This window comes from Lacerta agilis, chromosome 13 (assembly GCF_009819535.1).
Source record: "Lacerta agilis isolate rLacAgi1 chromosome 13, rLacAgi1.pri, whole genome shotgun sequence".
In the NCBI taxonomy this organism is placed as follows: Eukaryota; Metazoa; Chordata; class Lepidosauria; order Squamata; family Lacertidae; genus Lacerta; species Lacerta agilis.
The window spans coordinates 16,939,414-17,011,125 of record NC_046324.1 but is presented as its reverse complement, the minus strand read 5'-3'; the positions used below and the strand labels follow the sequence as shown (position 1 = coordinate 17,011,125).

The 71,712-nt window shown below is 46.1% G+C and overlaps 1 protein-coding gene across 2 annotated transcripts; it reads right to left on the bottom strand.

Annotated features, from left to right (window-relative positions):
* Positions 1 to 19,208: 19,208 nt before the first annotated feature.
* MFGE8 (milk fat globule EGF and factor V/VIII domain containing) lies at positions 19,209 to 52,630 on the bottom strand. Of its 2 annotated transcripts, none has more exons than XM_033166881.1 (10): positions 52,395 to 52,630; positions 40,803 to 40,928; positions 39,789 to 39,914; positions 38,226 to 38,339; positions 34,275 to 34,456; positions 32,466 to 32,621; positions 28,470 to 28,614; positions 23,935 to 24,137; positions 19,940 to 20,095; positions 19,209 to 19,517 (listed from the first exon to the last, which is right to left on the bottom strand). In XM_033166881.1, exons 1-10 carry the CDS (start codon positions 52,465 to 52,467, stop codon positions 19,374 to 19,376), a joined length of 1,425 nt encoding a protein of 474 aa, XP_033022772.1. In that variant the 5' UTR covers positions 52,468 to 52,630; the 3' UTR covers positions 19,209 to 19,373. The 2 variants fall into 2 exon arrangements, with proteins under 2 accessions (XP_033022772.1, XP_033022773.1); XM_033166882.1 differs by having other exon boundaries at positions 19,210 to 19,517; positions 23,935 to 24,119.
* Between the last annotated feature and the right edge of the window lie 19,082 nt (positions 52,631 to 71,712).

Genomic DNA, 71,712 nt, shown 5'->3' with positions numbered 1-71,712 from the left:
ACATTTATAGCCCATTGGAAAAGTCAAGTGGCTGCCGGATTGCCAGCATCTACCTTGCAGCTGTGAACCATGACAGATCCAGCTGCAGATGCCTTTGGCAAGCTGGTGGATGTCTGGAGACCGCAAGAAGGGAGAGGCCTTGATGGGACACCCATTGCTACATTCACTAAGCATGAAATCATTCCTAGTCGGGAGTACTGATCTCCTGGGGAGGGCATGTTCATCATTGTTCCTTATTCCTTCCAACAATATGTAAAGTGCTTGTTGTTGTTTTTTTACACCCCCTAAAATAAATCAGCTAATTGGTTTGTTAACGAGCTTGCGGTGATTAAGATCTCATGGGTGCCTGGGCACCACCAGGTTGCTACGGCAGCTTCTTCCTGGAATGTCGTTTCTTTGCTAGAAAGCATTCTGGTGAGAATCTGTGGGGAGGATGGTGTGTTTAGGGTAATATATGTTGCAAGGAAGGAGATGGAGTCCAGGCCTCTGTCCTCTCTTTAAGAATATGGGCAGAACTCTTGTATAAAACAGCCCAAATGTCTCACAGATAAAGGAAGGAATTATATAATATTAGATACAGACAAGTGTTTCCATTGAAGGGACAAGTCTGTTTTTAATTATCTTGTGGGAGGCTTTTTTAAATATGTGTGATTTGTAATTTTTATTCTGAACCACCCTTAAGTGCTCTTGTCGGAGCCAAAAGGTGGAGTTTCTTAGGTCACCTCCAGTATTTTGCAAGAAAGGTTCGAGCAGATACTGGAAATGTGGGTTTGTGCAATTGAAATGAAAGAAAGCACTCTGCTGCCCTAGTGTAAGAAACCCTTTAAAAAAATAAAAATAGACTTATTGCAGTTAGGAAAGTGATGGGAAGATGGACTGAAAAGTGTGGGGTGAAGGAATGATTGCAAGGAGGCATATAAACACCCCACAAGCAAATCTGGATGGATGCTCGTCCTATGACTCTCCCGTAAAGAAAACTCCCAAGGCGGGATGGCTCAATTGGTAACGCATGAGACTCTTAATCTCAGAGTCGTGGGTTCGAGCTCCACCTTGGGCAAAAGATTTCATCATTGCAGGGGGCTGGACTAGATGACCCTCCCGGTCCGTTCCAACTCTACAATTCTATGAGTCTATTGTTCTAAATCAAAACGAATGTTCAATGAAAATTCGACATAGCCTAACTTCCACATGCAAGCAAATCAGGATGAATACTCAATAAACTGGTAGCCTGGAAGAGACTTTACAAGTGTGAACTGCAAATAAATGTTGCAGTATATCCTTGCCCCCTAATAGGAGTGCTTCCATATTAGGGTTGAGGTTGCCAGCTTGCGATGCCATCCTCCAGCATACTGTAAGTTGTCAGGGGCTCAGGCAAGCCCGTTCATCCTTCCCCTCCCGCTTCAGTTTTCTCTTTTTCTTTTCCAGCTGATGTGTAACATTCCGCAGCTCAACATTCCATATTAAGCTCAAAAACCTTCCCTGAATATTGTAGAAGAAATCCCTTGCTTCCTCGATCAAAGGGAACTCTCAAAGTGTTTTAAGGTGTTGGTATAATTATACAAATATATCACAGGAAAAGATAGGCTTGTAGTCAATTTAAGTCCTACTCAGAGTAGAAATTAATAGATCTGCCATGTCCATTAACCCAGATGGGTTTACTCTGAGTAGGACTAACATTGGATACAGCCCAGTGTGTTTTAATATCAAAACCATCATTATTTATTACTGAACAATACATCTTTTGGATTTCTGTTTTTCTGTAACATACGTGAAACTGAATTTCTACCCCATCTTTACACTGAGTATTGCAGCGATTCTAATTTTACACACACACACACACACACACACACGGATAGAAGAATGTGTCACAATCAGCACTGCAGATGAGTCTAAACAATGCCATATGCCGACTGAGCAATAGTCACAATTCCTATTATTCCATTAAAGGTTCCCCCTCATTTCTTTGGCTCTGTTTTAACACTATAAATCAAAGCAGAACTTAAAGGTACAGTCAATACATTTTAAGGAGTCAGATTCAAATAGCAAATTCAGTTTCAGGGGTAAGTTTCACTGTGCTCAATGGTGACAGTAGGATCGCAACCCAATCATCCAAACTTCCTTTTGTGCTACACTTTCAGGGCTCAGGTTTGGGATTTCCAGGTCCATGTTTACTCCAATTCAGCTATAAAATGTGGGTTTTCCTAGGGAAAGGGGCGGAAGAAAAGAAAACCACTTGGACACAGAAATCCCAAACCTTTGTCTAGAAATGAGGCACAAAGGAAATTTTGAATGAGCCCAGTGTGATCCTATACATGTTGACTCAAAAAACTAGCTCCATTGAATTCAATGGAACTTACTCCGAGGTAAGTGTGTATGTAAGATTGCAGTCAAATGTTGACATTTTATTAACTTTAATTCAGGCTAAAATGTTTGATGGGCAAAAGCCTTTAAACAAAAAAAAATCATAATACTTATGGTGCATAGTACTTTGTTTTAGCTTTGTTTCCTGGAGCAGGATTTGGGCGTATGGGTTGCCTTGCGTCATATCTGCTTCAGCCCCACAGATTATGGGTGTCTCCTTGCACTACTCTTCTGTAGTGTGGTTAGGAACGAATGGCTGCATCTAGGGGAAGCTCTCAGTTAATACCCAGCAGAGCACGACTCCGTTGTTTCTCTCAGCTGCTTTCCCACCTTCCCAAGCTGCACCTCAACAAAACTTATTTGCTTTTTAATTTTTGGAGAGTTGTGGACCAGTGCTCTCCCTCTCCCCCTACACCACTGCCCTTGCAGCCCCCTTGCTGTTTTTCGGAAGTGCCGCTCTCCCTGGCAGTATCTTCTGTCACGGGTACGGTGTTTCCAGAGCCTCGGAGACCCTGAGTCACCTGCTCCATTGTTCCAGGTCAAAGGAAAAAGCTGTCTGGTGTGATGCGTGTGGCAATGGGGCAGCGATGGCTCCCGGGAGGCCCAAGGAATGTGCTGAGGTGTACGTAGCCTTCTCTCCTTTTCCTGGAAACTCCACTGAGGGAGGATGCATAATCACAATGCCTGTTTGCTGCCAAGCATCACAAAACTCTCTTGCCAAGGGATTGGCTGAGCTGACCGGGAGGACTGGGATTGGCTGGAGAGCGGGGATGGAGAACCTCTATCAGCCTTCCAGGGGTCACGTGGCAATGGCCGGCCCAACCACCTCTCTATACTGGGCAGAGTGGTTGGGCAATTAGGCATAGGATAGTGACTGCCTCAGACACATTTAAAATCCAAACACACTCCATTTTGACATAATGTATAAGAGGATAATAAATCGCCACCACCCAGCAGCCTCACCCCACCTAATGGCTGTGCCAGTCCTGGCACCGAGCTTTGCTTAGACCAACCTGATCAATTTCCCTTACCAATTTCAAGACCTTTCAGGGTTCAGCTTCTTCCTGCATTTGCAGCCTTCTGGCTTCCATGGCACACCAAACATGCTCTCTCCTTTACACTAGATTCCGGTTCTCCATCCACAGTGTTTCAGTGCTCTCTTACACTATCTTTTGTCTCTCTAACTTTCCCTTATCAATAAAATAATAATAATTTATTATTTATTATTTATACCCCACCCATCTGGCTGGGTTTCCCCAGCCACTCTTGGCGGCTTCCAGCAGAATATTAAAATACAATGATTCATCAAATGTTAAAAGCTTCCCTAAACAGGGCTGCCTTCAGATGTCTTCTAAAAGTCAGGTAGTTGTTTATTTCTTTGACATCTGATGGGAGGGCGTTCCACAGGGCGGGCGCCACTACCGAGAAGGCCCTCTGCCTGGTTCCCTGCAACCTCACTTCTCTGAGGGAGGGAACCGCCAGAAGGTCCTTGGAGCTGAACGATGGGAGTGGAGATGCTCCTTTAGGTATACAAGCCAAGGCCCTCCAACATTTCTCCAATGAAAATAAGGATGTTCTAAGGAAAAGTGGGACATCAAATCAGAAACCAGGACAGCTTCTGTAAATCTGCATTACTTCAGCTCCTCCCTCCCAACCTCAGAAGGAGAGCAGAATTCTGGATACAGTACCACTTCCTCTAATCAATTAGGTTTCATCTCTTAGGTTCGTTCTCCTTTGAAGAAGTGCTGTGGCTCAAATTTCTGTATGAAAAGGGTCCCAGGTTCTTTCTTTCTTTGTTTTTGAATCATTTTTATTGAGTTTTACAGATTTTATCATCATCACAATCAACATTATCTCAAAAAGAGAATAACATATAACCCCCCCCCCCCAAAAAAAAAACCTTGACTTCCCCCAACTTCCTTTTCTGGTTCTTTGAATGTTTACTTCCCCTGCTTGTTTTATTTTACCTTAATATTCAGTCTTTAACTTAAATGTTATTACATTCTTCACATTTTTGTACCCTACTTATTTTCACATTTCGCCTTGCACTTTATTATTTCCCCGTTTTTACATCTTAATTTCTGTGTTGTTAATTGTAAGTGTTTGCTCAAACCCTGCTAGTGAGTCTACTTCTTTACAGTTTTGAAAAGGGTCCCAGGTTCTAATCTTGGCATCTTCAGGTAGCTCTATTAAAGAGCCTTGTCCAAATCCTGGAGAACCACTGCCAGTCAGTGTAGGCAATACTCATCTAGATAGACCAATGACCAGACTCCATATAAGGCAGCTTCCTACATTTCCCCTTTTTGACTTTAGGCTTCATTTTCCTCTTTACTACCACACTGAACTATTGACCCTCCTGTGAACTGTTAACCTTTCTGGTTAGAACAGACTCTTTAAAAAAGAAAACATGTGTTTTGGGAAAGTGCACCATCATTCACCTTTGTTCCTTCATAGTTTCACATCCCACCTTTAAATTCCTCCCCACACACAATTAAAACAATAATATAGAATAATTAGAAATGAAATGTTGCAATAAGTTAAATAATAACAGCGGTGATATTTCCAGAGGCATCCCTAACCTAGAGAGAAAAAAACAGGCAAAATGCATTCCAAAATATATAGCAGATTCGTTCTGATTTGTTTGTGGCGAAGTTATACAACAATAAGCATTCACACTGGGTTCATTCTGTTTTGTTTAACATAAGAAGAGTCTGCTGGATCAGGCCAAGGAAGGACCCATTTGGTCCCGCATCCTGTTCTTACAGTGTCCAGATGCCTGTGAGAAGCAGGACCTGAGCCCATGACACTCTACTCTCTTGTAGTTGCCAACAACTGGTTTTCAGAAACATTACTGCCTTCCACCAAAGAGTGGCACAGCATAGCCATCATGGCGAGTAGCTATGGATAGCCTTGTCCTCCATTAATTTGCCTAATTGCCTTTTGAAGCTATCACAGTTGATGGCAATTTCTGCCTCCTCTGGGAGTTCCATAACTTAACTGTGTGCTGCATGGAGAAGTACTTTCTTTTACCTGTTCTGGATTTTGCAACACTTGGCTTCAATGGAAGTCCATGAGTTATTGCTTGGGGTTATTGTTTGCCATGGGTTATTGCTTACAACAGCCCATTAATCAGACACTTATCCCACATTTTTCAATCCATTTCTCCATCACTTTCCCAACTGCAGAAAGTCTGTGGAGTGTGTGTGTGTGTGTGTGTGTGTTTGTTTGTTTGTTTGTTTGTTTGTTTAAGAACACTGGTTAAACTATGGTGGCAGAGCACTTGAATCCACATTAATTGCACGAACATAAATTTTCCAGTATGCACTGGAATCTCTCCCACCAAACAGTGACTGTCTGGAGGCACCCTTTAGAAGAAAACATGTGGGGGGGGGGGGTTCTATTCAGTGCTGGCTGAGAAGTCAACTTAAATGAATCCATCCAAGTCAACATCTTATAGTTCAATAAATCTTTCCTTAACTGGGAGACTTGTAAACAATTTAAGGCAACAGACCCTATTGAATTGTGCTGTCCTTCACGGAAAGGTTCTGTTTCTTTAGTTGCTGGTTCCTGTTCCCGCTACAATTTCCGAGACAAACAGGACCTGTGTCCACTTGCCAGCTGGAACTGGGTCAGTCTGACCAAACCTTTAAAGCCAGCCCAAGGTTTCTACATGCAGAGATCTGAGGGTTCACATCTGTGGAAAGCATTGGTCTTACATGCTGCAAGGTGTAGTAGGGAAAATGCCATAGCTCAGCGGCAGAGCATTTGCTTTGTATGCAGAAGACCCCAGATTCAATTCTCAGCATCTCCAGGTAGGGCTGCTGGTAAGGACTCCAGCTGAAACCCTGGAGAGTTGCTGCAGACACTGCTGAATCAAATGGGCCAAGGGTCTCACATAGACAGCTTCCTATGTTTGGAACGACCGCCACCCTTAGATGTAGAAGGCCTTAATTCCTCACATTCAGGGATTCTCTCTAGTTACCGTATTTTTTGCTCCATAAGATGCACTTTTTTCCTCCTAGAAAGTAAGGGGAAATACCTGTGCGTCTTATGGAGTGAATGGTGGTCCCTGGAGCTACATTGCCCAGGGGCCAAAAGCAGATTGTGCTTTTTATTTTACAAAGAGAAAATGGAGTGTTGAAAGGACCCCGCTCAGCAGCTGATCAGCAAGAGATCCGGAGAGAGATAAGAGTCCCGGCTCCCTTTCAGCCCCGCCCTCCTTTGTTGAATGTGCTGCAGAGGGAGGTTGTTTGTTTCCCCAGGACATGTGACTGGCTGATTAGATTATCTGTCTGCAAACAGTAGAAACTGCTCCCTTTCCTTGATTTTTTTCAGAAATGTGAGTTGAACCCCATAAAAATGGGGCTTTTCCTCTTTGCTTTTCCCCCTTTGCAAAAAAAGCTGCAAAACATTTAGCTGATCCTAAAAAAAAACAGGGCTTTTAGAGGAGGAAAACCAGAAAAATATTTTTTCCCATGTTTCCTCCTCTAAAAATGAGGTGCGCCCTATGGTCCAGTGCATCCTATGGAGCGAAAAATACGGTACTCAGTGAGGAGGGCAAGTGATGCACTCTGCACTTGTTCAGGAGCACTATCCTCCGTAAAATGCTTACAGGTGCTTAAAAGCACCCACTGCCACCATAGCACCCACAAACTTTACCTGAGGAGAGAGAAAAGGGAGATGGGTGAACTGCAAAAAAAAAATGTTCAAAATAGCTTTTGTTTAAAAACCAGAAGCTCTTCTATTAGGAATTTTAGATACTGGCATTCCAAAGGAGCAGAAAAGACTTTTTATGTATGCGACAGCAGCCGCACGGATGTTACTGGCCCAGAGATGGAAAGAAGAAAGAGTCCCTACCAGAGAGGAATGGCAAACTAAGCTGATGGACTACGCCGAAATGGCAAAGCTGACTGGAAAGGTCAGGAACCAAGACAACAAAAACTTTTTAAAAGAATGGGGAAAATTTATAATTTACTTAGGAGACCGCTGTAAGCAGATGAAAACATTAGCAGGATTTTAATATCACTTGTAATGTACCAGGTATTATGGATAATATGGATGAATACAAAATATACTGTCTTTATTGCATCTGTTAGTGCCACTTTATACACACACACAAAAGACCCAAAGTGGTTTAAGAACAAGGTCAAAGACAAACAGGTGAGATCAACTAAAAGACAACATACAAATCAAAATCCCTAAAGTGCTTCTCCTCACCCATGAGGTAAGACTGGACACAGTCTCTCAGCCTATCCTATCAGGGATCCAGGGTTGACTGGTTCCCACCAAGCTGTCCATGCAATTAGTGAAATGGCCAGGAAACCACAAAGTAGCTGTGGCGTTTGCCCATTCCTGGGGAATATATGAATGTGCAGGAGTGAGTAAAGGGTTAATTGGCTGACCATAGGCTGACCAATGAAAAGCCGGAGGAGGAGCTTAGGGGCTTTGAAAACCCAGCATAGAATGGGGGAGTTGGGCAGTTGATTGAGAACAGTTGGTTGGTGGTTGGTGATTGTGAGGGTTGGTGGTGAGGTAGAGTGGTGAGCGCAGGATCAAGACAGGGTTGAGATAAGAATAAATATATACCAATGTAACTAATACCTTACTTTTGTTGATGTTTAAAATAAACACCGTTTCTTTGTTCAAATCAAAACCCTGACTGTGACCGTGATTACCAGGGGGAAATCCTGGTTGGTGGCACCGAAGTGCTGTGGTGGCACAGGGATCAATAGACTGTGAAAGGTCCGGGGACCCTGTGTGATCGCCACATTAGCTTTTTCAGAAACATGAGAGCCGGTGTAGGTTCAAATCTCTAGTTAGCCACAAAACTTAGTGGCTGTCCTTGGGCCACTTAATATCTCCCACATTTCACACCACACATGGCTGTTATGAGGACTGAAATGAGAACATGTCTGCTGCCTTGATCTCTACAGATGACTGGTGGAATAAACATTTTAATGACCTTGATTGCTTTGGGGAAGTGGTCTTGTAGTGATGCTCTAAAGCAGGCATAGGCAAACTCCGGCCCTCCAGATGTTTGGGACTACAGTTCCCATCATCCCTAGCCAACAGGGCCAGTGGTCAGGGATGGTGGGAATTGTAGTCCCAAACATCTGGAGGGCCGGAGTTTGCCTATGCCTGCTCTAAAGAAAACTGAAGCACTGATCAGCTTCTCCCCACCCCACCCCCCTAAAGAACCCACCCTTTGGTGCTATGCTTGCAGCCAGGAATTTCCTGGTCGCAGGAGACAAGGATGCCCATCTCCTGATGTTTCCTGAGCAGCTGTCTTCCAGGCACCCAGCAGAACAAGCATGCTGATAGCCAGGAGTTAAAGACAATGTTTGTCTCTGCAGCGTGACCTACAGCGTGAGGGGGGCTCCCGTCAATTTCCTGCCTCTACATCCTGGAGCCGTTATCAGCAACTGCTCCCCAGAAAAAAATATGTCGGAAGGATGCTTGTGGCAAAAGGCAGAGGTGCCAGGAAAATCTTGCTATAATCCATTCCTTTATAACCACGGGGTCTGGAGAACATCAAAGTGTCAAGGTATCGTGAGCGAGTTATGTGCATCTCTGGAGACTCGCAGGATGAAGCCGACGTGTTTGAAATCGCTGGAATGGGGAACATCATTGCACCATAAACTTCTACTATTGTTTAAACAAACCTCCAGTTAGATGCACAAACAGAAAAAGGAGATTTACACAGTGCTCTGCCGAATTGCTAAAAATGCTTCACAAGGGCGAAATATCTGTACTCTTGATGACATCACTGTAAAGTAGGCTATAATCTACCGTAGAGAACACCAGTTTGGCAAAGGTTGGTCTATTCCATGCTGCAGATGGAGTTTAAGATTATCTGGTAAATCCATGCTAAGGTTTGAATTTGTAACTTCACTGCTCAGATTCTTAAACACTGCTCTATCATGCGGCGTTGTCTGGTTCTGTGCAAGCTTAAAAAGGTAAAGGGACCCCTGACCATTAGGTCCAGTTGCGGACGACTCTGGGGTTGTGGCGCTCATCTCACTTTATTGGCCGAGGGAGCCGGCGTATAGCTTCTGGGTCATGTGACCAGCATGACTAAGCCGCTTCTGGCAAACCAGAGCAGTGCACAGAAACAGTTTACCTTCCTGCCGCAGCGGTCCCTATTTATCTACTTGCACTTTTTGCCGTGCTTTCGAACTGCTATGTTGGCAGGAGCAGGGACCGAGCAATGGGAGCTCACTCCATCATGGGGATTCAAACTGCTGACCTTCTGATCAGGAAGCCCTAGGCTCTGTGTTTTAATCCACAGATCCACCCGTGTCCCCCTGTGCATGCTTACCTGGCAGTAAACTCTACTGGAAGCAAAGGGACTTACTTGTGAGCAGATGTGCATAGGGTGGGTGAGGAATGTGTTTTGGTCCAGAATTTCATGTGAAGCAATATGCAATTCGAAACCCATAGCCATTATTTTAAATTAGCATGTCTCAAATTTTTGTTATGTAGTTTTCTCCAACCAAAGAATGTGTATGAAAAGGTGCATATTAGGGGAAACTGTGCATGTATTCATGAAAATAGCAGATGAAAATGCATTATGTAGGCAAATTTGCTTGCAAAAAAATGCCAGCAATTGCAAAAAGAAATTGCTTGCAAAAATGTGTGTATCGGGGGATATTGTTTGTAGAAGTGTGAGAAGAAGTTTGCACTAAAATCACTTTTCATTATGACCTTTAAAAAATTGCAACATTTATGGATACTGGATACATTTTGTATAAATACTTTTTGTAATATTAATATTTTAATGTGGAAATCTGGCAAACGGAACTCAACACTGGAAAAAATGTGAGCCTGAGAGAAAATGGACTGGTTCATCCAGTCTTAACAGTAACATAATTTAGTTTTATAACTTGCAATAATCTCACACTTCAACGGATCATTCAGGGTCCTCAAGAGAAAAGCAAACTTTCTCCAAGAGTTGCATTAAGTGTATGAAATTTTTAATCCACTCATTGATCAGTCAAAAGCCAGATAGCTATTCAGCTTTCTTTAAAAAAAAAATAATAATAATGAGCTGACAGTCCTATTTATAATTGTGGCATGCTGGAGGGGGCGGTGGAAGTGGAGTGGGATCACAGGGCAAGGTTTTAGCCGATTTGGCAAGGCTGTTGCCCTGTCTTGGCACAGACTTTTATTATATCCGTGCCTGTCTCGGACAGCGGCCAGGGGCTGAGGAATTTACTAGAAGCTGGGAGGCAATTAAGAGCTGATCCATCCTCCCTCTGGGACTGGCACCTAAAAACCTTTGATTGTTAAACAGCTGCAGTTTGAGCCCCTCCTTTGGGGGCTCACACTTTCCCATGCATAGGGGAGAGAGAAGTAGCTCAGGCCCAGATGAGCTGGGAGCCGTTGCCAAATGAGAGCATCTGTGGGGCATGGCTAAGTCACAAAAGCTTATGAGCCGCTTGGTCACAAAAAAGGAGAGAGAGAGAGAGAGAGAGAGAGAGAGAGAGAGAGAGAGAGAGAGAGAGAGAGAGAGGAACCACCTCCCAATATTCTTCAAACGAGCCCCTTTTCTCTCTTTGAAATGGCTCACACACCCTGAGAACAGGGGGCATTTGTTCAACCGCTCTGGAACTAGGCTCGGATTCCCCCACCCTGTGTGACACAATCTGCCTATAGAGGCATCATCCTGCGGACACAAAAGTGGAGAGGCGTCTAAATAGCTCTTTGGACAGCCAAGAGGGATGTTCTTTCTCACAGAACTTCAGTCTTGACCTTCACGTGGATCGGAACCACCATTTGAAGGGTAAAGGGGGACACCCCCCCAGCAGAGCACTTGATGGAGATGCTCTCCCTCCGTGGTTGGAGGAGGCAGTAGTGCTTCTGAATGCCAGTTGGTGGAAATCGCAGGAGGGGAGGGTCCTCTTGCGCTCAGGCCTGCTTGCATGTTTCCCATAGGCATCTCGGTGGCAACTGGCAGAGCAGGATGCTGGACTAGGTGGGCTGCTGACCTGATCCAGAAGGCTCTTCTTAAGTTCTTCACATGTTCTGCGCATACAAGGTCCTAGTTTGATCTCCAGCATCTCCCATTAAAGGGATCTCAGGCAACAGGTAGCAGGAAAGATTTCAACCTGGGACCCTGGGAAGCCACTACTAGTAAGAGTCGATGATGATGGGCTAGATGAGCAAATGCAAAGGGGCAGAAGGTCCCAGGTTCAGTCCCCGGCATCTCCAGGTATACCAAAGGGAGAGTTGGGAGAGATGCTGTCAGTCAGCATAAACAATACTGAGCTAGATGGACCAGTGGACATCTGGCTCAGTATAACTTAATGTTCTATGTCAAGTGTTGAGAACCTTTGGCTTTCGGGATGTCGCTGGCCATTAGCAACAGCATCTGGAGGTCCAACAGTTCCCCACACCTGTTCTTAGTCTAACCAGGTGCTTCCTGCTCCCACATTGCTTGCCGCTTGCTCTGGGCCCAGTCTGCACAGCTACCCAGGAGTGGCCAAGACAAGCGATGGATTCTTCTGTAGCTCCTTGTTCCGGTCACTTGTTTGTATGGGCAAGAAGTGGGCAGGCAGTAAGCTCATGGAGGAGCAGCAGCAGCAGCAGCAGTCCAGCCAGGAGTCTCCAAGGGCAGACTTTGCTGCCACCACAGTCTTCGTAGTCATGCTCCCAAACACAAAGGTGAGATTTCACGGTTGTGTGCAAGAGGTGTGAATAAAACCATTCACACAGCAACTAAACCGAGTACAGTGGGACCTTGGTTCTCAAACTTAATCCATCCCGGGAGTCCGTTTGACTCCCGAAACCATTCAAAAACCAAGGCGTGGCTTCCGATTGGCTGCAGGAGCTTCCTGCACTCAAGTGGAGACAGCGTCGGACATTCGGCTTCCGAAAAACATTCACAAATCAGAACACTCACTTCTGGGTTTGTGGTGTTCGGGAGCTGATTTGTTCAGGAGGCAAGCCGTTCGAGTACCAAGATACCACTGTATAAACACCCAAGAAATAAGCATGATGTCACTTAACAAACAAACAAACAAACAAACCAGGAGGTAGCTTGTAACACCTTTGTTCTCATCTGCAGGATCACATTGTGTCCTCTGCCCACTTCCACTATTCTATTGCATACTGTTGAAAGCTATTTGCTGCTTCAATAGAGAACACTCTGTATTTAGGAACTTAGGAAGCTGTCCAAGATTTCAGCTAGGAATCTTCTCCCAGCCTTACCTGGAGGTGGTGGGGATTGAACCTGGGACCCCCTGGAAAGTATGTGCTCTACCACAGAACTACACTCTGCAATAACCTGGCACTCCACTGGCTGATATGCCAAGAGAGTTGTTTGTTCTTACGGTTAAAAATACACCAGGGAAAAAAACCAGAAGATTCCTACAATAAGTTGTCAGGCGTTCCCACTATTCATCATCAGCCGCATTGTGCAAGAAATAACAGGCTGAGCTTTGCATTGTACCTTGCTGCTCTTAGCTATTGTGGGGTTGGGAAGGACCCTGGTGGTCATTGTCCAACGCCCTGCTCAGTGCAGGAGTCTGGCAGCCACAGCATCTCTGCTGCTTAAATGCCTCCACTAAGAACATAAGAACCTGTTGCATCATACCAAAGGCCCATCTAGTCCAGCATCCACTAGATGCTTGTGGGTAAATACTCAACCAGGACCCAGGCACAAGAGCATGCTTCTCTCCCGTGGCTTCCAGCAACTGGTATTCGGAAACTTATTTCTTCTTCAGCAATCACTCGTGGCCAAGTAAGATTGTCTTCCATGAATGTGGTCTTGACAGTGTGTCTGTAAGTGACTGTGGAGGCCAATTCTGGATCCACACATCCTTCCACAGTGGGAACATAGTGGTGTAGTGGTTAAGAGTGGTAGACTCGTAATCTGGGGAACTGGGTTCGTGCCTCCACTCCTCCACATGCAGCTGCTGGGTGACCTTGGGCTAGTCAGACTTCTCTGAAGTCTCTCAGCCCCTCACCTCACAGAGTGTTTGTTGTGGGGGAGGAAGGGAAAGGATAATGTTAGCCGCTTTGAGACTCCTTCGGGTAGTGAGAAAGCGGGATATCAAATCCAAACTCTTCTTCTTCTTCTTCTTCTTCTTCTTCTTCTTCTTCTTCTTCTTCTTCTTCTTCTTCTTCTTCCAGATGGGAGTTGATCCCAGTAAGGATTTGCCAAACGTGCCTTCCTCTTAGCTCATTTCTCTCTTTCATCTTGAGTTCGTCCTTCTTCAAAGTCCATGACGTATTTGGTAGAGGCTATTCTCCAATTGCTACTAACATGTGTTTGGCCAAATTGCGAGAGGCAGTGAAGGATAGGCGTGCCTGGCATGCTCTGGTCCATGGGGTCACGAAGAGTCGGACACGACTGAACGACTGAACAACATTCTCCAATTGGAGTGCTCACAGGCCAGTGTTTTCCAGTCGTCAGTGTTTATACTGTACTACTTTTTTATACAGTTACAGGTAGGTAGCCGTGTTGGTCTGCCATAGTCAAAACAAAATAAAAAATAAAAAATTCCTTCCAGTAGCACCTTAGAGACCAACTAAGTCTGTTCTTGGTATGAGCTTTCGTGTGCATGCACACTTCTCCAGAACTTTTTAATATTTGCCTTGAGAGCGTCTTAAACCTCTTTTGTTGTCCACTGGCATTACACTTTCCATTCTTAAATTGGGAATAGAGCAGTTGCTTTGAAAAATGATAATCAGGCATCCAAACAAGACCACTGTTGTTGTAACAATCTTACTGCCTCCACCAGTGAAGTAGTCTATCACCTCCTAGGGTAATGGACTCCATAGCTGGTACCATGGTGATCATAAGAGAATTATTCTCATATTTAGCTGAAACCTGTTGGGTTTTTTTGCAGTTTGCATGCACTAATCCTATCCTACTCTTTAGGGCTGGGATGGGGAACCCTGGTGTATCTATGCAAACATACAGGTTGAGAATAGGTGGACTTTCATGGCAGTAAACATGCCAGCAGATGTCCTTCACTGCTCTCCATTAGCTTCCTAGGTTGAAGACCAGCACCATCATGATTTCTTGCAGCAGGTATGGGGGACTTCAATGAGGGTCCCAATTTGTCTCATAGGGCTGTTTTCCCCAAACCATGCCCCCTTGCCCCACATCCATCATGATACATGAGGCTTGACAGCAAGGCTTCTAGGATCAGCTTTGTTACGGGAGTGGTTTAACAATTCATCGCTTAATGGGGAATTCTGGAAATTTAAGCTCTGCTGGAGGAAAATAAAGCACAGATAAAGGGAGATTAGGCAAATGCATGGGTGAATAGTCTATCCATGGCTACTGGTCATGATAAGCAGTGGAGGTTGGTCCATTAAGGCAAACAGGTCCACCGAGGCCACCAGTCCTGGGAGGTGGCTTTGGCTATCAGCTTCTTCCTCCTTAGTCTCGGTTTTGCCATTGTGGAAGTCAGCAGTGGGGAGGACAAAAGCAGAATGAGTTTGCTTCACCTGCCATTGTCTCTGGCGCCACCTACTGTTGGCCTCCCTCATTTACACCCTCTCTGTCCCAATAGGAACCAGCCACCACTGATGGTGGTTATGCATTGCCTCCGGTATCAGAGCCAGAAAACTGATATTGAGAGTGATATCCTGCTGAATAACAGCTGATACAGACAGGGAAATATTTATTGCCTTGGTGCTCTGCTTATTATGGGCTTCCCAAGAGGTGTTTGGTTGGCCAGTTTGGGACAGGATCCTGCATTAATCCTTCATCATCTTCTTATGATGATGCAGTCCTTCCCACCGCTAGCTCATGCCTTTTCTCCTTTGCATAGATAATCAAAGCCTTCTGGGCATCTCTAAAGGCGGAACACATCAGCTTTTCTTTTTTGGAGCTTGCTTAGCCAACCCTCCCCAAAGGAATGTCTCTCTTGAGCTCACGCTTTGACTTAAGAGTCTGGTTCCCAGCAGCACCAGACGTCGCCAACCCATCCGCCGTATGACCTGCAGCTAGAACAAGTTGCAGCTGTAATTGAAGACCTCAAAGTACAGCATTGGAAGGCTGGCATGATGCACCTGGCAAGCATTTGTGAATCAGGAAGCAAGTGCAGCCAGTAGGGTACAGGTGGGGCCTGCATTTATCCAGCAAGCCAGATCTTTACCTCCCCCACCTTCCAGGAGTCAGGCTTCACAGCTAGGTGGGGCTGCTCACCGGTCCATAAGACCACAATGGCTTCAGGTGACCCATTTTCACTTGAAACCCTACATGCAAAGGTACAACACAACTGATCGCTGGTACTTCTATGCCACTCACAGAGCTGCAATTCCCAGTGTGATTTAAGCATAAATCCTGTTTTTCCCCAAGAGAACTCTGGGGACAGTAGCTCTCTGAAGGAAACAGGTGGTCTCCTAACAAACCTCAGCACCCTTTAACAGAAAACTCTAGCTCCCAGGAAGAGGGGACTGTTTAGTGGTATCATAATGCTTTAGATGTATGGTGCAAATGTGATAAGACACACACGCACACTGTGTTTGTGAGGGGGGGGGATGGAAGCGTCAAAGGAGAGGTAAGTAGGAGGGATAATATAAACAGCCTGGCCAGATTCATTGAGCTCTCCCACCCTACTCAACAGGTTATCTGTTTTCTCCTCAGTGGAAACAGTGGAATTGCCTAACACTCAAACCCAGCCTGTGGGGGCCAGAAATGTAATTGTTTTGTGCTGATGTGGGGCACTTTTTGAGTACACAGCAACACCTGTATTACACAGGCCAGACTCGGGTGGTTACTTGTGCATTGTCAAGCAACAAGAGCACAAGAGACCAGAATTTTGCATAAAATGTGCATTTTCATATACAGTGGTGCCCCGCTAGACGAAAATAATTCGTTCTGCGAAAATTTTCGTCTAGCGGGTTTTTCGTCTTGCGGAGCGGCAATGACAGCCGCGCTCTGCAAAACGAAGAAAAAAAAAAAGACGAAAATTTTTCGTCTTGCGGGGCAGCCTTCCGCTAGACGAATGCCTTCGTCTAGCGAGTTTTTCGTCTTGCGAGGCATTCGTCTAGCGGGGTACCACTGTATGTATGTATGTATGTATGTGTATATATATATATATATATATATATATATATATATATCAGTGCAAATTTAAATTGTAACTTGAAGGCAATATATGCCCCCATGTTTGGGGTGTGTGTGACCAGGTGAGCTGGCTGCTGGGAGTCTTCTTCATCTGCTGTCTGGGTGCTGCTCGTAGGGAACTTCCAAGGCACCTGATGGTCTCCCTGATGTCTTTAAAACTCAAAATGGGCAGCCCCTCAAATAGAGGCAATCTTTCCAATTGAAGACTGTCCTTTGATTGACCTTCCAACAGAAGACCATCCTCTGCAGGCAGGAAGCATGGCTAGCCTCAGCCAGGCGTGCTCTGAACAGGTTTGCTCCAAGCACAGAGCACTGCAGAGTGAGCAGGCAACAGCACATGGGGCAATGACTGACCGAGAAGATCTATAAGCTGGTCTGCCACGGTGCTCAATGCAACACAATGGATGGGACTCCCTCTTATAGGCCGGCACAGATGTAATGCAATCTGCCTCTTAACCATGTTTAAGAGATCAGAGACAAGCCATAGGATTATGCACACCCTAGTCCTGCCTCCCTGACACCAGCCTTAACCAGGGTTAACATTTATATTAGGAGAAGTCTTCCCCAGGGTACCTATTGAGCTTGGTTCTGCAACTAGCTTCGGAACCCTGGTTTACAAATGTCAATATATTCCTCAACCAGTCGTGATAAGCAATGGGGATTTGTGCTTGAGCAAAGAATGCATACTAATCGGTGGCCTCATTCCCAAACCCTTAGCCACGGCGAAGGAATGGCTACCCAGTGCATCTGCTTCATGTGAAGACTCAGCTCAGCTCATTGGGATCTGCCTTATCTTGCAGCAGGGCACCTTCAGATTTGGGCTCCCTTCTGATTGGCTGCCACTCTTTCCAAGCACTGGATGTTGCTATGCTCGCACTAATATAGCACCAGAAGCATGAAGCTGGAAGACCTCCCTTGGCCTTGAGGGCTGCGTGTGGCCCTTAGGCTGCATATTAGAGCACCTGGGCTACTTTCTACAAACATTCATACACCCCTCTCCCTCCTCCCACTAGGGAAGAAGCATCATCCAAGTGCAAGGACATTTTCCAGCCAGGCAAATATACGTAAGGAGGGAGAACACGGCCGGTGAGGGGCTTGATGTGGGGAGTGTCTCATGGGCCAGACAGAAAAGCTTGGAGGGGCCCATTCGGGCTCCCAGGGTCAAGGTTCTCCACTGCTGACTTAATACCATTGGCCACCTGAAGACAACTTTCATTGTCCATCTCTTTCATCTGTACAGTAGGCCAGGAACTTACAGTATTATATCTCACCCCAAACTCCACCTCCCTCTCCCCCATCCATTGGTTCTGCCTGGGATTCCGTGCCTTGAAAGAGACATCAAAAAGCAAGAGTTCTTAAAGTTTGTTTTAATACTGAGAGTCTTTACTTAGGGACTGTGTCTTGCTGAGAAGCCATAGCGGCTACCCTCAGAATTTCCTTTGGCTTAAAAAAAACAAACCCCAAAAAACTGTGCTCTGGGTTAATTGCTTCCAGATCCCAGACGGTGGCCGCACTTGAAGCCCCTCTTATTAGGTTTGTCTTACCGAAAGCCATGTGTTCCCCCAACCGCCACCACACAGACCCCCTTCCAAAAGGGACATTCCACATTTGTTTTCGTTTTAAAACGCTGTCCTTCCTTCCTTGACAGAGCTTCTCAGAGCCCTGCTTCTTCATAGGGCCTCTGCCAAGCGTGGTCTCCGAAACAGAGAAGCAATTAGGGAAAAGCTGTTGCATTAGTCGCGAGGAGAGGGGCCCAATGGGTTTAACAAACAAGAACAGCAGCAACAGTGCCATGTCTTTTTCAGTATGCAAAAAGTGGAGGGTTGGGGAAAGGTTAGACTACTGCCAAAACAGCCCCAGAAAAGTGTAAGTAATACTTTACAATTCTGTGAGTTCACCCAGTCTCCAATCTTTTAGCATCCTGAGAAAACTTTACCAAGGGAACAGGTAAGTTGGGAGCCAGGGCTATGTGGACTTCTATTGCTGAGGGGGAAAGCAAGCTGCTAGTCCTCATGGCTTTGAAAACGAACTTAGAAAAGTGTGGGCAACGGCGTGGTTACATGTGAGGATCCGACAGGGGCGGAGGCATCTCTTTCCAGGAAATAGGGACATTATGGGCTTCTCTGTGACTTGTGAAAGCAGAATAAATTACGCTGAACTTCAACTTATCTTGCAAAAACTTAGAACTTTGAAACCCTGGGGTTTTTGGTCCGAAGTTCTAATTGTGTTTTGAAAAATAATGATAATGTAAGGGAGTATATATACACAACACTGCCTGTGACCTACATCGTACCTAGGCTATTAAACTTGCGTCTTAGACCAGCCATGGTTTCCTCCACAGAATCCTGGGAAATGTGGCTCCGGGAGGCTGCTGAGCATTTTCCGTTACAGAGCATCAGTCGTCCCACTCCTTGAACCACAGTTCCCAGGGCTCCCTGGAGAGGGGGCAAGGACTGTTTGTGCGCACAACGATGTCGCCAGGAGGGAAGCAACCATGCATGGGGTAGGGCTTACAAAAGCAAGAGCCCGGACACTCAACGGTGGCTCTTAAAGTGCAGTGCAAGGGACCCACAAGAGGGGGCCGTGGTGATGCAAACAAAGTAAGCCAATCCCTGAAGGAGCCAGCTTGTCAATCATTCTTCGAAAGCAAAAGGTGAGGGAGAGATAGAAGACAAGCAGAGGGTCAAGGAGGTAGCAAGCCCCCCCCCCCCGACCCTGATAGCTGCTGGCTCCAAACTACAAAAAAATGGTGTTCCCAGTGCCTAACGCAGGGCATAGCTTGTTTTTTTTATAAATTGGAACTAGGAGTAGTGGATTTGGGAACAGAAAGCGCCATAGGTCCAGGGATGCAGGGGGCAGGAGACAAAGTGGGTGAGGAAGTCAGTCTGGCTCTCTGCTTCACGGCCTCCGTGGCGGGGGGGGCGGGCTACTCATCACAGCCCAGAAGCTCCACTCGCAAGGTGATGCGGTTGTGCCAGGATTCGGGGTAGATGCGCACAAAGCGGGTGTAGAAGGGAACGTCAAACACATTCTTCTTGTGCGAGTTGTTGTCGTAGTTGCCTTGGAATATCTGTGCCAGTGAGGAGAAAGAAGCATGGTTAGAAAACACAAGAATGGGGAGGAATTAGGCCAGTCTACCTCGCAGGGCTATAAGCAAGGGTTACCCTTTCTTGATTCTTCAGCATTTTAGTATGAATTTCTCTGTTGCAAGCAATTTCTCCTGATATAATGCTGCATTCTATGTTTATTTTCACTGAAGTATTCATTTTTAGGCATTCAACGCTGAAAAATGCCGGGGAACTGAGTCGCAAATTTCGGATAAGTGCAGATTTTGAAGGGTGGCTGTTTTTGGTTCTCATCTTGTTCTGGAGAGCGCAGATTTGATAGATTTGGCCTTAAATTTGGCAAACTGAATTGAATTTCTCTCCTAGTCCTCAGTGAGGATGGGAGTGGTTTCTAAAATACAGAGGATGCAAAATTGCACAAACCTACCTTGGTGCCATTTGTCCTGCTATCCTTATAAAGAGTCCAGGACTTCCCATCATCACTATAGGCCACTTTGTAGGCTGCCACATACTGAATATGCCCAAAGTCACGAGCTCCTTGCGTAATGATCCCTGTCACCTTTTTCTCGGACTTAAGATCGATCTGCAGGGAAACAAGGACAACGTTTAATTTGTGTAGAGGAGAAAGAAAAAAGGTGCCCGGACTCAGGTGAGGCCACCTTCCCTGGAAACCTTTTAACCCCAATGCACAAGTTCTCAACCCATCCAGGGTTGAAAACTGCTCTTAAGACTCAGAAGATCTGCAGAAAAAGCATCCAAACCTGGGGGCAAGTTTGCATACAACTTAGGGCTCATCTAGACTTCCTTTTGTGCCACGTGTGGGATGTGACATCACTGTAGCAGTCAAATAAAACACTTCCTGTTTGCCCAGAGTGGATATACAGAGGGTGTTACTCCAGCCAGGAGGACTTCCTGTCCCACCTGGTCAGGAGCATCCTCCCCCTGTGTGTGACCGGGTAGATGGGCGTGACCCTGGGAGACCCTGTAAAAGGGCCAGTCACACAGCCATCCTCCTCTTTTGCTGCTCTCTTCTGATACTGATGCTTTTGCTGTCTGCTGGCTCTCAGCCAGCAGCACATGGGCTCAATCCCATATGGGATGAACTCAAACTCTCTTCTGTAACTACAAGCTAAAGCCTGCCTTCAGGACCATACTGTGAACTGAATGTGAGTAAACTTCTTATCATTACTTTTAAAGAAGACTGTTGTGTCTTTATTGTTTTTAAGAGGGATAAAAAGGGGAATTTACCAGGAACAAGCCCAATCTGGACAAAGACAGATTGGATTGCTTAACTCAAGAGATTCAAATGAATCTAGCAACTAGCTTCCTGCAATATACAAGGGAATGTACTCTGCTACTAACTCACTAGTGTGAGTGAGGAAGGATAACATTTAATCAATATATCCTCTCCTACTATCCACAACATTCCCACACCACGTTCCTGGCACAGTTCCACGTTTTAAAGCACCATATATCCAAGCGCTTTTTCTTCTTCTCTGCCTCTGTGCCTTCCCTGCAAAAACCTGGTCTTCACTGCTGAATCAGAGCAAACTGCTATCCACGGAAACCAAAATTGCTGTTTGTTCTGATTCAGTGTTAAGAGAGCAGATTTTCCTGGGGAAATCGCTGGGGTAAAGCACTCAGACCTGTCTCTAGAAAGTGCAGGGCAAAAGGTAAGTGTGGATTATCCCCGTGTTAGTTTTTAGATGTCTGTTTAGGGAGAGTTTCCTGACAGAGAAACGGGAACTTCCGCCCCTACTTTTCATTGAGAGCGCTGGGATGTGTGCTGCTAGCGATGTGAAAATAATCCGTGTCACTAGTAGCAAGGATCGGTTACAGACAAGCTACAGGCAACTACACAATGGCCTCTTACTAAATGGGCAGGGAGGGTGGAAGCAAGAGAAAGATAACAACCTTTGGAGCAGGGTGTGCATACAAGCACTTGAGTCTAAATTGTTCCCCGTTTTGAGACAAGCTACTTCTGGAAGTGAATAATCCTGGCTCGCAGCAATTTTCATTTATTTGAAGCGAAAAAGAAAGAGGCTGGATTACCATTAACTCACTTGCTTTTTTTAATGGGTTAAGGTTGCTTCCAGGCAAACTGTTTATGGAGCCTCCAACCCAATTTGAATGCAGCAAAGTCTGTAGGGAGGTTGTGGGATATCCACTGTTTATTAAGGATTCCTTCAATTTGTTTGCAGGGGGTTTGATGACGCGAACGTCAAGCAAACATTAATTACTCCGCACTTTCCAGCACATTTTCCCATCCATGTCACAAAAATAAAAATAAAAAATTGATTTCGGTGGTGGATGGGGAGATAATAAATAGGTTTGTTGTGCGAAAGTTCCATATTGACTTTCAGTGCAGAACCTAAATTTGTCGGTATGGCATTGAAGACATGCAGACTCCGGCAGAATAATGAGAGTCTGGAAGGGTCCTCTGCCCTTGTGAAACTCAATAGCCCTCCACCACATGATAAGGATGTGCACAGCTGCTGGGAGAAGCTTAGGGCACAAATTCCTAGTCCCCTATGCCCCCTTATAAAAAGGTCACCTTAAATGGTGCTAACCGCATTTGGAATTTTGTGTTCAGTTCTGGCTGCCTCACCTCAAAAAGGATACTGAAAAGTTGGGGAAAGTTCAGAAAAGGGGAAAACCAAACGATCAAGGGCATGGAGGCAAGGTTGCAGCGTTTGGGACCTTTTCACTGAGAGAAAAGGTGAGGAAGAGGTGACATGCTATGTTTACAAAATTATGCCTGGCATGGAGAGAATGGATAGAGAGGTGTGTGTGTTTCCCCCCCCCCCTTCTCGTAGCAGATTCAGTGGGAGATTCAGGACTGATAAAAAGGAACTACGGAGACTCTTGGCTTATGCACACTTCCATTTACTCTGCTGATTTCCCCCAGGAAAACGTTGATTCAGAGCAAACAGCAGTCGGGTTTTCTGCCATTTGCCATTTTATTTTTATTGATTGATTGATTAGATTTATATGCTGCCCTTCATCGTAAGATCTCAGGGCGGGTCACAATATAAAATGCAGAATAGAAACATGAAAATTAGAAAACAAAACAGCAAAACAATAACCCCTGATTTATCACTAAACCGTGGGTCTTCTGGGGGGAAGCCGTGGGGCAAAGGTAAAACCACTTGGATCTGCACCCTTTGCCTACCGCAAGCACCAGCGGGAGATTCAGAAGAAGTCAAAGGAAAGGAATTCTTCAGTTAGCTGGCCTCCCATACCAAGATAGGCTGTGCCCATGTACCCAGGATGTTGAATGTATGAAACACATTTTACTACACTCTTGTTTGTATAAACAGATTAGAAAGCATCTAATCAAACCAATATTAACAGAACAACCTACAACGCCTGACTCCTTTTATGTTGAGGTTCTCCTCAAGGATAAGACGGATACCATTACACTAGCCGCAGTAAAATTTCTCCTGGAGGCAGTAAGAATTAGAAAGCAGTATGTACTGGCTAAAGCATCTTTGTGGACTAGAAAGGCTGTTCTTACACCTCAATAACGGTTGATATATAACCATTGCTGTACTGTGTATTTTGGGTTTATGGACCGCAATAAAGCTCTCCCCCTTTCTCTCTCTCTCTCTCTCTCCCTGTGTGTACACACCGTATTTTTTGCTCCATAAGATGCACTTTTCCCCTCCTAAAAAGTAAGGGAAAATGTTATGTGCGTCTTATGGAGCGAAGACGGGGGCGGCTGCGGGACCAGCGCCCAAAAGGGCTCCTTTTGGGCCGTTGGTCTCACCTCCTCTGCCGCTGCCCCAGCCTCTCACTGAACAGACCGTAGCGTCCTCTCCTTCTCCCCAACTGGCTTTAAAGCCATCGGCAAAGGGGCGTGGGAGGAAGGAGGACCGTCCCCCCCCTTTGCCACTGGCAGCTGCGGAGGAACGTGCAGGCCAAAAGATGCTTTCTCCTCCTCTGCAGCCGCCGCTCCCAGTTTTGAGTTAGAATATTTTCTTCTTCTTTTACTCCTTTAAAACCGGGGCGCGTCTTATGGTCCGAAAAATATGGTAGTTCTTCAAACAGTACTTCTTCATGTGGCATAAACTCTGCAACTCACCGCTGCAGGAGGCAATGATCGCCATCCAAACAGATGACTTTGAAAGAGGACTGGACAAATTCACGAAGGGCAAGTCTATCAATGGCTACTAGCCATGATGGTCATCTTCCAGGCACTGAATATAAGGTCCTGGGAATCACAGGTGAGAAGGATGCTGTTGTGCTCATTCCCAGCTTCCAGGTTTCTTTCGGGAATCTGGTCTGCCACTGTGAGGGCAGAGTGATGGGCTAGATGGACCACTGTCAAGTTCCTCTTATGTCACACATTCAAGTGCCCAGTCTTCACCCTTGCACTGCCCCTCCACCCCTCCTTCCTGCATAGGAGCGGCGAGGCCTTACCTGAAGCCACTCGTCCTGTTTGTTGGTGAGGGCAGCCCAAGCGTTGCTCTTGCCCGTCCTGTCAAGGCGGGCATAGTGCGGGTGCCAAGTGAATGCGTCGATGCCCCATGTCTTGTAAACGCTGGAGGCTGTGATCTGCTGGTCGGTGATGAAGTGGGATTTCATGCCCAGCGGCTCCGAGCAACCTGCCATGTTGAAATACACTGTAACACAACGGTTTACACAGACACAGTGAAAGGGAAGAGACCGGAAGCAACAGATGCTCAAAAGAAAACAAAATTAAGCACCATCAGACAGACAGAAACACACACACACACAGATTTCCCCCAAAGCAGCAGCTTTCAAAACTTTCCATACTGACCCTTCGGCCAAGATCCCCCACATATAAACATGCCTGCCACAGAAACTCCCATGCGTTGCAGAGATTCTGGGGAAGGTTCTAAGGCAGAAGTCTGCAACCTGCATCCCTCTGCTCTGAACATCAGCAGTGGTGAAGAGATGACTGGTGTTTCAAACCAACTTCTCCACCATTAGGGACCTCACTAAAAGCAAGCCTTGCAGCTTCCCAGAAACTGTTTTAAAAACAAGGAACCAAAGCACAGATGGAAACACAAAGGGGGACAAGGGTAAGCCAAGATGGAATCCCAATGATGTCCACAAACATTTACAAGTCACTTTGAGGGTGGAAGAGCTGGGCATCTAGCATGTTAGCCTTTCAAGTGTTACTGGATGACACCTCCTGTTGTCGATGACACCTCCTGTTGCCCCAGGCAGTATGGGCAATGGTCAGGGGATGATAGGAGCTGCAGTCCAGGAATATCTAGAGCATGAAAGGTTAGCCACCCTGGTTTTTACCCAATAATGGTGTAATTCCATTCCGATTTCACCAGTAGATATTCCTCAAATCCATAGCTGGTCATTTCGATGGCAGGGACTAAGCATGCTCTCACTGGGCGAACCTTGAGCCAGTCACTGTCTCTCAACAGGACCCACCTCACAGGGTTGTTGTGAGATTAAAAGGAGGGGAAAGAACCATGTACCCGAGCTCTCTGGAGGAAAGGCGGAATAAGTGTGTAATAATACATCAATTAAATTAATTAGCAATATGAAACCCAGTTTTTCAGGCAGAATCACTCAGAGGTGTCCCAAGATGCAATGTTGTACCACAAGCATTTAATTATTTTTAAGTAACTTTTAAAAAGCTAAGATATGAAAAGTTGTAAGAATGGAGGGGTGGATATTGTTGTCCTGCATTTTTAAGCAAACCAGACTAATGCACCTCCCAGACTGTGGTTGTTTGGAGCTTTGAGAGTTAAAGAAGCTCAACAGTTCGCTCCTCCCACAGGGATGAGGATGTGTCACAACATCCGGGTTATCTGCTGTATGCGATGTCTTTGTGATTTATGTGACGCACCGTTTATTTCCGAGTCAGTCCTACTTTCGCTTTTGGAGAGACCGGAGCGATGATGGCCTCCCACTCTCCGGGAAAGTGGCTGTAATTTATATGCTTGTAATAAAGCATACTTGCTTTGAAACAACCCAGACGTTGTGGGAATTTATTGCTGGCACGAAAGGCACACATACCGTTGCGCAGGAAGAAGAAGAAGTTAGAAGTTTGAACAAACTCTGCTAAAGCACTGGAGAAGCAGGAGAACACAGAAGGAAGCGTGCTGGACACCACTCCAAGTGCTAAACTGGTTTTAAGGCTTTTCCAGTTAAAACCAAAAGCCCCACATGAATCGGAACATATCCTTCAGATTTCCCACTTCTCTGAATTCTGTGATAAGTTTCTCAAGTCACAACACACACCCAGATGCAGTTCTAGGATAAAATATTTGAGATGCATACTCAGAGCAAAGATATTTAATTGGCGTTTTGTGATTAAATGATAATTTTTTTAAGTACATATTTTTTAAGTCATGGGTTAATGCGCAGGGTGAGAAGAGTCGTGGCTCACTGTTAAGATCATCTGCTTTGCATGCAAAAGGTTCCACATTCAATCTCTGGCATCTCCAGGAAGGACTGGGAAAGACCCAGGAGAGGTATTGCCAGTCAGTGTGGGCAATACTGAGTTCTGTCACCTTCCACCAACATTTCAACTGTAAGGTCCTCAGGGCAGGGGCCAGTCTGGTTTTCGTGACTGCTCAGCAAAGCACCGAGCAAATTTATAATGCTACATCAGTGCTGTGACAGTAAGAAGCAGGAAAAACAGTCAGCTGACCTATAATTCTGATCACCACCAGTGGGTGTCACTGTACAGTCGTACCTTGGTTTTCGAACAGAATGCCTTCCGGGAGTCCGTTCGACTCCCGGAACCGTTCGAAAACCAAGGCGCGGCTTCCGATTGGCTGCAAGATCGTCCTGCAGCCAATCGGAAGCTGTACTGGACGTTCAGCTTCCGAAAATCGTCCGAAAACCAGAACACTCACTTCCGGTTTCTGATCGTTCAGGAGCCGAAACGTACGAGTACCCAGGCACGGTTGTAATTATGGATGCAGATGAGGAGGAGGAAGAAGAGCCCCAAACTCTGGGTGTTTGCAGTGGTGCAAGTCGAGCCATTTTAGACTCTGGGCTTCCGCCTGCCACTTGAAGATGCTAATATGCATAACTTCATCTATTCCGGAAATGCGTTAAGCCATATTCCCAAAAGTGAAAATCCGAACAAAGTTGTTGGAGGACAGGCAAAGTTGATGACCTTTCTCTGGGAACATGTCAAAAAAAAAGATTTTGGAGCTTTTGGGGGATTTTTAAAGGAATTTTTCTTTAAAAATCACCCCAGTTGCCATATATCCGGGTTTTCCAGGACATTTTGCCGATTTGGTAAAAATCCACCCAGAGGCCATTTTGACAGGAGTCCTAGTTAAGCCAACCCTCTAGGATTGGGGAGCCCATCTGCTCATTCTATTGTGGGGGCCCCGGGCGTTTGCCCATAAGTCCTGCCCCGACAGCACCACTGCAATAGGGAGGCCTCCTGGCCTAGACAACAAGACCCAGAAACCAAGACTCCATCACTGTTAGGGAAGCCAAAGAAAGCCTAGTCCTGCCAGGCCAGTCCTCACCAAGGGTCTGCTTCCAAGATCAAACTGGAAATGACTATTTTGAGCAAAGCCCAATGGTGGAGATCCTTGTGATTGGAAGGGGCCACAAGGATCCCAACCCCCTGCAATGCAGGAATATTTTAGCTCAACCCAGGACTCAAACCCACAACCCTTCGATTAAGAGTCTCACGCTCTACCAACTGAGCTATCCCATAGAGAGCAATGCCTCAAACCCCTGCCAGGCAGATGCATATTTAAAGTTCAGAAGTGAGGACTGCCTATCAAGTATAGTCTTTTCTTAGCTTCCCAGCAGCTTGGAGAAAGATTCTCAGTTCCCCTCTCCGTGGCCCAAACAAAGCCAGATTAAAAATATGATGCAAACAGCAAGAAATCATGCAAAAACAGGTAGCAAAATTCGGCTTTTCTTAGTGCAAAATCTGGGCTTCCTCGGCACAGAAATGTTAAACGTTTCTTTACAGAGCAGACAGCACTGGCAATTATCCACAGTTCCCAAGTGGCCAATCTGAGAGTCCCAATTTTCACAGTTAAGTGCCAACAGATTTTGGAAATTAGAGGTCAGCAAAGGCAACCGCTTCAACCCAGCAGAATTCCCCCAGGGCAATTTGGGTGACCTGCTTAGGGGACGGTGGTGAAATTCAATTCCGTTCACATTTTAATGTGAGCATACCCGGTTTGCCTTTTCCAAAGCAACATGCAAACCAAACGTACAGCTATCCTTGGAAAGTTTGCATTTTTCCAAGTTTTGAAATGCAGTTCTCCACAGCCAAGTAACGTAGTCAAAAATATATATGTCAGGGTAAAGGGTGAAAATATATTAGTGAAAATAACATACAAAAATGCATTGTATTAAAAGAGATGGCTTTGCAAAAATGTACATATTGGGGGGAAATTCGCACTGAAAAGCCAATGAATTTTCAAGAGGACCTTTTCTTTTTTTTAAAAAATGGTTCACAAAGTGATGTGCAAATGTGGAGAACTGAACTTAGAACTGGAAAAATGAGAAACTGGGAGAAACCAGCATTGACCTATACCCCCATTCCTAGACCTACACCGCCATTTTGGCTTACCCAAACCAGTTTAAGAAAAAATAATTCCAACATGGAGGCAAGGACGGTGAAGTCAAAATTCTCCAGGGTGCTGCTGCCCTCTGATTATCCATGCAAGAAAGTGCGCCACCACCAAAGACATTTAGGCCACATTTGCACCATGCGTTTAAAGTACAGTACTATGCGACTACTCAAAACAGTCACGGCTTCCCCTCAAAGAATTTTGGGAGCTGTGGTTTGTTGTGGGTGCTGATTTATTAGGAGACCCCTATTCCCCACACAGACCTATGATTCCCATAGTTCCCTGGGAAGAGGGACCGGCTGTTAAACCACTCCTGGTTCCCAGAATCCTTTGGGGGAAGCCATGAGTGGCATCGCAGTGCTTTAAACGTACGGTGCCAGTGGCCTTAGACCAAAGGGAAGCATTTACCATTCATTTCGCAGCCGATCAGCTCGAAGCGCAGAGTGCAGGCTTTACGGCAGATCACAGGGTAGATGCGGAGGTACTGGGCCGTAACAGGAGGATTGAAGAGGTTGGTCATCGTGTCTTCGTTGTCCGAGTTGCCGATGAAAACCTGCCAGAGGAGAGAGGGCAACGGTGAAAGGATGACACCTTAGGAACAGGGTTGATGGTCTAGAGCAGGGGTAGTCAACCTTTTTATACCTACCGCCCACTAATGCATCTTTCTTTCTTTTTGTTCATCATTTTTATTGGTTTTACAAACATACAATATATTATACAAATTATTACTTAATATTCAATCTAATATCTTGGTTTTTATAGCCATGACTTCCCTCAATCCTTCCATGTGGTTCCGAAATTATTTCTCTTTTTATTTTTATACCTCTCAAATCTATCATTGCTTTAATATTCATATTTAACATCATCATTACTTATTTCATTCCACAACAATATTTCTTCTAAAACTACAAAGCCTCTTGTAATCCTATTAACGTATTTAATTGAGTTTTTTTCTTTCAAATAATTTGTAAATTCGTTCCAGTCTCTTATGAATTTCTGGTCTCGCTGTTCCCGAACTCTTCCTGTCATTTTATCTAACTCTGCGTACTCCATTAATTTCATTGTCCATTCCTCTTTCGTCGGTAGTATGTCTTGCTTCCACTAATGCATCTTTCTTGATGGTAAAATTTCCTTACTGCCCACCAGTGCTCGATGGATGGAAGGAGGATTCAGCTTGTGCCGTAGAACCCCCTACTGCCAACCTAGAATCCTGAAATGCCCACTAGTGGGTGGTAGGGACCAGGTTGACAACCCCTGGTCTAGAGTCACATCAGCTCTCTAAAGGGGACATCTTTAGGCAGCTACTTCGAAGAGGCAGAATGGTTAGAACGCTGGCACTTGTTGACAGAGATCGAGAGCTCAAATCGCTCTCTCACTTCTAGCAAGCTTGTTGCAATTATAAACGTGTGGTGACCTGCATCTATGCACACCATCCTGAGCTCAATGAAGGAAAGTTGAAACAACAGAAAATCAGTAGCTCAGTGGCATCAGCCTAACATGCAGAAGGCGTTGCCAGTCGGCGCAGACAATACAGAGCTAGATGTATGAAGGGATGCGGGTGATGCTGTGGTTCAAATCTCTGAGCCTCTTGTGCTTGCCGATCATAAGGTCAGCAGTTCGAATCCCCGCGACTGGATGAGCTCCCGTTGCTCTGTTCCAGCTCCTGCCAATCTAGCAGTTCGAAAGCACGCCGGCACAAGTACCGTATTTCCCGGCGTATAAGACGACTGGGTGTATAAGACGACCCCCACCTTTTCCAGTTAAAATATAGTTTGAGATATACTAGACCACAGATTCTCCACCCGGCATATAAGACGACCCCCGACTTTTGAGAAGATTTTCCTGGATTAAAAAGTAGTCTTATACGCCAGAATATACAGTAGATAAAATCGGTACCGCTGCGATGGGAAGATAAACGGCATTTCCATGCATTCTGGTTTCCATCATGGTGTTCCATTGCACCGGAAGCAGTTTAGTAATGCTGGCCACATGACCCAGAAAGCTGTCTGTAGACAAACGCCGGCTCCCTCGGCCTGAAAGCGAGAGGAGTGCTGCAGCCCCATAGTCGCCTTTGACTGGACTTAACCATCCAGGGGTCCTTTACCTTTAGATGTGTCTATGGTCTGACTCAGTTTAAGGCAGCTCCCTATGTTCTTTCTATCTGAACTCAGAGGAATACATGACTATTAGAGGAGTTTAGAGCTTGCAGGCATAACAGAGGGAGCCAATATCTAGGAGAAGGAAAACTCTGGTCCTAAACCTCTGCTGTTTTGCGGGATACCTTCAGGAAAAGAAAAGGCTAAGGAGTAAACCCTACACAAATCCAGATGTAGCTAGGTGATGCCTTGTACGCCTCCTTCCAGCAACTCCAGATGTAGCCAAGCTGGTGCCAAATGTATTGCTCTGCTTTCCTTTGGGTCGGAACAGCGAGGCGGAGAGGAGGGTCTTGTCTTCTGGGCGGTCCAAGACCTCCACAAACACTGCCCAGGCTTGCACCCCAAGGAGGTCACTTTTAGACAATGTTAGGCCTACTCTGCATAGGCCTAACAACATCTACAATCCTTGCTATCCCTGTTAAAGCAAACCAACTCAACCAGTTCTGATGGCTCACAAAACGAACTTGCTGTAAGTATAATCAGAACAGCTAAAACCAACTATTTAACTGGGGTGATGTGGGGGCTGTTTGTGTGCTGGGACCACACACACACACCAACCGCCCCCCTTCCTTTCAAGCAGAAGCTAACTCAAATCTAATGTACTTATATCAGGCTTCCAATGGGACAAGAGAAAACTTTTAAGGTGGGGTGAGGAAGGGTGGGTCTGAGGAATGGCTACTATGCAATGGGGAGCAATGTGCTTCTGATTATCGCACTTAGGAGGGGCTTTGTCGGTGCTTGCAGAAAAACTCAAAGCACTTCTGGACTTCCAAATATTCAGCATAGCCTCCTGAACACCTGCACGGGGACAAGCAAGGACCCACCAGGCTGAGCACAGTGAATTAAGCATCATTAGTATTCTCTGAGAAGAGCTAAAATGTTTCTTCTTGCATGGTTGGGAGAGGCTGGAATTGCAGCAATCTAAAGGAAATAGGGAGGGCAGGGCAGCAGAGCCCTCAAGGCACACCTGTCAATTTCAGTTTGTCTCGGGGTTTTTTTATTTTATTTTCCCAAATCACAAAAGATTCCTCGCAACATCATTTGGCAGGCTCAGATATGTTTCAATCACAGTGGATTCTTCTGCGATTTAAACTAAAAATGTATGCTGTGCTCAAAACTGTTCTCTCTTTTTTGTAGCAAAAGGTGATGCGCTTCAATGGAAAAGAGAGCGATGGAAGAGAGGGAGCCCATTTTTTTTCTAAGCAAGGCATTTGTACAATGCACTGCCCATCTTGGGAGGCGCTCCAACAGTCCAGGCCATTTTTGTGTGCGATTTTGCCTAACATAGATACTAATGCATCCGATGCTAGTCATGGTCAGAGCACTTTTTTGAAATCAAAAGGGAATTACTAACCTAGGTCTATTCATTTCAATGGGTCTACTCGGAGTACGGCTGGCATGGGAGTCACCCCACTGTTTTTAGTTTACTAAAAGTAAAATACACGTGCTAAATTTAATCACTCTCTAGGGCAAGAGTTCGGGGGGTGGTAGACTGAGGGCCAGATCCCCTCATGGACAACCTTCTGGAGGCCACATAAAGGGGGGCAAATGGAGAAGGGCTGGAATGGGCAAGGAAACTGATGTGTCCTTTGTACCATCAGGAGCTCTGTGGGAAATTCAAGCAACTGCCACTCTGCGCCAATCGAAATCCCAGTTTTGCGAGTCGTGGGGCAGGCATCAGCATCCGAAGCAACTACAAAAAGCGTCTGAGGGATGGTGCCAAGCCTAACAATAAAGGGGCTGTTTTAGTGGCCTACCTTGGGAGGCTGCTGTTAAGATAAACAAGGCAATGTATTTTAAAGCACTTCAGCATCGTTCAGAATGCAAGGGGTACAGGTGGCGCTGTGGTCTAAACCACTGAGCCTCTTGGGCTCGCCGATCGGAAGGTGGCCGTTTTGAATCCCCATGAAAGGGTGAGCTCCCATTGCTCTGTCCCAGCTCCTGCCAACCTAGCAGTGCAAGTAGATAAATAGGTACCACTGCGGCGGGAAGGTAAACGGCATTTTCCATGCGCTCTGGTTTCTGTCACGGTGTACTGTTGTACCAGAAGCAGTTTAGTCATGCTGGCCACATGACCTGGAAAGCTGTGGACAAACGCCGGCTCCCTCGGCCTGAGAGCGATATGAGCACCGCAACCCCATAGTCACCTTTGAATGAACTTAACCATCTCTTTACCATCTCAGCATCCAATTGTTTTTTGTTTCTCCACCCCTCAGGCACAGCTGCAGCACCTGCCCGCTTTGCTCACCTTGTCATGATCCTGCTCCTCGTCCTTAATGTACACGAACTCGCGCCCGTCGAGGCTGTAGGATACTTTGTAGGCCCGGACATATTCCACGCGGCCTACGCGGCGTGCCCCTTGCGTGGCAAGGCCAGAGACCCTCATCTTCCTCATCAGGTTGACCTGGGGTGGGGAAAAGCAGGCAGAAACTGGATAAACATCTCTGTATGTGTGTGTGTGTTTGTGTGACTCAACACTAATCAGATGTTTTGCTTATGTGCCCAACAACATGGTGGGAGTCACAGAAACAAGCACAGCACATTGAAGCACTCATTTCTCTTTTCACCCCACCCCCACCCATCTCTATTTATTTAATTCCCATTTATATCCCTCCCTCCCAAAGGTGCCTTAAAACATCAGACTTAAAAACAATGAAAGCAACTGTAACAGTGAGGCTGCTTCATGTGGTGGGGTCTCGTGAAGGAAAGACAGACCATACGTGTTGAGGTATCAGTCGAGGGACGAGAGCACCGGGCACTCCCTTGCCCACGTATTTATTGGTGACAATTACATTCATATGTAAAAGCAATTAACCAATCACCATTATACACTTCTATGCATATGTATAAACCATTAACCAATCACCGTTGTACACTTCTATGCATATGTATAAACCATTAACCAATCACCGTTGTGCACTTCTATAATAATTAGGTGATTAATCAGTTATATTAGCAAAGCTAAATCATGCCCTTGATGTCAACAGCCCTTTGTCCTCTTGCAGCACTCTTCATTCTCATGGTATGCCTATGATCGTTCTCTATAGCATACTTTATCATGGTATGCCTGTGATCTTAGCAACACACATTAGTCTTAGGATATGTTTATGATCTCAGAGGCATACTATATTATGCTTGTGAGGGATGTGGAACGGATGAACTTCATGCCCTACTGCACCTGCAGTTACCATAGTGCCCACCTACCAGTTGAGTGTGGAGAGTGGAAGCATGTCATGCTGCAAGCACACAGGCACATCCTGTATTATTCCCACAAGCAACACGATCCAAGCTATGCTTATTAGAATTATTGGTCACTTGTAACCTAAGAAGGTATCAAAACAACTTGCATTTTTTTAAAAAAAATAAATACATAATCTTAAAATACATTAATGTGACTTCTTTTTTATGCTGTAATGTTTCTATGATTCAAACAAGCTGCCCCAACAGTAACAGCACATTTACCATTATTACATAATCAACTCAGCCTATCAAAGGCCTGTTTCCACCTGGCACTGGTCAGTGAGAGTGCCTTTGGAGGGCCACACATCAGTGGTGGGCGAGACAACGCATGGAAATTTTGCCTTTGCAAAGTTGGCTAGTTTCTCCACACATTCCAGCCTGGCTGGCTTGTACAGAGTCAGGCTGTTGGCCCATCTAGCTCAGTATTATCTACCCTGACTGGCAGCAGCTCTTCAGGAATTTAGGCAGGGATCTCTCCTAACCCTACCTGCATATTGAATGTGGGACATTGTGCTTCCGAGGCTATGTTATGCTATGAGTTCTTCTCCCAAGGCAGAAACACTTTGGGTGCAAAGCACCGCCAGTCAGGGGTGAGGGTCTGAGGAGATTTCCAAAGGCCACACAGAAAGGGCTAGAGGGCCACATGGATCTCTACTGTGTTTCTGAGGTTCAATATTTAGTATTTAGGCTTTCTGGCCTTCTCTTGTGCCACTCAGACGAACACAGATACCTATGAGCCCTCCCAGTTTGGGTGAATGCTCCTTGCTTAGTTTTTGGCATCCCACATTGGACTCGCTGCTTCCAAGTGCACCATTACCTGAATCCAAGGGCTCCTGTCATAGTTGCTGGAGGTCCAGGCATTCACAATCCCCTTGTTGTTGAGGCGGGCGAGCTCAGGACCCCAGCGCTGCAGGCCAAGGAACCCGTAGTGCACTGAAGAGGCGGCAAGCTGTGTGTTCGCAATGGCTCCTGTCTCCATGCCGAGCAAATTTGAACATTCTGGAGGGAGTCACCAAGACCATAGGGAGGAGGGCAGGGAAAGAGAGGGAGAGAAGAAGAAACTGAAACCATCGCATATTGCTTCCTTGTGAATACCTGCCTCCACTTCCCTCCCCAGCTTCTTCCCCTGTGTCAGCTTTTCGACTGTAAACTCCTTGGGGCAGGGGCCTGCCCTCTTGCACTCTGCAAAACAACACACACACACACACACACACACACAGCGAGAGAGAGAGAGTTGGCACCCTGCAAACAAACACCACCACACAGAATTGCCACATGGAAAGAGTAAGAGAGCATCAGACTTTTTGGCTGTGAAGTATTTATCAGTCTATATGAAGCACAGTGGTACTTCAAAGTCTCAAGCAGAGACCGTTCTGTGCTTTTATAGAATTTTATTCAGATCTGCATGCACTTAATTTATTCCACACCATGTTGTTTTATTCTGACATTTGTTAAACAAGAAGAACACCCTCTCCCTTTTTAAGGGGCGTGTTGCAATCTGCCAGGAAAACATGGCATTTTAAGTTTGTTTATGATGTTGCTTATTTTTGATGTTGCCTTGTGTTACTTTTCATATGGTTCAAACTTTTGGCTGGGTAACTATATACAAATAAATGTATCAAATTTAATCTCTCACACATATTCCATTTTTGGCTGCCAGAGAACCTGGGGGTTGCAAGATCCCTGATCTCTGACCAGAGGTGGGTGCAAGCTCTGCTTCAACCTCAAAGGGATGCTGTTCTCAAGCCACTGGCTCCTGCTCCCTATTTCTAGCAAAGAAGCCGTCAAGGAGATGGGAGGGGAAAATATCTTTGTGGGGTTATTTAGAATAATGTGTTTTTCTGGTTCTTATCTCCCTTCAAGTGTCTAATTTGTTTATGCAATAAAAGTGTCATCAAGAAGCAGAGCAACATGAAATTAGGTCCTAGAGGAGCTTTTGGGGGACTGAGATTCTCAATCACTTCATGCTGAAATTAAGTTAAGCAGAGAAGACAATTACATGTTAATTATCTCTGACATGTAAATGTGGGGGAAGTTCACGAGAACTGGGCAAGCACAGCTTGAGCGAGAACCCAGCTTAAAAGAAAGAGTAAGGAATAGTGGTGAACACTCAAGAGCAGGGGTCGGCAACCTGTGGCCCATGGGCCACAAGCAGCCCACGGGGGCAGTTTAACCGGCCCATGTGCCCCCCCCAACTAAGCAGCCCGCTTGGTGAGTCCCCGCGTGCTGCGGTAAACCAGCAAAGCACGGCGGCGGAAATCGTGTCTGCGCAGGTGCTGGAAATCGCATCTGTGCATGGCCAGACACTGGAAATTGTGTCTGCGCATGCCCAGACGCTGGAAATTGCATCCGTGAATGCCCAGACGCCAGAAATCGCGCCCGCGATCTGGCCCACAGAGAGATCTCCGTGGGGCTTGACCGGTCCAATCAGGTAAAACCTTGCCAACCCCTGCTCAAGAGGATTTCTTGTAGGGATGGTTGAATCTGTAAATGTCATTTTGTCTTTCCCCCCAGTCTTGCAATCTTACCCTCTCCCCCAAAAATGCCTTTCTCCCAACATACATTTCTGAATGCACTTTTGCCTTTATGTGCATTTTGCAAGCCGCTTCCCCCTACACATAGAGTTTGCGTGCATTATTTTCTCTGATACAGACGTATTTTTGTGCACACATTTCCCCCCCCCCAAGGTACACATTCCTGCGCATACGTTTCTGTTGGAGAACAGCATCGCCAAACTTGGAAAAGTGCACATTGAGAAGGATAGCTGCGTTTTGGTTCCCGCACTGATCTGGAAAGGGCAAATCAGTCAGAAGGATTCCTCTCTCAACCCTAGTTTCTTGCTGGTGCAACAACTCTGTCGGGAACTGGCAAAATCAGGAGCAGGAACCCATTAAGGTCTGTCTGTGGCTTCCCTGGGTAGTGAATCACCAGATTGTCGGACTGCAGCATTTTCCTAGGGAACAAAGGGTTCCCAGCTACTGGAATTGACACCAGTTCTTCTGAACAGGTGTGGCAATGCAGTACTTCTGAAGCCCCACCAGTTTTTCTGAACAGGAAGCCCTACAGCCTTTCTGGGGTGTGACTGGGCAGTACCGTGTTTTCCCGAAAATAAGACACAGTTTTATATATTTTTCCCCTCAAGAAAACACACTATGGCTTATTTTCGGGGAATGTCTTATTTTAACCACTCCACGTCGGTACGCTGCATAGCCACGCCTATCCAGGCCGTCTTAAGGGAGGCGCCCCATCACTATGGCTTATTTTCGGGGTATGGCTTATTTTCGGGTTATGACTTATATTGCGCAAATTCATAGAAATCCTGCTACGGCTTATTTTATGGGTAAGTCTTATTTTGGGGAAAACACGGTAATAGACTTTCCCAGGTCTCGACCAGAGTTCCCTGGGAAGGAGGACTGACTGTTAAGCCACACTGGAAATTGCAGCTCAGTGAAGGGAACAAGGGTCTTTTAACAATTCTCAGCACCCTTTGTAAAAAAAGTAAGTTTTTATTAAGGATTTTATTGTTTACTAGTACATTAACCCCGTTAAATTAACAGGCGCTAGAACATATGTGGTCAAACTGCAGCCCTAGCAACGTCAGGGACATGCGCAGAGCTGACTTAGCGGCTCTTGCTTATCTCGTTTTTTTTCTAACAACGAGAGAGCCGCATGACGTAGCCAGCTCTGCGCATAGCGTTCCTGTCGCCCTGGCAACATCAGGAACACGCGCAGAGCGTCTCTGCGCTCCAAGTCCCAACGGCTGTCCGTGGGGCACATGCGCAGTAGTGCAATCCCACGGACACAGGGACTGGACGCAGAGACACTTGCACTTTATTGTAGGTGATTGAAAAGTACGTATCGTTTCTCTGTTTTTCAATTCATAGTGTCTTCTTCGCAGTTCGTTTACATGCAGTATGGGGCACTATTGTCATAGCCGTTGTGTGGTTGGGGAAAAGAGGGGGAGAGTGGGGGGGTAGTGTTCTTTCATTCTACGGCATAGTGTTAATGTAGATGTTTTGTGTCAGCATTGCAAAGGTAGGTCCTGTATGTGTGTGTGTGTGTGTGCGTATGTGGTGTGTGTGTGTATGTAATTTATATTTATTTATTTCTATTTGCACTGCAAGTGATTAGAGCTTGGTTGGAAGCCATGACTGCTTCATAATGCAGGGGGGGGGCGTTAGCTCACTATTGGCTTATAGAATTTTGCAAGATTTCTGCATGTATACAGGTGATAACACTCAACGCAGAAACTGGGATATCCATTGGCAGCATTTTATGGGGTGGCAGCATGTTTTGCGTATACACAATCTTCCGTATATTTCTGAATACAAGATGCTGGCGTAATGGCTTTTTAAAAATCCCCTCTTAACCATGAATCTCTCTGGGCCATTCAGAGTCTCTCAGCCTAACCTACCTCGCAGAATAAACCAGAGGGTGGGAAGATGTTGCCTTGAGCTCTTTGAACAGATATTGGTGTAAGCAAATAAACTTCAGTTCATCAACCTGTTTGCAAGCTTCCCCAGGGTCTTCCAGCCGCCTAGTTTTCAGAAGCAGACTATTGGGCTGGATCACAAATGGGAGGCCAGAAACACCCCCTTGATGGATCCCAACTCTCAACAGCCCAACCAGCACGGCCAACAGTCATGGATGTTGCAAGTTCTAGTCCAACAACATTTGTAGGACCAATGATTCACCGGCTGTGCTCTAAATGGATCTCGGTCACTTCATCACTACCACCCTCCACACCCGTCACGGAGCAAGAACTTACGGAGTTGGCAAGATTTCCCCAGGTAGGGCGACATGCACTTGCAGGCATAGTCCCCGCTGAGATCCAAGCAGGTCCCTCCATTCTTACAGGGCTGCGAAGAGCATTCGTTCATGTCTACAGCCAAAAGGAAAGAAGAATTGAGTTGCTCACCCCGAATGCAGCCAAATCAGGACTCGTGTTTGACTAAATACCCAACATTTTGCGGCTTAAGAATATTGTTCCTGGAAACCTCAAGACTGCTGGATGGAAGCAAGTTTCAAATTGTAATCGCTGCTAGAATGTTTTGGTCTGTTTTAGAATTGGCTTGATGTGTTTTTCTCTTGTACAGTGGTACCTCTGGTTGCGAACGGGATCCGTTCCGGAGGCCTGTTCGCAACATGAAAAGCCGGCACGATTTGGCGCTTGTGCGCATGCACGAGCGGCGAAACCCAGAAGTAACCCTTTCCGGTACTTCGGGGTTGCCGTGAACCTGAAAAAACGTAACATGAAGCAAACGTAACATGAGGTATGACTGTATATCTATTTGCCTCCCTGCCCTCCTTGGGGAGGAAAGGCATGGTTTAAACTCTATAAATGAAAATAAAACCATAAAAGAAAGTTTTGTTGCATTTGTCAGCCATGTCTTAAGACTGCAGATCTCTGAAAGTCATTCGTGGCCACCAAACAGAAGATATGGCAGATTACCACTGTACTTTTCCTATCTTCGATGCTACTTTTAGTTGCCAGAAGACAGGTAAATTGCAATTTTCTTTGCTGAACAGCTGCAATTGTTACCGGCTGAAGCTGCTGTCAAGAACAGACTCACAGAGAAGAGTATGAACAGCCAGTATGGTGCACTGGTTAGAATGTCAAGCTAGGACTTGCAGGACCAAGGTTCAAATCCCCACTCTGCCAGGAAGCTAACTGGGTGAGCTTGAGCCACAGTCACAACATCTCGCCCTTCGTTGGATCACAGAGTGAAATGGGGAAAGAGAAGGGACAGAATTGCCACACACAGGAAGAACAAGGATATAGTTTGAGTGCCTCACTTGTAGATCTATAAATCATTTAATGTATCAACACTAATAGAAGTTATTAATACTGCAACAAGGGATGATTTTGACCGGAATGTAATTGAAATTAAGTAAAATTTTGGAACGCAGAAATAAAGAAAATCACCAAACCATCAATTCTAGCACGCAGGAGGAGAATTTGGTATCTGAACAATTGGCATTAGTAATTGTATTACAATTTGGTATTGTTATAATGAGGTTATTATAGGACTGAAATTGAAAATAAATAAAAATTATTATGAAAAAAATGGGGAAAAGAGAAGGAACCATGCACACCGCCCTTGAGCTCCTTAGAGGGAAAGGGAGATATAAATGTATAATCTTGCCTACTATAAACATGGATGTAATTACAAGAGGTGGCTGTTGCCCTGCTTGGGGGCTTTCCTAGAGGCACGTAGCTACCCACTGCTGGAAACAGGGTACTAGACTGATGGGCCATTGGCTCCAAGCCAGCGTGAGCTGCTCTTCCATTTGCAGCCGCAACTTTCCCAAAGACACATCTCACACTCACTGTTTTGGCAGTGTTTGCCTTCATAGCCCGAAGGGCACTTGCAAAGGTATTCGCTGAAGACGTCACCCCTGTTGGGGACCACCTGGCACTCGCCCCCATTCTGGCAGGGGTTTGGGTGGCAGGCACCTGAAAACAAGAGATGCAGAAGGAGAAATCAGATGCAAACAAGAACATCTCGCAGCCCCTGCTCGATTTAACTATTCAAGAGCAGGTTGACAAGCCACCACCTGCAGAGTTATCAGCGCCCCAAAAACACATGCAATTTCATTAGAAATCTGTTTGGCCGCTGCGAGAACAGGATGCTGGACTAGATGAGCCACTAGCTTGATCCACCAAGGCTCTCCTTGTGTTCTAAAGAAATCATGTATGTCAGAGCAGCTGATGATTTGCAAATGGCAACCAGGATGTGAATATCCTTTCCCAACAAATGAGATGTGCGTGTCATTAGCATTGCAAAACATATTCTGCAATGGAATAACAATGGCGTAATTAGCAGGACTGACTGATGTGCTTGCACTTATTTTAACTCCGCCATTGTTAGAGTAAGCATTTGGGGTCCCAAGGTGGAGAGATTTTGAGACCACTGCAGAACTTGTGCCAGGAGCCAGATCAGCCCCTTACCCAATGCCCTATCTATTCTGCGGTTTAGTCATGCTGGCCACAGGACCCGGAAAGCTGTCTGTGGACAAACGCCAGCTCCCTCGGCCTGAAAGCGAGACGGGCGCCGCAACCCCATAGTCGCCTTTGACTGGACTTCACCATCCAGGGGTCCTTTTACCCTTTTTTTTTTTTAACCTATCCTGCATTTTCCTCTCTGGGCTCCTCCAAGCGACTTCATTACTGAGCATTCATCCCGAGTTGGTTTTAGAGCTTGTTTTGTATTCCATTTTCATTATGCACATCATTTTGACGGCTTAATGGTAGCCTATAAATTTGTATTAATAATCATCATAAACCATCCTCCACTTGTTTAAGTTCTAACAATAAACCCTGCGCTCCGAACACCACATTTACCTTTCTCGGTTTCGTTGCAATCAATCCCAGTAAAGCCTTCTGCACAGATACAGAAGAAAGGAGATTCGGTGATGCCGGTCAGGCAAGTTCCTCCGTTCTGACACTTGTTCTCTTCACAGAAGTCACCTGGAAAACCAAGGGTGTGAATCAGTGCAAGGCAGCAGCTTCACAGGGAAGGTCCCTCTTCCCACCACTTCTGAGTAATAAATACCAACGGGGGTCAGGGTGCTGGTTTGTCTAGCTGAGGTTCCCATTTCCAATTGTGTCCAGGACTTGGGGGAAAGGTCACAGGAGACATATTTGGAGAGGGGCCACAGCTCAATGGTACAGCATGTGCTATGAAATAGAGAAGAAAAACAATCCCCAGAAACTATTTTTATCCTGCTTGTTTTTCTAGGGCTTATTTAAGGGGGAGAGCATCCTCACAGGCGTCGGGAACCTTTGGCCATCCAGATGTAGCCGAGCTATAACTCCCATCAGGCACGAACAGCTGGGGGCTGAAGCAGTTCTGTGGGGGCCTTGTTTTTTGATTGGGTGCGGGCCCTCTCAATGTTCAGAGGGAGTTCAGCTCATCGTGACATCACGTTGGGCCCCCTGATTCCCATCATCCTTGGCAACTGGCAATGCTTGCTGGGGCTGACAGGAGTTCAGCAACAAGCAGGATCCTGGTCCGACTGCACTGGCAACCAGTTGTTTCGGGGCCCAATTCAAAGGGCTGGTTTTGACCTGTAAAGCCTTTAACGTCTCAGGACCGCAATACCTCAAGGACCAACTCTTTGTTGTGATATTATTACAAGCAGAGCTGCAAAAGCGAGGTTCACATGACTGTGTCTGTTTTTATCTTGTGGGAAAGCCACTAGTCCTACCAGCTTTCCCGCACACGTGATGTTTTGTACTGTACTGTTGTACTTTACTTTCAGTTTTGGCTCGAGAGATGCTAGACGCTTTTATGGACAGCTCTGACTATATGAGCTGGCTAGCAGATACAATAAAGTAGTTTAGCCTAATGGCTTGTGTGTGTTGTTCTTCACGCTGGAGAGCAATCGCATATTATCTGTGTGCTCCTGGACTTGAGTAGCCAGGCTGGCACGCAGGCTTCGTTCCTGCCTGGGGTCAGTCTCACAACTTGCCCCCGCGGGACGTTTCATAACACTCTTCCCATATGCACCTACATGAACCCTGAGATCATCTTCTGAGGTCCTCCTTCATGTGCCCCCTCCTTGAGAGGTTCGGAGGGTGGCAACATGAAAACGGGCCTTCTCTGCAGTGGCACCCCGTCTGTGGAATGATCTCCCCAAGGTTCGCCTGGCGCATTCATTATACACCTTTAGACACCGGGCAAAAATGTTCCTTTTTAACCAGGCCTTTGATTGATCTGATTGACATCCTATGCCCTTTAAAAATGTGGTTCTTTTTTGGGGGGTGTTATTGGGTTGTTGTTTTTATTCTGGTTATATATGTTGTGGTTTTTATATTTATCTTTTCTCTGAACCGCCCTGAGACTTCTGGGTATGGGGCAGTACATAAATTCAATAAAATAATAATAATAATAATAATAATAATAATAATAATAATAGGTCAAAGGTTTCCCACACCTGCTGTAGCAGCAAATTCCATAGTTAATTATGTGCTCTGTGGAGAAGTACTTGTGTATACTTAAGTACATTAGAATACCCTGCTGAATCATGTCCATCTATTCCAGCATCCTGTTCCCACAGAGGCCAAGCAGATGCCATGAGGAAGTGTGCATGCACACAAACATCACGATTCACAACATATTGCCAGGTCAAAAATTATGAAACCAGTATCACAATATGGACTTCAAACCGGTTTTGGACAATGTATTGATATATTGCCTAGCTCTACTCGTCATCTTGCAGAAGCGAATCCCAGAGTTTAACTAGGCACGGAGAGAAGAAGTACTTTCTCTTTGAAGAATTCCTTTCGTTTTGCCTCTTCTGAATCTCCCGCTGTAGAGGACCTAAGGCAGATCCTCCAAAAATAGCCTCCAGGCTCCTTGTTTGCTGGAGTAGGGCTTTAACATCCATGGCAGACAGATTTCATTAGCTTAAGCTACTCCTCCGAGTAAGTCTTTTTATAGCCAAAGTCCCTGGGGTTAATCTCACTTCCTGACACTCCGCTCCACCAACGGACAAGAAGAAACCAGGCTCCAAACTGCGTCCAGAGGTGCATGGGCAGCTCTCACAGCCCAGCCTGGGAAAGGAAAATTTTAAAAAGCAACAGAGCTCAGGCACTGCCTGTGCTGTCGCCCTGGCTGGTGCCAGATGACCTCATCTTCCATCAATGCACTGCCACGAGCTACAGCCAGGGAGGAAGGGATGACCATAGGAATCTCAGATGTCGCTGATCTGACTTGCTCCCAAACAGACAGGAGTACTTAGCTGCCCTCTGTGTCTCTCTGCCCTGCCTTTTGGACAATTAATGCAAATGAGAGCCGGGCTCCCGTGGCCAAGATACTACAAAACAAGAACAACACTGAGCGTCTTCAGTGTAAGGAGGTGGCTGAACAGAAATGCATTGGCAATTAGCAGGGATGTGTGAATGCCAGTTTTGCAAAAGGGTAAGGGGAAAAAAATCAGGTTCCAGAGAACGCTTTTTTTCCTGCTCAGTGAACCTCTGATTTGTACTGAATTAACTTTTACTCAGTGTTGATCTAGGGGTCAGCAAACTTTTTCAGCAGGGGGCCAGTCCACTGTCCCTCAGACCATGTGGTGGGCCGGACTATATTTTGAAGGGGGGGAAATGAACGAATTCCTATGCCCCACAATAACCCAGAGATGCATTTTAAATAAAAGCACACATTCTACTCATGTAAAAACACCAGGCAGGCCCCACAAATAACCCAGAGTTGCATTTTAAATAAAAGGACACATTCTACTCATGTAAAAACATGCTGATTCCCGGACCGTCTGCGGGCCAGATTTAGAAGGCGATTGGGCCGGATCCGGGCCTTAGTTTGCCTACCGATGGAGTTGACTCATCAAACTTAATGGGCATTCATTTCGATTGGTCTAAAAAAGTTTGTTGAATACAACCGCAAGTTTTCATTTAAAAACAACCCCCCACCACACACCACTGAGTTTCTAACCCTTAAATGCTGGGGAAATAATATTTGAGGAGGGGCAATGTCCCAGAAGTTTCAGAAGCCAAGTAGAGGTGGTTTCAGAACCTGGCATTCTGGGACAGATGCCAGGGCCACAGCAGGAGAGCTGTTAATGCCTGCTCTGGGGCTGCCTTTAAGGGACAGTAAATTCATGCCCCAATGCTTGAAGCAATCCTGCATCTGAGGTTGGTGGGAGCTAGAGTTCAACAACAACCAGATCTGCCTTCCCCGATCTGCTTTGGACTCCAATGCCCATCAGCCCTAGCCAGCATTGTCATGGTCAGGAATGATGGGAGCTTTCATCCAAAACACCTGGAGGACCAGCATTAGAAACCCAGATAGGTATATAAGCTAATCACCAAGCAGCACCATAAACCTAGGCTATGGTCGCTGTTGTAAGAATTTTAAGGTATTTTATTTATATATAATAACTGTTATTAATGTACCAAAACAAATAAGGCCACATGTCTGAAAAACAGCACAGGAAGACAGGCCTCACTCCATTTTCTACTCCCAACTGACCAAGTATTTCTTTGTATTAGGAACAAAAGGGGGGGTTGCACCTCCAGCTACTCAGCAGCCCCCTGCCTGAGTGATAATCTCTAGCATCCCACAAAAGGGTGTGAATAACTTGGCTGGGAAATAGGGAAATGTAGATATCTTTTGTTTCACTTGATGGGTTTTTGGTGGAGGGAAAGAGGAGACATGGGGGCAGGGTCCAAGATGCTCAGGTCACTGCTACCAGACCCTCCCAATTTGTGATGTAATTCTGATGTATGGGGGGGTGGTCTTGAGCTGGAGGGGGGCAATTTCAAAAGTCTATATAGGAGCTTGCGCGCCTTTGTTCGAGGTCTTTTGCTTGCAAAACACCCTGCTGCAGCAGTTTCAAATAAACAATGCCTTGCTTTGGGAGATTCAGTATCGTCTCTGTTTCTTGCATTGTGCATCTGACAGGGAGGGAGCCCTGCTAAGGCTCTCTCTCCGGGTTCACGGACTCCCATCTGGGGCCGAACCTATTTTTTTATAACATCGCCCAACAGAATGTCTAGGCGCCATTCCACCGCGATGAAGTTTTTCGTTGTTGTTGTTGTTGTTGTTTTAAAGAAAAAATCTCAAAGCAGTTCACAACACATTAAAACATCACATAAAACAATTCAGAATAAAACAAACTCAAGCGTCAAGGAAAACAATGTGGTGAGCAACTCTTAAAACCTCATAAAGTGTCGGGAAGACTATCCTCAAGTTGTTCAGCAAAATCGGAACACGTGATTACATAGCTTCCAGACTTGTCCATCATGATACTTTGTGAATTGCCTGTCTCAAACCGCCATCCACAGTCAGACACATTTAATTTCCCCGTCCAGACACTTTAACTACCCCAGTCTCCTTCTCCCTCCCAGATCTGTTCTTGCTCTTGCCTAAATTCTCTGATAAGCAAAAGACCCCCATTTGACAGTTCCCCTCTTCTACTGATGAGCAACCTCCTCCAACCCAGTTACAGATCACTTGACACATTCTCAGCCCATTGAGGGGTTTCTGAGATTCCTGCCTATATCTTCAGAGGTGGCTGCTCAGGTAAAATACGGTCTGAACACTGCTGTTCTGCCCACCTTTCGGTTTAACAATGTATCATTTGACAGCTTCATTCACAAAGCACGGTTTCCCATTCATAAAACATATTATCTCTCATTACAGGTGAGTAGCCGTGCTGGTCTGCCATAGTATCTGAAGAAGTGTGCATGCACACGAAAGCTCATACCAAGAACAAACTCAGTTGGTCTCTAAGGTGCTACTGGAAAGAATTTTCTATTTTGTTTCGATTATCTCTCATGAAAAGGTTATGAATTGAGCTTCTCTGGGCGGGGGGGGGGGGGGTGTGTGTGCAGCATTCACCCTCAATTTACAGCAGAACCAATTAATTTCCCTGGTGTGTTCCTAATAAGACAGGCATTAAGTAGGTCTCTGCACAGCTCTGCAAGCAGCTTACTATTGCAATGAAGAGGCTAGAGCAGAGAGGAAAGTTGAAAACGGTGGGTTTTAAAGGGCGACTCTCCCGTCTGTGAACTGCTACAATTTCTGTGACAATGGAACTCCTCCTACAAGTCAAAAGGTGGCCTATAAATACCTTAATAATAAAATAACATTTTCATTCCAGTAAGCTGTATTTTTACAGTTGGTTCTATACTTGTAATTTTGATGTCCACCTTTATTTGTTTGTGGACTGCCTAAGCAGTTCTTCTAGAAATGAAAGTGGTATATAAACCCTTTTAATCATTAACATCTGAAGCTAGACAGGCCAGTGACCTGACTTGGGTGTAAGATGGCTTTTGATGTCTCTACAAGTCTCAGGTTCAATCCCAAACAGTTCCAACTAGAAAAGACAGGAAGCAGGCAATTGTCATAGGAGAGAGAGTCACATCAGAAATCCTTCAGAGCTACTGCCAATCTGAGTATGTTATTATTATTTTTATTTATTATTGGCATGTCTAAGCAGCGGGTGGCGCTGTGGTCTAAACCACTGAGCCTAGGACTTGCCGATCGGAAGGTCGGCGGTTTGAATCCCCGCGATAGGGTGAGCTCCTGTTGCTCGGTCCCAGCTCCTGCCCACCTAGCAGTTCGAAAGCACGTCAAAATGCAAGAAGATAAATAGGTACCGCTCCGGCGGGAAGGTAAACGGCGTTTCCGTCTGCTGCTCTGGTTCGCCAGAAGCGGCTTTGTCATGCTGGCCACATGACCCGGAAGCTGTACGCCGGCTCCCTCAGCCAGTAAAGCGGGATGAGCGCCTCAACCCCAGAGTCATCTGTGACTGGACCTAACAGTCAGGGGTACCTTTAAGCAGCCCCAGAGCGAGAGGTCTCTGGGCAGTGGTGTACACAAAAATGGCTTAAAATCTCATGTGCCCCCTCCATGTGAGATCTGGATGAAAACAGGGCTTTTTTAGTGGTGGTTCCCCACTCATAGAATGCCCTCCCCAAGGATGCTCGCCTGGCGCCATCATTACATATTTTAGGTGCCAGGCCTTTGGTGAGTGGGATGTTTTAATCCTGCCTTGTAAAAATACAATTGAATTAAATTTTGTTTTGTTTTATGCTTTTTGTAATAATAATAATAATAATAATAATAATAATGGACTAGTAAATTTAAATATCAACAACCAAAATATAAAGCAGAGTAGATTGTACTAGCCTAGATGAAGAAACCAGATCTGGCACACGGCAGTGTCATATCCTACATGTCATCTGTTCCTATTTAGGGTGCTTTAGGGTCCTCTCTAGGGTGTCCCTGCAGAATAAAAAGGTTGCTCCCACACCCATGGGTGCTCTTTTATATTCTTTTCCTTTCCCCCATTCTGACTGCAGGCTATGAATGTTTTTGTCCTCTGATTAGCTACTGTTTAAAAACCACCTCATTCCGTTCGGCCATGATAAACAAACCAGCAAACAATGGAAAGGGAGAATCGTATCTTCTGGCTGGGATAAGAAAATATTGTCTGCTTGCAGGGGGAAGGATTGCCTAATGATTAAAAGAATACTATGTGTCTGCATCGAGACTGTTGGGTCAGAACCAATTCCCACTTCACTCACTGTCACGAGGCAAGGAAATCGGATGAGCAAGACAATCATGCCCCCAACCTAGAGAACAATGTGTCTGTTTCCCAGAGTCAGAAGTGCCTGGGGAAAAAACAGGATTCATTTAAGGGGGGGATGCCAAGCTGCTAGTCCTCATGAATGCATAGAAAATTCCTTCCATGTGCTCAAAAAGCATAGTATTTGAATGTAGTACACTGCCTGGAACTGGAATAGCCCCAATTACAGTTGCCCACCTCTCCCTAATGTTTTATAACCCCCAAATAAAAGCCCAAATCATTCATAGAGCTTTGATTCACTGGGAAGAGTAGCATTTTCTCTACTCTTGACTCTAAACGCTTGGCAGAAGGAATGAGAATTATTTTTGCAGGGGCATCACTGATGGAAAGTGGCTTAGGTCACATTCACACCATACATTTAAGGCACATTTTACGCGCACATCTTCCTCCAAAGAAACCTGGGAATTGCAGTTTATCCCCTGCAGAACTACAATTCCCAACACCCTTGACAGGCTACAGTTCCAAAGGATTATTTTGGGGAAGCAATATACTTTAAATACCCCGTGGGCCTGGTGCCATCTGCCAAATATCAGAGGCTGCTCCCCTATCCACCCCTATATTTTGGGGTTGGCAAGTGTGGCGAGTGAGTGGGGGACATTTATCACCAACGAAGGGGGCTGGATGGCCCAGAGGTTGCAAGATGCAGAACTTAAGTTAGAATTTTAAAAAGGAAAGGGGACGAGAGGACAGATTGCACCAACAGCAGAATCCACTGGGATTTTCATTCATGCAGAATCTAGCCTAATCCCTTTCAACTACATACATCTCTGCACCTCCACCGTCCTGAGTTTCGGGTTGTTGTTTTTTCCCCTCCTCCAACAAAGACTTAGGAGTGCTGACTCTGCCCTAAAGTGCTAACAAGAGACTAGGCAGATAATGCTTAGTTCATTGTTGGGTTCAAGCCCGTACCCATCACAGCCCTGCAGTAAGCATTTAAACCGTCTCCTCCCCACTGTCACCATCAATCAGAAATATAAATACGCTGTGCTCTCTCCTCCAGCAGTTGCCTTAGGAACCAGGTAAAACCACCGAAGAAAAAATCCCCGATTCTGACCACACAAAGGAGCATTGCCAAGTGTGGGAAGAGATGTTACAAGGAACATATGCCCTCAACTTCCTCATTCTATTGCTAACTTGTTTTTTTTTTTTTAAATCCTGCTCTCCCTTCAAGATCGGCATACACGATCCCTTCCCATGCACGCACGTTTTGTCCTCACAGCAACCGTGTTAGGTAGGCTAGGCTAAGAGAGAGTTGTTAGCTTACAGTCAGTTAATGAGGTTCAGGGCTGTGTTGGGATTCAACCCCAAGTCTCCCTGACCCAAGTCCAACAGCCTATATCCACTAGAAAAGGAGTGAGCAAAATTCAGGCTTGGAGAATATGCTTTGTTGTTGTCGTTTTTAACTATGGACCCAATGTCCACCCATGAGGAACTGGAGCAAAAGAAATGCATATAACATTAAGTAATTCTGAGCCCAAGTGTTTGCTCCAAGTACCAAAACTGAAAGGAGCTCACAGTCCTGGCACACACAAAAACCCCAAGTTTCCTTCATTTCAGCAGTCTTAATCGGGAGTCATTTGGTTGCTACTATAAGCAATTAGGAATTGGACTCCTTGTTGGCAGATGAAAATGATGGACTATATGGAGCTTGCAGAAATGACCGGGAGATCCGTGACCAGAGAGACGACACGGTGGAAAAAGAATGGGGAAAATTTAAATTGTATTTTTATTTTGAAAATAAGGACAGGCTGTTAAATAAAGGTTGAGTTAAATGATGTGAATTTAGGAGTGAGGTAAGATGTCGAGATAGAGTTAGGAATTGTTATATTTGTTATATTTTTAAGTAAGTGATAAGAGAAGGTAAGAAAATTGTTATTAGAAGTAGAGTAGATATTGTTTAATTGGGAAGTTACTTAAGACATTTGCAAGGGACACAGTAGGAGGAGACAGGAGGAAGTCCGACTAAGATGTGAGGAAAATACATGTTGTTTAAGTTAATAGTTTCTTTTTTGTTGTAGTGTTTTGTATTTTTGCTTTTTTAATTGTTTTTGTTGTTTTTTGATGTTTTGTTTAAAACTTTTTAATAAATATTATTTTTTTAAAAAAAGGAATTGGACTCCTTGCAGATGGGGTGATCACCAGCCACGATCATATCCACAGCCCCGTCTGCACTACACATTAAAGCTGTATCGTACCACTTTAATTGGCCGTGGCTTCCCCCAAAGAACTCTGGGAAGTGTAATTTGTTGAGTGTGCCAAGAGTGATTAGAAGATCCCCTATTCAGTTAACAGAAGTACCATTTCCAGAGTGCTTTAACGACCAATCCCTCTTCTCAGGGAACTCTGGGAATTGTAGCTCTGAGAATTGAACTAACAAAATACAGTTCCTAGGATTCTTTGGGGGACATCACGACTGTTTAAAGTGATACGATAATGCTTTAAATGTACAGTGCAGATGGGGCCCAGATCAGCCTTCACCCCATCACTGCGCTATACTACACTGGCTGTCCAAGGCCTATTTGCCATGGATAGAGCATAAGGAAAATATGATGCTTACATCCCAATCCTGAAAGCAATTGTTTGGAATTACTTTTCAATGTGCTTATTAAGGGAGAGCTGCAATTCAGTGGTAGTACATCTGCTTTGCATGCAGAAGGTTGCTGGTTCAATCCCCAGCATCTCTAGGTAAAGGTGGCTGAAACCCTGGAGAAGCTGCCAGCCAGAGTAGACAATACTGAGCTAGATGGGCCAATGATCGGACTCCACCTAAGACAGCTTCCTGTGTCCCTATGTCCTTATTTGTTCATATTCCACAGTTTCTTCAGGGAGTTCAACACACTGCATCTTCACAACAGCCCTGCGAGGTAGGTTAGGCTATGAGAAAGCGACTGGCCTAAAATCATCCAGGGCACTCTTCAGAAAGAGGTGATTTTTCATATTGAAGGCAACTGGGAGCAACTCCATGGTGAGCAGGAAAGGAGTTGCATTATTTTGCAAGAAGTAGTAGTTTTTAATTTCAGACCATCGCTTTAGCCCAACTTACACATAAAGCTAAACAAACCATGGCTTAGTGCAAGCAAGCAGGTTCCCTGACTTGAAGGGACTTTTGTTTTTATTGTGTATTTTGTGTTTGCATATTGCGATTTTATGCTGCAACCTAAGACCTGCGAGACGTATAGGGCAGTACACAAATTTAATAAGTAACCAATAAATATTGTTGGGTCTCTGGACCGTAATAAAGATTTTATTATTAACCAATAAATAAATAAATAAATAAATAAATAAAAGATCACTGACACAATGCTCCTCCCCAATGCCGCTGCCCTACAAGGGATGAAGCCATGGTTTGGCGTAGTGTTAAAACCCAGACTTATGGTATGCCTACCCTAGATAAAGTGGTACGCTAGGAACACACCTTGGTTAAAGTGCATGGTTTGTCTGGAGCAAGACAAACCATGGGGCCAAGGTCAGGATGCAGCGTTAAGCCAAACCATGGTGTCTTTAAAGCTATAGCAACCTCAATCTGGAGGTGCACATCTAGGTAAAATTTCCAGACAGCTGCTTCCAAGTAAGATTAACCCTTGTGAGGGGCCACTGCTCAGAGGTAGGGCTGAGAGAGACTTCTGCCTCCAAGTCCAGAGAACCATTGCCAGGCAGTGTTGACAAAACTGAGCTAGACAGAGCAATGATCTGACCAGGTTATAGAAGCAGCTTCCTATGTCCCTAAGCTCCTTTTGGAAACTCATCCAATGACTTCCACATCCCCACAAAAGCCTACTGACATCTTGCGCACAAGCACCCAAAAGAACCCTTGGGAGATTTATTAGGAAGTCCCTTAAACCAAGCATGCACATGTACCTAAGTCCTGGCATGCACATGTACCAAGTCCCTTAAACCAAGCATGCACATGTACCTAAGTTCTGACCTATAGGTCAGAATAGAAGGAGAACAAAAATACATCTCTAGCACCAGGTTTTAAGAAAAGAGGTTACTTATCAAAACAATGACCCTGAAAGCCTAGAGCAGGCCCCCTTAGGCTCTCCTTTCACTTTGATTTCCACAGACCAATTCCCGTGGGAAAATATGGTGCCTATTTTCCCACATTGCAAAATGTTAGTCTGATGATCCCCACATCAAGTCAAGGTTCAGAGGGTGGGGGAAGAGTGGCACAGCCTTCTCACTCTTTGCGTTGACCCCCTTAGCTATTGTTTGTAAAATGTTACTGAGGAATGATACGGATAGGCTAAAACTGGGCAGTCAGAGGCTTGTGGATTTCACTAGCTCCCTTTCCCTTCCCCCATCGTTCCCCTCCACAATTTGAACACAGGGCCTGCTTCTCTAAACTTCATAACCAGGTCTTCGTTTTGGAGCTTGCCGAGGCTAAATCCCCCAAAACACAGCCAGGGAGGCTACGACCCATAAAAATAAAGCCAGAACTTAGCGCCGCGCGCCGCCCCTGGCGAATTAATCGTTGCGCACAGAACCTCTTGAGCAGGTACAGAGTGCTTTTCCCTAACCCTAACCAAACCGCATTCCAACCCAACGCGTAAACATACCCTGCTAGTGCGTTCGGTTGATCTTTTCAAATAGGCATTTCGAGATTTCACGGCGCTTTAATGAGTTTCGTGGAAGGATTTGGTCCGCAGAGAAGGAACGAATCTAGAGGGGCTGGGCTGACAAACGGATTTAAAGCCAGGGCAGCTTCGCCTTCGAGGCGCCCCGCGCGCAATTTAAGGAGGGCTCCCCACCCACCACCTCCAGTAGCCAGAAACCAGGCAGGGCAGCGAGAGAAGGGAAGGGGAAATCGGTGTTGCCTACTCACCGCTGACAGCAACCAGCAAGCAGAAGGCGAGGAGAGGCCCCAGCAGGAGCTGCGAGGAGCTGGGTCGCTTCATGGTGCGTCGTTCCCCTGCGGGGCTGGGCTAAACGCGCCTCCCGTCCCGTCTCGTCCTGCTCCGCTCAAGCTCAGCAAGTTCTGCCGCCTGTTTGTGTTCCTGCTCCGCACAGGCGAATGACTCAGTGCAGCCCAAGGCAGCGAGCGAGCCCGCCCCCTCTTTCCCTTAAGGCTCAGCCTGCCAATAACGCCCCGCCGCCACGTGCTCCGGCTGTCGAGCCAATGGCGAACGGCGTCGGAAGGAGCAGAAGCAACATCAATGCGAAGGAAAGCCTTTTGGCCCATTTGGATGGATGGGTGAGCGGACTGGGATGGGCTGCTGGGCGCCTAGACGCCAACATTTGGCTAAACGCAGTCGTGCTTGAAATAGGGTTACTACCTTTGTTCTGGTATAATAAAGATCAGGGTAGGGTGGGGGCGGCGATTTATTTATTTTCCATCTGATTCGAAGTGACTTCAAAGCAAACCATTATGATCTATTGCTTTTTATTTAAATAGTTTTTATTTGATTTTACAGATTTGTTCACATTCAAAATCACAAATAATAAAAATTACACAAGATTCTTCCAAATCTCAGGACTTCCCTCCTCCCCTCCATGGGTGCTTTAGTTAACCTTTTCGGCTGCATATTATAAGTCAACTCTAATTTTTTGGTTCTCCATTGTGTCCAAAGTCTATGTAACATTACAGTACAAGAGTTATTTAAGACCTACTAAAGAGTTCAGATGCTTACAGTGGTCTCTCAAGTATAGTATAAATTCCCCCTCTTCCTTGTTGAAGTTTGGAACCTCCTGGTTTCTGATTTTCCAGGTCATTTTTGACATCTTTGCGTAGTCCAACAACTTGGTCTGCCATTCCACTCTGGTAGGGACCTTATCGTCTTTCCAACTGCAATAGAAAGACATTATGATCTATTGCAGCCTAACAGGATGGCCCCTCTGGAATTTGTCACACACATACAGGCACACACATGAATTTGTAGATCTGTCTGTGCTTGGTTACCCAGAACTTAAATACACTCTTTCAAACACATGCATTTGGAGAGGATCCCTAACTTGGCAGAGAGAGAGAGAGAGAGAGAGAGAGAGAGAGAGAAGACTTGAAATACAAGACAAAGGTGCATCAATACAGGATGCAGCATTTTACATTGAAATATGGGACAATACTGTATTTATACAGAACAGGTGACAACCCTACTTAGGTTTGCCATGGCACCTTATAATACTAGCATTAATTATAATACATTATACCACTATGCTGTAGTGTTTTAGAGTGTCAGACTAGGACCAAAATCAACACAATTACTTTGGCAAATGTCCCCACAAAACACTTCATCATAGTGTTTCCTATCTCTATTCAAAAGGCCTCTGCTGCACATTACCAAATGTAACAATTCACTGACAAATGACATACTGGCTCACTGGGGAAACTTTAGAAAGTCATATAAAATCACTCCAGTATGGATTTTCACCATTTCCAACTTTGTTCTATTCAGGAAAGGAATGGCTTACAAAGGGGGAAGCCTGGGATGTGGGCACTGGCAAACAGAGCCGCTTGGATGCCCGGAGTGGCAAACGCGGGGGGGGGCACCCCCCCTTGCTCCACCCCTGGATGTGGGCAGGCATAATCCCTGAAACCTGGGATCACGTACACAGCAGCCTCTTGCACAAGAGGTAATCACTGGCATCCTGGCAAATAGGTGTCAGACAGGCAGTCATCCCATGGACAATGGCAAACCATCCAGGAATGGATTAGGTTCTTGGTCAGGACAAAGAGGTGTGATTAACTTGGCCTGGGAAACCAGGAACTTCTTTTGTCTTACTTGATGGGTGTGAGGTGGAGGTCAAGGGAAGGATGGGGACAAACCTGATGCTCAGGTATCTGTCACCAAACCCTCCCAATTTGTGATGTATTTGCGATGTATGCATGATGTAATTTTAGGGGTGGTGTGTGGATATCTTTGTAAAACTGATAAAAGTGGGAGCCATCCTTTGTTCTGGGCTTCTTCCTGCTTCTCCCATGTGGTGAGTGGAAGTCCTGTTGCAACAGTCCTTTGAATAAAGACCAGGCCTACTGGCTGCTGTTTTGCTCCTCTATTCCTAGCTGGTGTCTTTGTTTGGTAATCCTAGTGAGCCCAAGGATTTTCCTATAACAGGAGGAAAGGGGGAGTTAGAAATGCAATAGCAAATAAATAAAATGGGGCCTCCAGGGTCATTGGATCAAGCTGAATGGTGGAAGATTCAGGAAAGACAAAAGGAAAGAGTTCTGCTGAATTTGCTCCCACAATATGCAGTGATGGGTGCCAACTTTGTTGTTGTTACAGGTGGGTAGCAGGTGGGTACAGGTGTATCTGAAGAAGTGTGCATGCACACGAAAGCTCATACCAAGAACAAACTCAGCTGGTCTCTAAGGTGCTACTGGAAAGAATTTTCTATTTTGTTTCAACTTTGTTGTTGTTCATTCGTTCAATCGTGTCCGACTCTTTGTGACCCCATGGACCAGAGCACGCCAGGCACCCCTATCGCTTCGAGAACACTGTCCAACCATCTCATCCGCTGTCGTCCCCTTCTCCTTATGCCCTCCATCTTTCCCAACATCAGGGTCTTTTCCAGGGAGTCTTCTCTCCTCATGAGGTGGCCAAAGTACTGGAGCGTCAACTTCAGGATCTGCCCTTCCAGTGAGCACTCAGGGCTGATTTCTTTAAGGATGGATGAGTTTGATCTTTTTGCAGTCCGTGGGACTCTCAAGAGTCTCCTCCAGCACCATAATTCAAAAGCATCAATTCTTCGGCGATCAGTCTTCTTTATGGTCCAGCTCTCACTTCCATACATTACTACTGGGGAAACCAGTAGATGGCTTTAAAAGAGGATTAGACACATAGTTGGAAGATCAGGCTGGAATCACTACCAGCCATGATGGTGTACTGCCTCCACATTCAGAGGTAGCCTGCCCCTGAATACAAGTGAGGAGTGTGCTTTTGTGTTCACGTCCGTCTTTGGGTTTCCCACAGGCATCTGGTTGGCTGGCCACTGTGAGAACAGGATACCAGGATACTGGATTAGAAGTGGCTTCGGTCTAGTCAAGCATTTTAAGCTCATTTTAGGCTCTTATTTTCATGCCAAGGACCTGATCTCCCAACACTCACAAGGCCGGTTAAAGAGACTCAAGTGGAAAAGCGTACCTTGGGAGTTTCCCTTCCATGCATTCGACTTTCGAATGCCATTTTTCGATTATACACATCGCCTGTTTCAAAATGTTGGTGCACAAGCTGTAGGTGTATTTTAGCCTTGTCAAAGGGTGATTTAAAAAATTGCACACTTGTTTTTTGATCATAATCACTCACTGTTTGTTGAGGGTAACAACTATGCACAACGTCGCATACCCTCCCTGCAAATAATTCGAAATGGATGCTCGATAAACAGCCCAGGATGTATATAACCTCCCCGCAAGCTTTGTGCAAACAAATTGGGATGGATGCTCAATGAACCAGTGGTCTGGAAGCGACCAGAGAGGGAAAGGAGTGGCAAGGTGAGAGAAGAGGGGGTGGCCTGGCCACACACAACTGTCTTTCGTTCTGTCCCCATCCACATTGAGTTCTACCCTGTCCACCTTTCATCTTTGGTGTCCTGCCCCAAAAATATTGCCCCCAAGGAAATGCGACCCTCATCAGGAGAAAAAATAAGTTGTCCATCCCTGGACTGGAGACTTGGCTGCATTTTTTCAGCTTGTCAGGAGAACAACGCATCACAATCAAATATTTGAGGAAATTAAATTAGAAGAGCTTGCCAACATCTGGGAAAAGTCCCTGGCTACTGGTGGTTTACAGTGCACACAGCTCTTGGAATGCCTTTTTTGCCCTTTGATCATGTATGGCTCAATGATTTTCACTCTTCTCCCCCCCCCCCAGGGTATTTCCAGACCCATGACCCACGTCTCTTAAAGCAGTGTTTCGGGCACCCTTAAAAAAATAAAAATAAAATTGGCACATTTTACTCTCACAGCCTGAAACATGTTTGCGTGTTTTAGCTTATTCTGTCAGGTTGACCCACTCTCAGAGGCGAAAAACTAAAAAAAATATATAATACGTGAAACAGGGCCGTAGCTACAGGGGGCTAGCTGGGGTTTTTGCCAGAGGCTCCTAGACTGTGTGTGCATGTACACAAACGTGCATGTGTTGGGGAGTGCCAAACTGGGTCTTTGGCCCAGGTGAAATAAAGCCTAGTTTCGCCCCTGCCTAAGATCTTTACACAATTCATTACCCTGCTGCATACCATACCAAAAACAGACTAACACAGTGTTTTTCAACCACTGTTCCGCGGCACACTAGTGTGCCGCGAGATGTTGCCTGGTGTGCCGTGGGAAAAATTGAAAAATTCGAATATCAGCTTTGTGTTCAGCCAAACAGACCCAGGTTGCGCACTGAATAAAGTATTTTATAATTTTTCATATTTCTGTTTACTTACTATTTCATAATAAAGTAATTATAAAATACTTTCTTTGTGTTTATTTGATTCCTATTCAAGAGAATTACTTTATATATAGTCAATATAGGCACAGAGTTAAATTTTTTAACATTTTCTAATGGTGGTGTGCCTCGTGATTTTTTTCATGAAACAAGTGTGCCTTTGCCCAAAAAAGGTTGAAAAACACTGGACTAACAAACCTGTCTGTTTCATTTCCGGTTACCTTCGCATGTTATCCAGGATTTGCTGGTGTCTGATATCTGCTGCCGTTTCAGCCAGCTTCTCCGAGCAGGAGACGAAGACCCAAAGAATGACTAGTGTTTGCCATGATAAATAGAGATAAAGACAACGGTTCCTTTCCCAATATCCCTTTCAGCTTATGACTTCCATGATGACATCTGCTGCTAATGCAACACTTATTCGTGAGCACCTCAGTATCAAAGCCCACCCACCCACCAAAATGGAGGCTGTAGATAAAACCAAGGACAAACCAGAATTCACAACAGCACACATGACATTGCACACTGGGTTAAGTGATACAGTCCTCGATCAGTTGATAACTATTAGATCTTGTCGGATTCATTGTGCAAGTAGGCCGCTGTCAGCTCGTGTGTGTTTTCATTTCCTTGATATTGCTATCTGACATTGTTTCGATGATTGATCTGTTGTATTTATCGTGCTTTTGCTGCATCTTTCTTTATATGGATAAGGCGTTCATTGCTTGGGAAACCTTTGAGCGGTATATAAATATAACATGGCGTGGCATTTCTGCGCTTACTGCTTCTAAATATTATATATCAGGCCCCATCTGCGCTATACCCTCAAAGCAGTATCATACCACTTTCAACAGTCATGCCTTTCCCGAAAGCAGTGTTTCCCCAATCTTGGGTCTCCAGCTGTTTTGTGAACTACAGATCCCATCATCCCTAGCTAGCCAGAGACCAGTGGCAAGGGATGATGGGAATTGTAGTCCAAAAGCAGCTGGCGATCCAAGTTTGGGAAACAGTGCCCTAAATCATCCCAGATAGTTTGCTAAAGGTGCTGAGATCCATATTCCCCACACAGGCCTTTCCTTGGACTAACAATGAACCCAGCATGCATAACTTACCAACCCTCACTTCCCGTAGAATTAAGTGCAAAGTAATTCAGAGTATAATGTAACAGAAGAAGAGCTTATGGGCTCAGTATTCTGGTATTACAGCGGCCAAAAAGATGCCCGTGGGAAGCCCCGAAACAGGGCCTGAGTACAACTATGCTGTCCCTATTTAGTATTCCTTGCAACTGGTATTCAGAGGCATGCTGCCTCCAACAGCAGAATTAGAACATAGCCTTTATGGCTAATAACTATTGACATGCCCTCCAACATTTCTCTGATGAAAATAGGGACGTCCCATTCCATAATGATAAATTTACTATTTATACCCGACACATCTTACTGGGTTGCCCAGCCACCCTGGGCAGCTTCCAACATACAGTGGTACCTTGGTTCTCAAACTTAATCCGTTCCGGAAGTCCTTTCCAAAACCAAAGCGTTCCAAAACCAAGGTGCGCTTTCCCATAGAAAGTAATGCAAAAGGGATTAATCCATTTCAGATTTTTAAAAACAATGCCTGAAACAGCAATTTAACATGAATTTTACTATCAAAAACCTCCCAGAAATGAGTCTACCACATGGGTAGGCAAACTAAGGCCCACGGACCGGATCTGGCCCAATTGCCTTCTAAATCCGGCCTGCGGATGGTCCGGGAATTAGCATGTTTTTACATTTTATTTAAAATGCATCTCTGGGTGATTTGCGGGGCATAGGAATTCGTTCATTTTTTTTTCAAAATATAGTCCGGCCCCCCACAAGGTCTGAGGGACAGTGGACTGGCCCCCTGCTGAAAAAGTTTGCTGACCCCTGGTCTACCGCCTTCCGAAGGAGTCCTTCCCATTGCCAAGCAGCTCTTGCTGTCAGAAAGTTCTTCCTGAACTTTAGTCAGAATCTCCTTTTTGTAGCTTGAAGCCATGGCTTCAGGTCCTGAGGGCCTCTGGAGCAGGAAAAAACCAGCTTCCTCCCTCCTCCCTGTGAACGCGCCCTTGTGATATTGACAGGGCTGCATGGTGTGGCTCTCATATCAATGTCCTGAGAGACAGAGGGCAAAAGGTTTCTCACTCCCCTTTCTCCACACAACGCAGAACTGCAAGGGATCAGTGCATCTGGCTAGTAAGAAGAAGTTTGGAGCCCAGCCAAGGCTGGTTGTGGGCAGGATCCTTGCATTGCTGGGGGGTGGACTAGATGACCCTTGGGATCCCTTCCAACTCTACCATGTTATAATTCCATCAAGCAGCTGAAGGAATGGGTCCAGTGCTGTCAAGTATCCCGTTTTCCCCGGGATTTTCCCTTATTTCAAGCAGTTTCCCACTGCTCTCCCTTATTTTTTATTTCCCTTAAATTTCCCGTTTTTAATGGAAGCAGCTCCTCCCCTGCTGGCCAGGGACTGGGTGGGAAGACCTCGCCTACTTGGAGAGAAAAGCCTCAGCCCTCAAAGCAAGTGGGAGCCGTTTCCCGTGCTTACAGGGGGGTGTATTCCTCCCCCTGCATCAGCCCCTATCCGTTGCCGCCGAGCCCCTCAGCCGGCCAATAGGGTTAGCTGGTGGGCGGAGCCCGGCTGCCTTTGAGCAGCTGCTGCTTCCTGTCCTGTTTTGATAGGAACAGACAAGAAGACAATGGTGCTCCATTGTGCGGAGCACATGGCTGCCCTCCTATTTGCTCCGCTCTGAGCCCGAGCCCGCTTGGAGTTTACATTGCTGCTCCGCCCACTTTTGCTTCTGGCTCCTCCCACCACTGACATGTGACTGTCCCTGGGATAGGTGAGACTGCTGATCCCTTATTTTCAAATCCGAAACTTGACAGCTATGAATGGGTCGGGGAGCAAGATGCAGAAGAAGGGGAGGCACAACCATACACCCCAACAGCACCCTTTGGCCTGACCCACAATAGCCTCATCCCAGCACACTTTGACCCCCCCCCCCCGGTTTTATTTTTCTTAATTCAGCTGCCTGGCAACACAGCAGCCTGGCCCCAGTTTGCCAGCTGATGTCACAAAGTGCTGCTTTGCAAGCAAGCCCTATATTGCCCTGCAAGAGGGATGCCTGTCAGATGACAGTGAGAGACTTACCGAGACAAGTCATGATGAGAAAGAACTGTGACGGTAAGAGGAGCTCCAATGCCCAGAGGAGAGGAGTGGCATAGAATTATTATTATTATTATTATTATTATTATTATTATTAGCCTCATCCATCTTGACCTGACTTGACTTGTCCACAGCTGTTGACAGCTTGGCAAATCCTCAGCTGTGGTCCCCAGATGATATTTTCTGTTGTGAATAACTGGTTGCTTACAAGGTTGAACCATATGGCCTTTTGATGCCTCTTAACCGGGCATAGGCAAACTCAGCCCTCCAGATGTTTTGGGACTACAACTCCCATCATCCCTGACCACTGGTCCTGTTAGCTAGGGGTGATGGGAGTTGTAGTCCCAAAACATCTGGAGAGCCGAGTTTGCCTATGCCTGCCCTTAACCCCGTACACACCCCCACCTGTAAGTCACAGGGTCATTCCATTAAAATGTCAACCTATTTTTGTATTATTTGTTTGCACCATCACTGCGTGTGGACCTCAATAAAGAGGTTCCTGCCCCGAGGGGCTTACAATCTATAATTTGACACAGGGAGGGAACAGGGAAAGGTGGATCCTGAGTCCTCCTGGGAGACATAAGCCAGGGTCTCTGAGTTTCGACTTTAAGATTCCCAGACATTTCCCACCTGTAACCTCTTCCAGTGTGGTGTAGTGGTTAAGAGTGGTAGACTCGTAATCTGGGGAACCGGGTTCGTGTCTCCACTCCTCCACATGCAGCTTGCTGGGTGACCTTGGGCTAGTCACACTTCTCTGAAGTCTCTCAGCCCCACTCACCCCACAGAGTGTTTGTTGTGGGGGAGGAAGGGAAAGGAGAATTTTAGCCGCTTTGAGACTCCTCCGGGTAGTGATAAAGCAGGATATCAAATCCAAACTCCTCCTCCTCCTCCTCCTCTTCTTCTTCTTCTTCTTCTTCCTCTGTTTTTGCAGTATGGCAGTTAAGGTGATGCTATTAGAATTCCTAAGGGAATGTCAAGCAGGGAGGGAGGGGGGGAGAGAGAGTGGAATTCTGTTGGAGACTGAAGGTTGGAGGAGGCTTGGAAAGGGAGTGTGAATGTCAGGGCGGAGGCAGGTGAGAGTTAGTTGAGAGTGGTGGGTTCTAGAAGGGGGCACTTGGTGGAGGACCTGAAGCTGGGCTTGGCTTAGGCTCAGTAGTTCAGTCGACATCGCCAGGGGCACGTGGCTAAGAGGGGCTCTGCCAGCTGCCTGGAAACAGAATTCCCTCCATTTAGGTGAGCCACAGAGCCAGGGCTTGGCTTGTACTGGGGATGCCCAGATGCCTCGCACCACCCCCTCCAAACACCTGGGAAGCAGCTTTACAAACTGTTTCCCCAGACATTTCCCATTTGTAACCTCTTCCTCTGTTTTTCTTTTCTTTTCTGCCTCCCAGGTCCCAGGACAAGCAAGTCACATAGGCTGTGGATAGCGAAAGAAGGCGAGGCCTCAATAGAAGTCGTGGTATGTTAATTCCATGGGGCCAGGAGGTCATGGCGCCAACCTGAGTGAAACAGGACTGGGCTGGGGGGGGGAGAAAATAATTGGGTGAGGGCCCATGGGAACCCGTCCCCTAGAGTGGATGCTTTTGCCAGGAGAATACAATGTCCTTCTTCTTTCCCAGGGCCATGGGTGGGGAGCAGGGCCGTCTTAGGCAGATCAGCCGCCGTGGCGCGGCGATCCCTCCGGCGCCCCCAGCGTGCCGCCTCTCCGCCTCTGGGGTCACCTCCCTCCCGCGCTGGCCGCCCCTCGGGAGGGGGGTGGGGGAGCAGGGGATGAGGGGCGTGGCACTGGAGCGGCGCAGGGCTCCAGCTGGGGCTTCACGTGCAGGATGGGAGGCGAGGGCGGGTGGCTCACAGCCCGCCCGGGAGCGGCATGGGTGGCAGCAGCTGCGCCGGCGGCACGCGAGCGCCCGTCTGCCCGCCCGTGTGGGTGGGGGCGGGTTGGGGAGGGGGTGCACGGTATGGCGGCGGGCTCATGGGGGCGCCCCTGGGGGGGCCGGCGCCCTGGCACACCGCGCCAGTAGCCCCTATGGATAAGACGGGGCTGGTAGGGAGAGAAGCTCAAGTCTCCAGCTAAGCAGCAGCTGCAGCAGCAGCCCAGCAGTGCCAGGGGAAAACCCAGCATTTGCTGGTATGCTGTAACCTTTTGTGGCTCTTCCATTGCTCGGGGTGGGGATTACCGTTTCTTCATGCCAGCAATGGGACAGCCACTTCTCTTCCCCCCTGGCTATTGTCTTGAGGAACAGCACCCCCTCCAGGAGCTGTCTCCATGGCTATGGCTTCAGTCCTGCAGGAATCAATACCAGCCTACTAGTCCGAACCTTAATATTTTGGGGAATAGATAGTTTTCCATGTTTGGGCTTCAATTTAAGCATACAGCTGTCCAGGACCGCCTAGATCTCAAACAAGGGCGTGTTGTGCTTCTTCTTGCCATCTTCTTCTTCTTCTTCTTCTTTTCTTCTTTAGAAATGCTGCCCCCAAAACATTAACACCAGAGCCAGGTTGAGAAATCTCATGGAATCTCAAAAGTTGACAGAGATATAATGCATTTCAGGTTCTTTCTTTGCCATCTTAGCCCATATTTCTCCTAATTTCTGCATCCCATGAAAACGTCCTTCCTGAGATTCTAGCCAACACCAACCGGTGGTCTCAGTTACCATAATGAACCTTAGAATAAAATAGAAACATATATTTATCTGGAACTCCTCCAACCAATCTGACTAACTGACCTTGTTTCTTCCTTAGGAGAGAGGCATGCCAGAACAAAGGGGGAAAGGCTCACAGTTCAGGTAGGTGGAAATGCCAATTGAGTGCCCAGTATTATAGGAATTGGTGCTAGCATGGCTGGGAGCCAGGCGCCTGCTGGTGTCTCTGTTTTCTTTGCAGCGAGGGAGCCTTTCCCCAACATCTACTTTGTTCTGGCGAAATCCCTGGAGAGACGTGAAGACCCTCAGGTATGGGGGCAGAGGGAAGGAAGGGGTCCTTGTGAAACACCTTGGGGGGGTCATAGGAACACTCTCCTCACCTGTGGCTTTCAGGAAGTGTTTTTCAGAAGCATTTCTCCCTCCAACCGGGGAGGCTGAGCATAACCTTCACGGCTGGTTGCCTTGCATAACCCTCTGCACCATGCAATTGTCTCGCCCTCTTTGAAAGCCACCTCATCCAAGATGCTCTTGTGGGGCATCTGATTCTCCTTGGCTTCCTTATTCCTGCAAGGAGGTGGCTCTTGTGAGATCGGCAGTGTGATCTTGTTCACTCTCCTTACAATGTTCCCCCTGGTTCGCAATTGCTCGTGTACATCATTCCTTGCTTTGTGTTCTTGTCCCAAAAATCTAAAGAATCAAAAAGGGGGGCAGAAAGGCAGGTGTCTGAAACTTTGGCAATCCCACCCAGCTTTGAACCCCATGTGTTTTGACCCTATGAAATTCTGGTTCGAGGCACAATCTCCAGAACATAACCCCTATGAAAGTGGCAGGCTTCCTCTTGAGAGCATCCGGACATTCAAAGGCCTCTTCTACCACTTTCACGGTCTTGGCTTCCACCAAGGAATCCTGGGAACTGCCATTTGTCAAGGACCTACCATTCCCAACAGCTACCATTCCCAGCACCCTGAACATACTAGCCTACAGGATTTCCAGGATTCTCCACGACTGTGAAAGTGGAGACAGAAGCCTTTAAATGTTTGGTGTGGCTGAGACAGCTGAATTGACAGCTGAGTTGCTGTTCTGTCCGTAGTGTTTGGCCAGTCACAGCCCATTCTCATACGATGTCCTGCTTCCTCCACAGGGCCACGCCTCCAGGGATGAGGCTCCAGCTCCAGCTCCAGGGATGAAGGGTGAGAGAACATCCCAGCGGTTCCCGGCTGCCAACCCTCGCGTCTCTTCCCCACTGCCACTTCTCCATGCGGGCATGGCTCCTTCCCAGCCCTGTTTGGCACTGAAGCAACAGCCAGTTTCCTCCCATTAAAACAGCTTCTCGAGTTATTTCGGAGAGGGAAGAGACTTTGGCTGCTGCTTCTGAGCTAGGCCAGCCGGGACAGAGCCAAGACGCCCATATGGAGGCAAAGTAGGAAGAGCTATTAAGATCAAGTAAGTGGAAATGCTTCCTTCCCAGCCCCCCCCCTCCTGCCCCAGACTGGTGCTAGCGTGGCTGGGACCCAGGCGCTGGCTGATGTCTCCATTTGCTTTGCAGCGCAGGAAAGACGCAGCCTGGAAGGGACTGGAGCCCAGGCAGAGGACACCTGCCTCAGAGGTACTGGGACAGGGGAAAGCAGAGATGTTCTCTTGCTGCATCTCCTGGTCACCTGATTGATCCTGCCAAAAGGCGGTTCTTGTGAGCTCAGCAGTGCGATCTGCTTTAAGTCCCTGGGGTGGGTGTGACAGCTGAATGGGCGTTCTGTCCCTGGCGTTCGGTCTGTGACAGCCCATTCACATGTTCAGGGATTCTTCCCTCAAAGCAAGCAGCCCTTAGCGTCGAGTTCTCCCATGCTTCAAAGATACCTTCTTTCCTGTAAGGGTCTCCTTTGTGCACTGCTGTGGCTGCTGCCAAAGCCTCTCCTAAAAAGAACAGGTAAGAGTAGACGAAGGGAAAATCTGCATGGTGCAGGGAAGCCATGACTGTTAAAAGTGGCACCATAGTATGGTGTGAATGTGGCTTCTGACTGTGTCTGTGTGTACAAATAAGATAGTACAACCCACCCTGGATATCCCTGCTTTTATTCATTGATGGAGTCCGATCCCCTTGAGCATTATTCTCACACTTCGCTCCCAGTGCTACTGAAGCTGAGTCATGCGTGAGGAATGCCAGAAAGTCAGTGGGAGGAGTTGGGTCCCCCTGACCCAACCATGGAAAAGATTAAAGAAGCCTCTCCTGCCAATTGCAAGGGGAAGTAAGAAGTCAGAGACGATGCTGTGCCAGTTGGATAGGCCTATGTCTATCGATGCCAACTTCGGCAGGTGATGGAGGAGAGAGACCTTTGTACAGCACAAAGTCCTTTTCTTATTTCCCTTGCCTGCAAAGAACACAGAAGAAAAGGAGAACATTACAGCTTGGGCAGAAAGGGGAAGTACAGTGATTCTTCCCCTACCCTAGCATACCCTCCAACATGACACTGCCCCCAAACTGGGACGCCATCTTCCTGCGCAGGTCATGTGGCCGAGATCATGACCCTGAGAAAAGCACTTTGGAGGAGGCATGGTGTCCAAAAAAAAAAATAATGCATGTTTTTGGGCACCATGCAAAACCACTGCTCCCCAAAATGGGGTAGGGCCAAGATTGCGGCCCAAGATCGCGTAAAGTTACAGCACCCAAAATGGCCACCATGCTCTCACGAGAAAAACCAGGATGTACTAAGACGGTGTGTGTGTGTGTGTGCCCTACTGCAGCAAGCTGTGGGGCAGAGGGCGACTGGCTACCTGGTTGGGGAACTACCGTATTTTCCGGCGTATAAGACGACTGGGCGTATAAGACGACCCCCAACTTTCCCAGTTAAAATATAGAGTTTGAGATATATTCAACTGCAGATTCTCCACCCGGCATATAAGACGACCCCCAGCTTTTGAGAAGATTTTTCCTGGATTAAAAAGTAGTTTTATATGCCAGAATATACAGTAGCATCCAGCTTGTGGGTGCTGGCAGAGAAAAGAACCTGCAGGAATCCATACGCTATTCAGAGTTGTGGGCAGAATTTTTCTTTTTTAAACCAAATCATTTTTATTCATTTTATACATATTGTCAAACCTTCCTTATGATTTTCTTACAATCATTACCAATTTCTGTATTTTCACTACTTAACCACTGCTTAAATTATAATGTCTGAATTTCTCACTAAACTTCTTTATCTACAATGATTTTGAGATTCAACTTACAAAGCTTCTTGCAATCCTACCAACGTGTTCAATTGTCTGCAACTGTCTTTCAGATAATATGCAAATTTAGTCCAATCTTTGATGAACTTCTGGTCCCGCTGTTCTCGGATTCTTCCTGTCATCTTATCTAATTCCGCATACTCCATTAATTTTGTTATCCAGTGGGCAGAAGTATTCTTGGCACTGAATGTAAAAGTTGTCTAACAGGAAACGGGGCATGATGTGGGAGGTTCTATGCAGGGCTGGTGTCAGTAGCCAGCATTACCCTTGGACAAATGCCTAAGCCCAAGCACCTCACCTCCGGACCCCACTGGTGCTGATTCTCATGACTCCTTTGATTCAGCTGCCCCTAGTCCACAGGCTTATCTGGTAACAGTGGCTGGGCCTGGGAAGCTGTCTGCTATTTGAAATTCCTCACAGTGCTTTGGACTGCCAAGTGCAGATGAATTATAAGAAATTGTTGTTAGGCCTTGAAGAGCCCTCTTGTTGTGTTGGGTGTGTGTTGTTGAGGGGAAACAGCTTTGTGGATCAAACTGGGCTGACTCCACCTGGGAGCTAGGTTTTTAGGGCACACGCCAGCGGTCTTTGGTCAGGGGTTTGTGTACAGTTTCCTTTGTTGTGTGGGAGAACAGACTAGAACAGGCATCCCCAACCTGCTGCCCTCCAGATGTTTTGGCCTACAACTCCCATGATCCCTAGCTAACAGGACCAGTGGTCAGGGATGATGGGAATTGTAGTCCAAAACATCTGGAGGGCCAAAGGTTGGGGATCCCTGGACTAGAAGGAACTGCAGTTGTTGACAGTTCAGCATCTTTGTCGAGCAGGGAAGGGACCAGAAATACAGATTGCTGCAATAACCACTGGCCAGGAGACAAAGCCATTTTGTGCCATTTTTATAAAACCGCAAACCCTGAAACGTTTTCCCTAAGCCAAATAATTGGGGTAAAATTCAACCCTCTCCTTCCTGAATGTTGCCATCAGCACAGAACTTAAGGACAAAGGTCCAGGGCCCCATTCATACCCTCCAACATTTTAATCTTAGAATCTGGGACATGGCCCCCCCCCATAAGTGCGAGATCATGGAGCCTCAAAACACGAGTCCTGGAGTTCTACGATTAGGTGTTTTTGGATACCTACAGAGTCCAATTGGGATGTCCCAATTTTATCGGGGCAGTTGACAAGTATGCCCATTCAGCACATGTAAGGTAACAGCAAGTCAATTTTTTTTTAAAAAAAAAAAAATTAAAAATGGGAAGGGATAACATTAAAGGGGAAATGCCAAACAGGGCCTAATAATAATCTGCTGCCTAAAAATCTGGAGCTAGATCTACCCATTGCAAATTAAAGGAAAGGGTTTTACAAAAGGATCCATCTGCATTCTATCTTTAAAGCAGTATCGTACCACTTTAAACAGTCATGGCTTCCCCAAAGGAATTATGGGACTTGTAGTTTGTTAAGGGCGTGGAGAGTTCTGTAGGAGACCCCTGTTGTCATAGTCTGCAGTTTGTCTCCTCTCTTCTCTTACCTCTGGGTAGACAACGGAAAAGGCCAAGGAGTATTGCAGCAGGGTATGGATTTGATCCTGAGGCCTCCAGTTGGCGATTCCCTAGCCCGGCGCATAGCATAAAGCAGTGATTGTGCAGAAAAGGAAGCCAGAGAATGTGGGTGAATGTTTGTCAGCTGCCCTGTAGAGTGGTGTTTACACTCCAACAGTTATTGCAGGGTGAGCTCTAATAAAACAGACCATCTATTATTGGAAAAGTGTCCTTTCCCTCTCTTCTCTCTCTTGGGGGCACAGATGCTCGACTGAGATAAACAAGTCACTTTTAAGCATGGAGCAAATGTAGTTTTGTTTTGTATTTAATGACAGGCAGATGCCAAATAAGGACATTGTTCAACAATTTCCAAGAAAATGGGACTGTAGTGGAGCAAACAGAGGAATCCTGCTGTTCCCAGGGATAATAACGGAGACAAGATCTGTTCAAGTGACCAGGAGGAGAAAAAAGGAAATTATTTTTTGTGGTGGGAATTGGACTGGGAAAGAAATATGGCTTGTTGGCGAGTATAGATAGATATTGAACCAGTGGAAATTTTTGCTTCTACTTGACTCCTAACCATTTTTTCACAGGCCAGACAAAACGTCTGCATAGGAGAAATCTATTTTTGTCCTGGTGGATTAAGCAACGAACAGTAACTCCGTGTTCCCTTTTAGAAGTACCGGTACTTTCAGACAGTTTTGATCTAGGGCTTTTAAGAGACTTTGGAGCTCAGGTGCTCTAACCAAAGTGTTCGATTTGTTCCCTTTTATTGTATTTTCTTGGAACTTCTGGCACGTCTGTGGGCGCTTAAGGAAACCCAGATTATTTGCAGTTGGTTTGTTAGGCTGCAGCATCAGGTGGCCAGTCGGTTCTCATGCCATTTGACTGGCATGTCCTGTTTTCGTTTTGATTCCAGATTCCAATCTGAGCAGCGGTTAAGGCTGCAAAAATAAGGCCTTATAGCGATGCGGGAACAAAGGTCCTGTGCAGTCCTGGAGCTGCAGTTGTGGTAGAGGACCTGAGGCCCAATGCCCCTCAAGCCTCTCTACTGGAGCACTTTCCCCATGGCACTCGACCTTCCCAGCCCCCTACACTTTCCCAAGCTATGCACCTCATCAGCCCTGCTTCATATACCTTTTTGTCCTGACCGGGATGTGTCCATCCTTCAGATCTTATAATGTCTTCTGTTTGCCTCGATGGAGGATAAAGATGGGTGCAAGAAAGTGTGTAGAAACTATCTTATTCTAGACAGTTAAAATTTTCAGTCTTGGTTCCATTCCCTTTTGCCACTGGCCCCACCCACCAATAGTAAGTGGCCCAAAAAAAAGTTGCCCAGAAGGAAATGTAGCCCACTGGATGAATAATGGTCCCTACCCTTACCTTAAAGATATGGTTGGTACCTACTCTTCTTTCATTTCAGACCCAAGTGCAAACCTATTTGTTCACACCTCTCGCATGAGTCCACTAGCTCCTGTGAGAACTTGGTACCAAAAAAGGAGTGTCACAGTTTTGATCAGCAGGATGTTGGAGGGTATGTCAGGCATTTCCAGGATAGCAGTTGCAGGTTAGCTTATTGGCTGGAGGGTTTAGCCTGCTCTGTGCTTGCAGGATCATTTTTTACCTCCTTCATCTCTTTTGCCTGCTGTGGTGGATTTCTTGATAATGATTGTTTAAACTTGATTTGAGCTTTAATTGTTGTAACCAACCCTGAGATCAGTGATGATGAAAGGCTGGTTAGAAATACACTAACTAGCCAGTTCTTGAGGCTACACACTATATCTTAAAAAGCACATTCTACCCCTTAAACGATTTTTGGCATGGCAGTTCTTCCCAGCAAGCAAGTTATTCCCAGCAAGCCTTAACGAACTACAGCGTCCAAAATTCTTTGTGGCAAAAGATGTGCTTCAAATGTGCTTTAAATATATAGTGCATACACAGCTCAAAATCTCATCAAGGCCCCCCAAATTTAAGTTTTCAGGTGGTAAATATAAGGATAGCAAGTCACTCTAGAATTTCCTTTGTGCTGTGCTTCTTCCAGGCTTTTCTCATTCAAGTGATCTGAATGAATAAATAATGCCTCAACTGGGCAACATCGCCTTTCTTCATTTGGTTACCATTTAAATCATCTTGCCGGTTGACCTCTCCTGCATTCAGATTCTCTAAAGCCCACGTGGCTCCATTATCTCTCTCCCTAGCAATCTCCCCACCCCCACCCTCCCCGCTTTGTTGCCAATCTGACCTACAATGCTTAAGCAGACTAGGTCACACCGCAGTACAACGAGGTCTACATTTTATAACTCATTTATCTGAGCTCCAAGGAGATTTGCCAAGGCCTTCAAATTAAGCCTCCGGCAGCTATGTATGTGCTTGTGACATGGTGGGGGAGGAGAAGCTGCAATTTCCCAACAGTCTCAAAAAAGATTAAGCCCTATGCTTGCTACTAATCCTTCGGCCGGGACAATAAAAGCCCACACTCAATGGCTGGTATCTCTTTCGAGGCACAGGCACGCATCATAGTAACGAAAATAACCAGGTACCACCAAGCAACAAGTGCCAGGAGGATAAAGTTTAACAATGGAATCGTATGGGGTGCCAACTCCCTGGGTGCCCAAGCACCCACAAAATTCCCCAAGAAGGGGCCAGGCACCCACATATTTTGGTGCCAGTGCCATGCACGCTGCATGGCACCCATGGCTCCAGGCACCCATGGCCCTGGGCACCCACAGTCATTGGGCCAAGCTGGCACTTCTGCTTCAAGGTAGTCACACCATGCCCCTCACAGCCACGAGTCCTCCTAAAATTATATAATAATCTTATAATTATTCAGCAATAATAATTAGGGATGCATTGCAATGATCAATGCAGATCTCCATGTGTTGCAGTATCATGCCACTTTAAACAGTCATGGCTTCCCCCCAAAAATGTTACTGAGTGTAGTTTATTAAGGGTGCTGAGAATTGTTAGGTAGAACACCCATTCCCCTCACAAAGTTACATTTCTCAGAGTGGTTTAACAATCAATCACTTGTCACAGGGGATTATGGGAATTGTACCCCAGTGAGGGGCCTTAACAAACTGAAGCCATGAGTTTTTGAGCTGGTATCATAATGCTTTAAATAGATGGTGCAGATGTGTTCTCACTAGAAGGCAGCTTCCTGTGTTCCTTTTGGCTCTGCCTGTGATTGGCTCTAGCGCCACCTACTGTTTGGCCTCCCTGTCTTCCACCCTACCAGATTCCACTGACTCCCAGCTATGGTTCCATCATTGGTGTGACTTGATCAAAACAAAGAAGATACGCAGCTTGACTCTAGCACTGGACTTCTTTACAATGCCATAAAACAGTGGTCACAGCCTTTTCGTTTAAAAAAGGGGGGTAGGGGAATCTGGGAGCAGCACTTGTTTCTCCTTCTCTCCAGACTTAACCTCAAAACTGGAGAAGAAAATGCGAGCAAATGTATGAAAAGCCAGATGGAGATGGGAAATTCCCCAATAGTTCTGCACTTCAGCAATAACACATTCCTTCCTCCGCAACACATGGCATATTCTGTACGCTTTAGAGAAAGTAGTTGCCCAAACACAGCTGTACTGGGGAAATATTTCCGAGAAGAAAGGCGAGAACGCTTGGGTAATAAGCTTTCATTTGACATTCTGGGCAGATTTAATGCAGAGGAAACGATAAGTCTCAATAATCTGATTCGAATTCCTGTTATTCTATCAGCTGCCCATGGGGCAAACATAGAGTTTTTCAGATTTCGGAACCGCTATGAATCAAATGAAGCAGCATCTCTTAATAGGAGGATTGAGGGTGGGGTTGCCTATTCCACACACACACACACCCCATTCCATGCAATGGGCATGGAGCATGTTTCACAGCTTTGTTGCATCCTAGATTTTTAATTTGGTATGCAGCAAATAAAGTGTTGGACTTGGACTGAGGAGACCACGGTTCCAGTCCCAAACTAACTGGCGAAGGTAGGGGAGTCAATCTTGCTCAGCTCAACCTACCTCACAAGGTTGTTGTAAGGATAAAATAAGATAAATCCTGTTTGTCCTTAGCTACATTGGGTTGTAGCTAACTTAATTGCAGAGGAGGCCCACTGAAATTAAGCTACACAAGTTAGTTGTGTTCCTCTATTTCAGTGGGTCTACTGCAGTGACTTGCTGTGAAATTTTTCGTAGGGGAACAGGAAACTGCCATGCCGTGTG

Bases quoted from the DNA above. Each gene is read 5' to 3' on its own strand.
- MFGE8 (XM_033166881.1), bottom strand. From the start codon at position 52,467: ATGAAGCGACCCAGCTCCTCGCAGCTCCTGCTGGGGCCTCTCCTCGCC. The intron at 40,929-52,394 runs GTGAGTAGGCAA...TTGGTTTTCCAG, and splicing joins CTTGCTGGTTGCTGTCAGCG to GTGACTTCTGTGAAGAGAAC. The intron at 28,615-32,465 runs GTGAGCAAAGCG...CTCCTCTGGCAG, and splicing joins AGGAGCAGGATCATGACAAG to GTTTTCATCGGCAACTCGGA.